At 37.0% G+C, this 72,089-nt stretch overlaps 2 protein-coding genes across 2 annotated transcripts in view; one reads left to right on the forward strand and one right to left on the reverse strand.

Moving 5' to 3' along the window:
• The first annotated feature begins 216 nt into the window (after window positions 1-216).
• On the forward strand, window positions 217-46,057 carry LOC100368649 (exportin-7-like). Its single transcript, XM_085504515.1, has 28 exons — window positions 217-285; window positions 2,275-2,421; window positions 7,021-7,114; window positions 9,245-9,315; window positions 9,468-9,563; window positions 9,944-10,009; window positions 12,308-12,412; window positions 12,574-12,612; window positions 12,924-13,050; window positions 13,470-13,543; window positions 14,041-14,160; window positions 14,874-15,026; window positions 17,100-17,333; window positions 20,296-20,431; window positions 20,720-20,825; window positions 24,375-24,510; window positions 28,904-28,977; window positions 29,829-29,973; window positions 30,873-31,097; window positions 31,904-31,992; window positions 32,458-32,648; window positions 33,288-33,342; window positions 35,694-35,853; window positions 36,336-36,474; window positions 37,179-37,336; window positions 41,166-41,264; window positions 43,424-43,551; window positions 44,005-46,057. The coding sequence occupies exons 1-28, from the start codon at window positions 271-273 to the stop codon at window positions 44,105-44,107; spliced, it is 3,285 nt and encodes a 1,094-aa protein (XP_085360641.1). The 5' UTR covers window positions 217-270; the 3' UTR covers window positions 44,108-46,057.
• Window positions 46,058-49,351: 3,294 nt separating this feature from the next.
• Window positions 49,352-72,089, reverse strand: part of LOC100368805 (serine/threonine-protein phosphatase 2A 55 kDa regulatory subunit B beta isoform) — a 43,902-nt gene continuing 21,164 nt past the window's right edge. The window contains exons 4-8 of the mRNA XM_085504516.1: window positions 70,910-71,075; window positions 55,236-55,526; window positions 54,490-54,654; window positions 52,878-53,139; window positions 49,352-52,340 (exon numbers count right to left, since the gene is read on the reverse strand). Coding sequence (XP_085360642.1) covers window positions 52,064-52,340; window positions 52,878-53,139; window positions 54,490-54,654; window positions 55,236-55,526; window positions 70,910-71,075 — 1,161 coding nt within the window. The 3' untranslated portion in view covers window positions 49,352-52,063. The remainder of the gene's footprint in view (window positions 52,341-52,877; window positions 53,140-54,489; window positions 54,655-55,235; window positions 55,527-70,909; window positions 71,076-72,089) is intronic.

The following is a 72,089-nucleotide window of genomic DNA, read 5'->3' on the forward strand; positions in this document are numbered from 1 at the left end:
TCTCAAATGGGATACGATAGCAATAAAGAATTACTTACTTACTTACTTACTTACTTATATTTTTTTATATAATGATGCATGATCGTCTAATGTTACATATTAAGAAAGAATAGTCGCCACGACTATGCCCATCCACGGTTTCCGTAGCCTATAATGCGAAATACTCGTATTTCAAGTTGCGCTCTTGTAGTTGTTGATTCGAAACAAAAGTATATAAGAGTGGTGGCGCTGTTCACATGAGCGCCATGTCTGTTTAGAGACGAAAACAAGATGGCGGAAGATCAGGTAAGTGGCATCATTTCCAGCGTCACGTTTTCGCAACGCACTTTATCAGCTAAAATTGCTTACGTGCGACTTGCATTCCACGACTCGCAAAAGAAACTGCCAGTTGTATTAGTTAGAATTTGTTGAAAACTTCGGTTTCACTGTCGGATCATCATTACAGCATGACGTGACTAAAGTCGTATCGAAACTGCGTTTGTCATAGCAGTAGCACCATGTGTGCGTTTCACGCATTTGGTCTCCGATACTGCAATACATCGCTCTAAAATTACAAAAACAGCACTATACAACTAAGTATTTGTTTTTCGCACCACAAATATGGACGGAAATGTTGCATCGATCGAAACGTCTCCTTGGACGGACGGGCCGACGGCGTCGTCATCGTCGTCTTTGGTCTTAAGGCACTGCCCTGGTTGATGGTATAGGTTCCGCCCGGACTCGTGTTAATTTAAGGATAGTCAGAACGATGTCCAACTCAGCCATCGTAAAACACAATTTGACACTCTTCTGGACAGATGTCTACATTTCAACCCATTTTCCATATATTCTCTAAATAACAACAATATGTCACAAACCTTCATATTTATATATATTCAATTTCGAAATTCAAATTAAAACGAGAAGATTTTATTGGCCGATTGAATACAGTTATAAAAATGTGTCTGCTGTGAACACTAATTTTCCAATACACACTTGATGTGACTAAGTATCAGTTGCAACACATTTGGTTAATCTGTTTCAAACCTAGACTCTCAAATAATACTTCAACAACGCAATGTTGCTCCTGCCAAAACTATAAGTTCAGTGACCACAACAACCAAACAAACACTCCATAGCTACTCTAAATGATGTCCCCTGAATGATCCAGTCTGTACAGTATATTTTATTTGTATGGCTTCTATGTTAGAGCAAATTCTGATCTGGCAGTTCTGTGATTTTACAACAACATGTGTTCAATGCTAATTTATAATTGTATAAATAAATAAATATTTACAATATATAGTAAAACCAGTTTTCATAAAGCTGTGAACATTTTTTATGGGAATTTATAAAACATTCACCCCAGAAAAACACTCACATTATATGTTCAAATATAAAAGCTTTATATAAGTCCTTTGTCTTCCCCTCAACTATGGTCAAATTACATGAATCATTGATTCATCAGATTTGCTCAAAATGTTTCAAATTAATCGGTACAGTCATCTATAGAATGTTAAATTGCAAGACGTATTTATTTTTGTCTAGTGTGGAAACTGTCAGGATCATTGCATTGTGATTGGTCAAATGGTGTTCATTCAGGCATTGTGATTGGTCAAATGGTGTTCATTCAGGCATTGTGATTGGTCAAATGGTGTTCATTCAGGCATTGTGATTGGTCAAATGGTGTTCTTTCGTCATTTCCAATTAATAACAAGTTCAAGTATATTTTATATGAAATAAATGATGTGCTGTAAATTAATCGTTCAGACGTAGTCTTGAAACGAGGACTTGTGGGTTGACCTCCATACCTGCACGCTTCCCCATCTGTATCTTAGACTTGCCTAAACCAAAAACATGCAAAGTTCACAGACATTATACATCTTGTGATACATATGCATGTTTATTTGTTCCATGATCGATTGAAGACAACATTTTCAATTTAAGAACAGGATCATATATGGATGGTTCTAGTTTTGCATATACATGTGACATGTATTATTTTTCTGATTAAGTTAAAAACTTGCAGTAAATTTTTTTTTTGAATGTGGTTCATTGACTACCAGTAATCATGTTTAACCTTGATGTAACACATTATAAAATTGTTTGACGATGTGTTTCAAGATGGCCAAATGGTGGCCATTTTAATGTTAATAATGCATCAAAATCAAGCATTTCTGCCATTGGCTAGATCTTGCTTATACATAAACAACTATTGTTTAAACTTGGTATATACACTCAACATAACTGGGACATTTATGTCTTGTTTTTCATTAATCTTATTTTACTTTGCAGGAACTTGTCCAGTTAGAGGTGTTATGTAAGCAGCTATATACTACTGCCAATCCGAGTGAGCGCAATGAAGCAGAGAAAGCGTTGGTAAACTTTACCAATTCACCGGATTGTCTCAGTAAATGCCAGCTCCTTTTAGATCGAGGAAATGTAAGTGGCACTGTTTTTATTCTTTTTGTTTTACCATTCTTTTCACTGTACAGAGTGTAATTTTACTAAATGACATGCTCGGTAATATTTCACATTGTAGCCTGTCGTCTAAGGATTGCATTGTCTCTTGTGAGTCTTGTATGCAATTAAGTGGTTGTAATTCATGACGGTCACTAGATTTTTTGGAGTGTTAGTAAATATGGTAAATGTGAACAGGAAACGATTAATAGCAACCATCTCTCATATTGTCATTTTTGAAATTTTCATTTTGAGGTTTTCACTACAGTATATCTTGAAAAGGAAACTCAATTAATCGCATTCATCTAATAAAAAAAAAAATGACATGGCAGAGTTGACTATGACAATCACTGTGTTGTACACTGCTCTGTACATTGTACTTGCAGTAATGGATCACCATAAATACATGCAACCATTCGTATTGCCATTGCCAGCTGAAGGTCTCAACAGATAGCTGAAATGAATGAAATAAAAACTCAATTTGCAGCTGATGTGAAGTGTCTGCATCCTAATATTAAATTTAAGTGATTAAAAAAAAACAGTGTTATAACCGGACAAATCAGTAACAAAAACTAAACATCATCAGTTAAAATATTGACAACAAAATAAGACGGAATTACAAGAACAGTGTGTGGCATCATAATGTAGGATTTCCAGATTATCTGAATGGGTTGTAAAAACTCACTTGACAACATGCATTACTGTGATTGATGTATGGATACTAATATTTTGTGAACACTGATAGTCAATGATATCAAACTTAGGATACATGAATTGTTTCATTCCTCAACTTTTTGAAATTGATGATAGCACGATTTGTCTTACTGTTTCTAGATTAAATTATATATTATGTTGTCTCGAAACACTGAGAAATCTAGCATGTTTTATATGCAAATTAGATGTGCAATTTAGGCTAAAATAATAATGTTGAAGTTCTGATGGTTACCTTGGTAACAGGCTTATCAGTATTAAATAATTGTCTCATCAAGTCTTCAATGATTATATTGTTCAGTTCCTGTTTCAGCTGTTTGTACATTTCATTGGTCTATTCAGTTCACCATTCAAAATGAATAACCAAGAGCTTTTGTATATCAAGTGCTTTCATTTTGTCTTTTGCACTATAATTCAATTACCAAGAGAAATAATGTCAATGGAAAGTGATTTGACCCTGCTTATCCCGTAAATGTCATCATTATTGCCATGGCTGTCATGAATACAGATTTTATTTAATCATACTCACTCAGAAGTAAATAGTCGTGTACCTAATTGTGAAAAACAAAAACATATTATCTACTGACATGCACAATGATAAGAAAACAGGAATTTTATTTTTGCTGCTCAAATGCTTGTTTCTAAAATACTGAATGAATTGAACCTAAATTTAATAATGTGTTGAAAATGTATGAATAATTACTGATATGGCTGTTAGGTATTACAAGAAAATGATGAAAAAATGATTCAGAAAGGAATGTATCAAGAAATTATTTTCATCTTCATCAATTTTATTTCTGTGTACTGTACATAAGAATACCTGACTTGACATCATAATATTACACGATTTTATGAATTTTAGATGATTTAATTTAAAAAAAATATATACAAAATTGAAAGGTGACAAAATTATAAGAGTTTGAAGATTGGTAATTGTGTTTTGTTTGAGAAAAGATTCATTGTACTTTATGACATCACTCTATTAATAACAATGAGTGTCTGCTCTATTTTTAGTAAAAATAAAATCAATAAAACAAACACTGAATAGAAAATAATTTGTCCCTGTATATGAATTCTTCTTTGTGGTCAGTGACCCCAATAAACAAGATCACATTTCATACAAAATAGTTTCACAGATTATTAGCTAGACAGTATGGTAAATTATTTGAATTACATCACTTGAATATCTGTATTAATATGTGTATTTAACTTTTTCAGTATATAAATATAGTCATATTGGATTAGGTGTCAGTTCTATCATAACAATAGGGTCGACCTTATTGGATTAGGTGTCAGTTCTGTCATAACAATAGGGTCGACCTTATTAGATTAGGTGTCAGTTCTACAATAACAATAGGATTGACCATATTGGATTAGGTGTAAGTTCTATCATAACAATAGGGTCGACCTTATTGGATTAGGTGTCAGTTCTATCATAACACTAGGGTCGACCTATTGGATTAGGTGTCAGTTCTATCATAACAATAGGGTCGACCTTATTGGATTAGGTGTCAGTTCTACAATAACAATAGGGTCGACCTTATTGGATTAGGTGTCAGTTCTACAATAACAATAGGGTCGACCTTATTGGATTAGGTGTCAGTTCAACAATAACAATAGGGTCGACCTTATTGGATTAGGTGTCAGTTCTACAATAACAATAGGGTCGACCATATTGGATTAGGTGTCAGTTCTACAATAACAATAGGGTCGACCATATTGGATTAGGTGTCAGTTCTACAATAACAATAGGGTCGACCATATTGGATTAGGTGTCAGTTCTACAATAACAATAGGGTCGACCATATTGGATTAGGTGTCAGTTCTACAATAACAATAGGGTTGACCATATTGGATTAGGTGTCAGTTCTACAATAACAATAGGGTCGACCATATTGGATTAGGTGTCAGTTCTACAATAACAATAGGGTCGACCATATTGGATTAGGTGTCAGTTCTATAAGAACAATAGGGTTGACCATAGTGGATTAGGTGTCAGTTCTACAATAACAATAGGGTCTGCCATAGTGGATTAGGTGTCAGTTCTACAATAACAATAGGGTCGACCATATTGGATTAGGTGTCAGTTCTACAATAACAATAAGGTCGACCTTATTGCATTAGGTGTCAGTTCTACAAGAACAATAGGGTTGACCATATTGGATTAGGTGTCAGTTATATCATAACAATAGGGCTGACCATATTGGATTAGGTGTCAGTTCTTTCATAACAATAGGGCTGGTCATATTTGATTAGGTGTCAGTCCTGTCGTAACAATAGGGCTTGCCATATTGGATTAGGTGTCAGTTCTATCATAACAATAGGGCTGGCCATATTGGATTAGGTGTCAGTTCTATCATAACAATAGGGCTGACCATATTGGATTAGATGTCAGTTCTATCATAACAGTAGGGCTGGCCATATTGGATTAGATGTCAGTTCTATCATAACAATAGGGCTGACCATATTGGATTAGATGTCAGTTCTATCATAACAATAGGGCTGGTCATATTTGATTAGGTGTCAGTCCTGTCATAACAATAGGGCTTGCCATATTGGATTAGGTGTCAGTTCTATCATAACAATAGGGCTGGCCATATTGGATTAGATGTCAGTTCTATCATAACAATAGGGCTGACCATATTGGATTAGATGTCAGTTCTATCATAACAATAGGGCTGGTCATATTTGATTAGGTGTCAGTCCTGTCATAACAATAGGGCTTGCCATATTGGATTAGGTGTCAGTTCTATCATAACAATAGGGCTGGCCATATTGGATTAGGTGTCAGTCCTGTCATAACAATAGGGCTTGCCATATTGGATTAGGTGTCAGTTCTATCATAACAATAGGGCTGGCCATATTGGATTAGGTGTCAGTTCTATCATAACAATAGGGCTGGCCATATTGGAATAGAATAGGTATCAGTCTTATTCGATGTAAGCCAATTTCACATCACATCACAATTTGCAAATCTAATTATTAGAACCTTATATACTCATATGTATAAATAATTGTTTTTAGTCCGAAAATGGGGACTTATGATTCAGTCTCCGTCCGTCCGTCCATCCATCTGTCTGGAGTCATATCTCAGAATCCCTTGGACCGATTCCGTTCATTCTTTGCATGTGTCTAGTACTTTATGTGGGACATATGCACATGCAGTGGTTTAGCGATTTGATTCAAAATGGCTGACTGGCAGCCATCTTGTTTTTTGAAAATGTTGTATTTTGGACATGCTTTGTCAGTTTTCATTCAAACATGGTACATAGATTATACATGTTAGGATACATGTCCATGATGATTTATTTCACAATTGGATCAAAGATGGTCGACTGGCAGCCATCTTGTTTTTTGTTTTTTATGTGGTATCTTGAACATGCTCTGTCAGTTTTCATTCAAATTTATACATGTTAGGATTCATGTCCATGACAATTTGTTTCAAAATCTGGTCAAGGATGGCTGATTGACAGCCATCTGACTTTTTGGCCTTACTACTATATTTTCACAATTTATGTACCATTTTCATTCGTATTTGGCACATACATCATACATATCAGTGTGTTTCATACTCAGATCAAAGATGGCTGAATAACGGCTGTTTTTATTTTTGGCCATATTACTATGACACGAAACACATGTTTTGATGTAAATAAACAATCTGTTGTATATGCCACTTGGAACTCAAGTTTCAAGAACACGCTTGTGACAACCCCTCCGCTTTGATATGACGAGCACAAAGAGAACTTTCAACAATTTAACGGGGACTGTGTCATTTTCAATGACTTGTCATTATTGATGTTCTTATTCTATTATTGTTGTATGTGCATATCTTTGATTCACTGTATGTTTTTTCTACATGATACGCAGTCACCGTACTCTCAGCTACTAGCAGCGTCATCATTAACCAAACTCATTTCTAGAAATACTGGGTCATTACCACTAGAACAGAGGATAGATATACGTGAGTTCATTTATTATTCTGTTTTGCATGCTTTCCTGCATTTTTGTCTTTTTGACTCCCATGTGCGAAGCACATAATGGGAGTCTTTGCAGTTAGTGTGTATGTGTGTCCGACTGTTCCACTGCTATCTCAAGAACCATACATCGGTTTTTGATGTAACTTGGTGCATAGATGCTCTGGGCCAATGCGCAGATTTGATTAGGTTTTGGTAAAAATCCATACTTGTTAATTACCTAATTTGCATGATAATTAGCTAATTTTTAGCTGTTCCATGGTTGTTCCACTGATATCTAAACAACCACTCATTGGATTTTGATGAAACTTTGTACATACATGCTCTGAACTAATGCTAGGTTTTAATTAGTTTTTGGTAATAATCCGTGGATACTAATTACCTAATTTGCATAATGATTGATCAATTTTCGTTTTTTCCACTGATATCTCAAGTACTAATCATCACATTTCAATGAAACTTGGTACATAGATGTCATATGACAGTGCACAGACCTGATAGTTTTTATGGTAATATCAGTACATATTAATTACCTAATTTGCATAATTAATTATTTTTCAGCATTTGATATACATTTTTTGTAAGTAGTGAGCATTACATTTCAATGAAACTTGGTACTTACATACTCAAGGACTATGCAGAGATTGATTGTTTCCGATAAATATGTGTGCATATTAATCATCTAATTTGCATAATTAGTTAATTTTCAGCTTTTCCACGGGTATCTCAAGTACTAATCATCGCATTTCAATGAAACTTGGTACATAGATCCTTTAGGACTATGCAGAGACCTGATTAGTTTTAGGGTAAATAATTGTGCATATTAATTACCTAATTTGCATAATTAATTTTCAGCTTTTCTACTAATATCTAAAGTACTAATCATCACATTTCAATGAATCTAGAATTATGCAGACCCAATTAGTTTCCGGTAAATATTTGTGCATATTAACCACCTAATCACCTCAGGTACTAAACATAACATATCAATGAATGTACACGGATGCTGTAGGACAATAGACAGACCTGGATAATTGTGGGTTAAAATCTGTACATATCAATTACCTAATTTGCATAATTAACCAATTTTAAGCTTTCACACTGATATCTAAAGTACTAATTATTCCATTTCAATGAAACTTAGTACATAGATGCTCTAGGACAATGTAAAAACCTAATTAGTTTGGGTAAAAATCTGTTCATATTAATTCCCTAATAAGCATAATAATTCATAATTTTTTGGTTCTAACCACATTTCAATTAAACTTGGAAACATAGATTTTCTGTTACATTGCGCAGACCTCATTAGTTTTACACTCAAATCTGTTCATATTAATTTTCTGATTTGCATAATTAGTTTTCAGCTAATTATTTTCGAATTATATTTAATGTGTCTCCAATACTCTCAGCACATGGGAGTTTCTTTCTAAGCTTTCTTTGATTTATTTCATGTATTACTGAGCTAATATCATGTTTGTGGTACCTAACAATTAAACACATGGTAATGTGTAACGTCAAATGGAATACATTTATAGCATGTAAATACCTCGGCAATGAATTTTTGTTTTTACAACTTCCAATTGTTATTCATCAAAATCAAGCATTTCAGCCATTCCGAACCCAGACTTCGATTATACATGTATATGGACAACTATTGTACATCTTGGTACATACAATGAACATCTATGTAAACAGGACCATGATGTTTTTCAAAATGGCCGAATACAAATGCTGCTCTAGAGCTACATGTATGACATACATTGAATGATCGTAAGCAAAATTTACAACTACAAGACATGAAAAGAAAGTAGAAATACTCTTATGTAATTTGTTTTTGTTTTCAAAATTACTGTCTCATTTCAGTTTTGTTCTTTTAGAAGTATATCTTTAATAGAACATGTACATAAACCAACAATTCTATCTGTTGTATGCAGCACCCTTAAAATATGTTTTCTTTTGACCATAGACCATCATCTGGCATTTGTATCAATTAATTAATTAATTGAGCTAATAATATGTTAAATTATGCAGTTTTAACTAAAATCATACAGCATTGATTGAGTTGCGCTAAGCTGGAAACATATTGAAATAGTGTTTGTGTATCTTTCTAATTTCAGGAAATTACATTTTAAGTTATCTTGCCAGCAGACCTAAATTACCGACATATGTTACGCAAGCATTAATACAGGTACGTCATCTATCACATTGCAAAGCTTTCATTAAAGATTATGTAAAATCTGTTAATTGTACTATAACTTAAAATTATCTTTTGCCTCTAAAGTCACCGTGGTTACCGTTACCATGTTTATCGTCATTAACGTTTCTTGTCACTCTTAACAGCTCTTTTCACGCACTACCAAATTAGGATGGTTCGACTCACAGAAGGATAACTGGGTCTTCCGAAATGTTGTAGATGATGTGACACAGTTTTTACAGGTAAGAAGTCAAAGTTCAAATGTCAAATTTCATCATTTTGCTAATAATCATTTTACTTTTAAAAAGTAAAATATATAAATGTACTAATTGAGAAGGTACAAACTCTCCTTTGTCACATTCAAGTACTGTGGAATACTTTATTTTCGCTGGAATTAATTTTCGCTGAAAAGGCTTTTTGGACGTTTTGTATGGAATATATTTTCACTGATTTTTGATGAGTTTATATATAAATATAGGAAAAAAATGTATATTCGCTGGATTTTATTTTCACGGAATCATCCTTTCAGCGAAAATAGCGAAAATAAATTCCAAGCGAAGATAAAGTATTCTACAGTATCCTCTCTTTGTGAAAGTTAATAACACATCTTTGTTGTTTGCAGGGCTCTGTGGAGCACTGTATGATTGGAGTACAGATACTTTCACAACTCACGGCAGAGATGAACCAAGTAAGTTTATACCATTTTCTTTTCTGTTGATATTCCATCCTTATTGTTGGCGATCCGCTCGGATTGCCCTTATAATCACTTTTGTCGTTTTGTGTGTGTGTCTGTGTGTGTGATTTTCAGTGTTTTCACGTATGATTTCTTCTGTTATTTTTTTTGGCTTGGCCGATTTCTTTCAAACTTGGCAGGCAGGTAGGTCACATCTTCACCCGAGTTATTAGGAAAAATCTGAAATTTTTTTTTGGCCCATTGTTGCCATAGCAACAGCCAAAAAACTGATTTTTGGATAGCTTCGCTCCAAATGTATCTCCTCCTACAAATTTAGGATAAAACACTTCAGACATAGCTCATTCTACTCAGCTTGAGTGTGGGCACAAAGTTACTATTTGAATTTTTGATATCTTTTTTCATTACCGAGAAATTTGATCCCAAATTTGGGGTAACGTTTCACCAGCTTTTAACTCCTTTGTAATTTTTTGGCTCGGCTGATCTTGTTCATACTTCACAGGTAGGTCGTACCGTCACTAATTGGAAAAAAATCCTGGCCCACCACTGCCATGGCTACATTCAAAAACTGAGTTTTGAATACTTTCGCCCCAAATGTATTACCTCCTACCAGTTTTGTAATAGCAGTGTTCAAATGATCATGCTTTTTATTTTGGCTACGTTGCACACTGGTAAGAGATCACCGGCGCCAACATTGTTACACTGTATCAACATAATCCCAACGCAACTTTGAACTTTGAACTGGACCAATCATGTTCCTACATGCAACCTGTAACATATCATACACGTATGAATTTTTAAGATTCAATATGGCTGACTGGTAGCCATTTTAATTGTAGTTATGCTTGGATGGATTTGATTCAATATGGCTAACTGGCAGCCATTTTAGTTGTTGGTATGCTTGGATGAATTTCTTGTTCAATATTGCTGACTAGCAGCCATTTTAGTTGTAGGTATGCATGGATGAATTTCTGATTCAATACGGCTGACTAGCAGCCTTTTTAGTTGTAGGTATGCTTGAATGAATTTTTGATTCAATATGGCTGACTAGCAGCCATTTTAGTTGTAGGTATGCTTGGATGAATTTCTGATTCAATACGGCTGACTAGCAGCCTTTTTAGTTGTAGGTATGCTTGGATGAATTTCTGATTCAGTATGGCTGACGAGCAGCCATTTTAGTTGTAGGTATGCTTGGATGAATTTCTGATTCAATACGGCTGACTAGCAGCCTTTTTAGTTGTAGGTATGCTTGGATGAATTTTTGATTCAATATGGCTGACTAGCAGCCATTTTAGTTGTAGGTATGCTTGGATGAATTTTTGATTCAATATGGCTGACTAGCAGCCATTTTAGTTGTAGGTATGCTTGGATGGAATTCTGATTCAATATGGCTGACTAGCAGCCATTTTAGTTGTAGGTATGCTTGAATGGAATTCTGATTCAATACGGCTGACTAGCAGCCTTTTTAGTTGTAGGTATGCTTGGATGAATTTCTGATTCAATATGGCTGACTAGCAGCCATTTTAGTTGTAGGTATGCTTGGATGGAATTCTGATTCAATATGGCTGACTAGCAGCCATTTTAGTTGTTCGTATGTTTGGATGAATTTCTGATTCAATATGGCTGACTAGCAGCCATTTTAGTTGTAAGTATGCTTGGATGAATTTCTGATTCAATATGGCTGACTAGCAGCCATTTTAGTTTTAGGCGTGCTTGGATGAATTTCTGATTCAATATGGCTGACCAGCAGCCATTTTAGTTTTAGGTGTGCTTGGATGAATTTCTGATTCAATATGGCTGACTAGCAGCCATTTTAGTTGTAGGTATGCTTGGATGGAATTCTGATTCAATACGGCTGACTAACAGCCATTTTAGTTGTTGGTATGCTTGGATGAATTTCTGATTCAATATGGCTGACTAGCAGCCATTTTAGTTGTAGGTATGCTTGGATGAATTTCTGATTCAATATGGCTGACCAGCAGCCATTTTAGTTTTAGGTGTGCTTGGATGAATTTCTGATTCAATATGGCTGACTAGCAGCCATTTTAGTTGAAGGTGTGCTTGGATGAATTTACATTAGAATATAACAAGACACTAATGCATGTAATTCTATTTTAAGATGTGATTTAACCAAACTAGCTTCCTTTTTCAAGAGCCATATTACTCAGGTGTCTTGACTGAATGCATATACCTTGAGTAAATACTTATCACAAAACTTGCACATCTTCACATATACTACTGTTGCAGTAATCTTACAGTACTGAGACTTGTGTTGTGACTTATTTTATTTTGTAGGCTGATTCAACAAGACCACTGACCAAACATAGGAAAGTAGCTTCTTCCTTCCGAGATTCTTCTTTATTTGAAATTTTCACTTTATCCTGTAGTTTACTGAGGCAGGTATGAGACACTAATTATATTGATATTTCAATATTTCAGTTATTGCAGTAAAAATTCATTTATATTCGTTTTTTTCTAATCATGTTCGGGCACTAGTCTTTTACGTTGATAAATTTGACATGGACATCATCAGCTCACTGAATGGTTAATTTTAATTACAGGCACAAAATAAGAATTTAGACTTTGGAGACGAAAGCCAGGTAAATATTATTCTCACTTCTATATTTTTATTGTTCAACTTTTGTTGTTTTGGCTAGGATTAAACCCCATGAAACTGTTTACACCAAATTTATTTCTATTTCACTGATTCAGTTTTCTGTGAGAAATGCAAAATATATGTAATGTCTACATACTGTGTCAAAGTAGAGTGAAATGACATAATTGAAATGTTACTATGCCCTATATGGATTGGTACTTACTCTAGCATCATATTATTGTCCTCTTATAATGCCATAATAGACAGCCCTCCAATCCTTGTCTTCCTTGATTAATCGTACATTGCGTCTTATAGCATGGATTGATGACGCAACTATTGAGACTGGCCTATAATTGTCTAACGTTTGATTTCATTGGTACGTCAACGGACGAGTCATCAGATGATATCATTACAGTACAAATACCCACTGCCTGGAGATCAGGTAAATCAAATCAAAGGTCATCTTGTGATTTGAAGAGGATTCTGTCTGCGTTGAGTTACCTCATGTCTAGTTTGAGAATATACTCGCATACAAACACAAGAACTCATTTCCTGAACATAAAAAATAAGATTACTGTTTTAATAACTAAAAATGAAGAGTTCGTGCAAAAATTAAATTTTTGTATTTTATTACCGAAGCCAGTATCCAGCATTTTTATCAAAAAATTAATTTGGATCATAAACTGGTGTGTGTTATATTCATCAAGTTAATGGTCTCCTTGTCCCTTTCGGAATGGTCATGTGATCATATTGATGATTTGACTTCAAGAATATTTGTTGTTAACACATAGATAATTATAAACTGAGTACAGGAAGATTTGAAAATAAATCACAGTTAAATTATTTTTGTTTTTTTGACAGCTTTTTTAGACTTCACCAATGTGCAGTTGTTCTTTGATTTATATCACACTCTTCCACACACGCTTTCACCTTTGGTAAGTGTAATCTATTTTGTAAAACTCTAACTGGTGTCAGTCGTTTCAAAATTATGCTACTAAGCTCTGTTATGTGTATTCTAATCTGTATCATAAAATTGGTTGTGTTTAACTATGCTTTAACGCCAAAATCAACTTTAGGCACCGTCCACAAAATAGTTTCATTTATGAAATGTTGTGAAAAATTCAAATTTTTTTTATCACAATCTACCGATAGAAGCAATGTCACATTTTGTCTGTTTGGTCCAAAATTAAGATTGTACTCAGTGAAAATTATAGAAAATGTGAACAAATTTACCCCAATTTAAGCGGGAAACAAATTTGGTGCTCTAAGGATTAAAATAGAAATTCTGAAGATTTATTAAGTAGTAATTGTGAATATTGTTTTTGAAGCCTTCAAGGACACCATACTTTTTTAGCCATTTTCATTTTTTCAATATTTACTAATAATTCAAAGTTTCATAAGAAATGTTGTCATAATTGTTTTTTTTTTACAGGCCATATCGTGTATAGTGCAAATAGCTTCTGTGAGGCGGTCTTTGTTTAATAATGCAGAAAGGGGTACATTTCTTACGCATCTTGTAAATGGAGTCAAAAGAATATTAGCAAACCCACAGGTAGGTCTTATTCTTTGTATGCAAGACGTGATGTTATTTACCATAGAAACAATCTGAATAGGCAGCCATCTTGGCAGACTGGATACAATAGTATGGCGGGATATTAGCACTAGATTTGCTGTTCAGTGCCAAAATTATTCTTACATACATGTAGCTTGTATGCATATCAGAGAAAACAAATTACAATTGATACCCAGTTTAGTGCCCTCAAACAGTGTTTATTAAAAAACAAATAAATTGAGGTCTTCTGGCATCTGTGTCTGTATAATATGATATAAAAGAACAAAACAATTAATGACTTTAATTATTAAAACATAAAATTCATGTTATTTGCATATCTCTGTTTGCCAAGTAAGCCCAGATCCAACTGGGCATGTGCCAACTTTTGTGTGGTATTGAAAGCTAAACCCGATGGCCATTGAAATTACTGGTGTGCCAGAATTTTTTCAATTTTATGTACATATCCAGCACTAGCTGTTATAGAAAACCATGTGATATCTTAACTGATGTTACTGATTCATGAAATTTTATCACCTGAGCTAAATTCTACTGCCAAAGTTATGATTCACAGTAATAATTTCTAGTATTACTGATTTCTAGTATTTTCTTGTGTCAATTTATATATATATATATATATATAATATTTTACTGATTCACTATAGAGTAAATACGGTATCAAAACTTGTTTCTTCAATTATAATTTTTTTTTTCAGGGTTTGACAGATGCCAATAATTATCATGAATTTTGTCGTCTTCTTGCGAGGTTGAAATCCAACTATCAACTTGGAGAACTCGTAAAGGTTGACAACTATCCAGAGGTCATCTCGCTCATTGCAAAATTCACTGTCAGTAGTTTGCAGGTTCACGTAAGTCGATCTAATGATTGTTAAATCAATTTTCAATTGTGATTGCTAGCATTTGATCAGAACTATTTGTGATAGAAGATGAAATTACAGTGGTAAACTGGCTTCCTTGTGCATTCACACATATTAGCTAGATTTTGTAAATTATTTACTCTAAATTGTGCAGAAAGTGGAAGCCAACAATTCAATTTCTCATTGATAAAATATTTTGGTTGTCTAAATCAGATACTGAATATGAATATGAATCTACAAATTTAAATTTGATAGGGTACTCCACTGAATCAGATCCTGAATTTGAATATGAATCTACAAATTTAAATTTGATAGGGTACTCCGCTGAATCAGATACTGAGTATGAATAGGAATCTACAAATTTAAATTTGATAGGGTACTCCACTGAATCAGATACTGAGTATGAATATGAATCTACAAATTTAAATGTGATAGGGTACTCCACTGAATCAGATCCTGAATGTGAATATGAATCCACAAATTTAAATTTGATAGGGTACTGTAAAATGACTAGTTTTCACTGGGTTTAAATTTCACTGATTTACCATTTCAGGCATATTCAGTGGGTTTTAAATTCACGGTTTCGTCATTTAGATAATGTGTTCTATGCTAAATTTTACATATTCACTGGGTTTTAATTTAGCGCATTTTCCAGTCAGCGAAATAAGCTAAATTAAAACCCAGTGAATAATTACCCCTTTTACAGTACTCCACTGAATCAGATACTGAGTATGAATAGGAATCTACAAATTTAAATTTGAGAGAGATTTGGTACTCCACTGAATCAGATCCTGAATGTGAATATGAATCTACAAATTTAAATTTGATAGGGTACTCCACTGAATCAGATACTGAGTATGAATAGGAATCTACAAATTTAAATTTGATAGGGTACTTCACTGAATCAGATACTGAATGTGAATATGAATCTACTAATTTAAATTTGATAGGGTACTTCACTGAATCAGATACTGAATGTGATTATGAATCTACTAATTTAAATTTGATAGGGTACACCACTGAATCAGATCCTGAATTTGAATATGAATCTACAAATTTAAATTTGATAAGGTACTCCACTGAATCAGATACTGAGTATGAATAGGAATCTACAAATTTAAATTTGATAGGGTACACCACTGAATCAGATCCTGAATTTGAATATGAATCTACAAAATTAAATTTGATAAGGTACTCCACTGAATCAGATACTGAGTATGAATATGAATCTACAAATTTAAATTTGATAAGGTACTCTCCACTGAATCAGATACTGAGTATGAATAGGAATCTACAAATTTAAATTTGATAGGGTACTTCACTGAATCAGATACTGAATGTGAATATGAATCTACTAATTTAAATTTGATTGAGTACACCACTGAATCAGATCCTGAATTTGAATATGAATCTACAAATTTAAATTTGATAAGGTACTCCACTGAATCAGATACTGAGTTTGAATATGAATCTACAAATTTAAATGTGATAGGGTACTCCACTGAATCAGATACTGAATGTGAATATGAATCTACAAATTTAAATATGATTGGGTACTCCACTGAATATGAATCTACAAATTTAAATATGATAGGGTACTCCACTGAATCAGATACTGAGTATGAATATGAATCTACAAATTTAAATTTGATAGGGTACTCCACTGAATCAAATACTGTTTATGAATATGAATCTACAAATTTAAATTTGATAGGGTACTCCACTGAATCAGATACTGAATGTGAATATGAATCTACAAATTTAAATATGATAGGGTACTCCACTGAATCAGATCCTGAATTTAAATATGAATCTACAAATTGAAATATGATAGGGTACTCCACTGAATCAGATACTGAGTATGAATATGAATCTACAAATTCAAATCTGAGGAGTGTAGTCAAATGAATAAAGTCTAAACTGGAGAATATTTTAGCGGTTTAAAAAAAATGTGGCTGCTTTGTGTAGGCAGTAGTGATTTGAAGTGCTTTGTCTGACATTATGTGTACCACTTCCAAATATTTGTATCACATGACCTTAACAGATGCATCTTTATTTTTACAGCAAATGTGGCGTTTTGCACCCAACAGTGTACATTATCTTCTTACACTGTGGCAGCGTATGGTAGCGTCAGTTCCGTATGTCAAAGCATCAGAACCACATTTACTTGAAACATATACACCAGAAGTCACAAAAGCATATATTACATCAAGATTGGAGTCAGTGACTGTGGTGTTGCGCGACGGCGTTGATGATCCACTTGATGACCAAGCCATGATACAGCAACAGTTGGATCAGGTGAGACTTTAAATCAGATACTAATTAAATAGTCATTAGTTTGGCAAAACATTTCTGTAGGTATAAACAATGAGCACTTCTTGCTGTCACTTGCAAAATTGTAATTCCTAGAAATGTTATTGTTATTGATGTTAATGGTAAAAATAACATCAATTTGAATATATAAATGAACTAGCTTGAAATGAAAGTGATGTTAAACTTTACACTACAGTCAAAACTCGTCAGTACGAACTCGGTTACAACGAAATACTGGTTACAACGAACGAACACCGAAGTCCCTTTTGAAAATCCATTATCCCTATGGTAATTGACAACGCTTAGAACGAACTCGTTTATTACGAAAACCCGCTTAGTACGAAAGGATTTTCTCTGAAAGACAATGGTCTGTAACACCTATAGCGAACATTTCATTCACTCAAACAGCTGCGGAATCCTAAAACGAACCGCCAAATACACGGTGTTACGCTTCGCTGTTAGCAGTGGGCTTGAGCTGTGCAGCGTAAAATAAAAACAATGTAGCCATTCACTGGGCGTGAAAATCTTTTGTGTACGTGACTTCCAGTGTCTAGTCACTTTCGACGCCCTTGCTGCTCGAGTTTTTAATTTTAAGATTCACAATAAAAAAGTGTGAAGCATGGACGCTGTAAATTTTAGATAAATTACGGCGACTACGAGTGAGATGCCAGTTTCCGTCCTGACTTCAAAATGTCAACTCGTGTCAAACGGCGTGCCTTGTCGTTGGACTGTAAAGTCAGAATGATCAAAGCGATTGAGTCGGGCATTCGTCACGGCGATGTCTGTCGAAAATTTGATGTTAAACCCAGTACACTGTCAACGATTTTAAAGAAAAAAACTGATGTTTTGAAGATGTTCGAACACAACAAAATTGAGCCGTGCCGGAAGCGAATGCGGTTTTCAGCAGTCGACGACGTTGAGCAGGCATTGCTGAAATGGTTTACCAGTGCCCGTTCTATGAATGTTCCAATCAGCGGTCCTATCCTCCAGGCAAAGGCCGAAGATTTAGGACAGAGAATGAATCATTCCGAATTCAAAGCCTGTAATGGCTGGCTGGAGAGATTCAAATCCCGACACGGTATCACGTTCAAATCCGTGTGCGGCGAAGCTGCTTCTGTCAGCGATGACATGGTTGATGACTGGGTAACGTTAACATTACCCGGACTCATCGATGGCTACGCTCCCAGAGATATTTTTAATGCCGACGAAACTGGGTTATTTTTCCGCCTGATGCCCGATAAGACATTATCATTCAAGAATGACGTATGCTCTGGGGGAAAGAAAAGTAAAGAAAGATTGACTGTGATGCTTTGCGCAAATATGGATGGATCTGAAAAACTCAAGCCACTGGTCATCGGAAAATCAAAAAACCCTAGGTGTTTCAAAAACGTAAAATCCCTACCTGTCGATTACAAGGCAAACAAAAAAGCGTTGATGGTCAGCGATTTGTTCATCAAATGGCTACACAAACTGGACAAGAAGTATAAACGCCAGAAAAGAAAAATTCTCATGTTCGTCGACAACTGTCCCGCCTATCCAGCTGTCAAAAACCTCAAAGCCATCAAACTCGTCTTTCTCCCGCCTAATACAACTTCGAAGCTGCAACCGATGGACCAGGGCGTGATTAGAAATTTCAAGTGTTTTTACCGCCAACGAGTAGTTCAAAGAATGTTGGTGAATCTTGATTCAGGTGAAACCCTACCCACGATCAATGTCAAAGATGCGATCGACATGCTTCATTCGTCCTGGCAAAAAGTTACCGATACCACCATTGCCAACTGCTTCAGAAAGGCGTCGTTTGTACATTCACCAAATCCCGACGTGGAACAGGAAGTCAGCATTGCCGATCGTGGAGACATTACGGCCGATAACACCAGTGATGTTGAATGTTTATGGGACAATTTAGCCCATCATATCGAATTGCCAGAAATTTCATTTTCGGATTTTGTCTGCGCAGACGACGAAACTGGTGTTTGTGAATCGCCATCAGACGATGCAATCATAGCGTCCATTTTGGAACAAAACGCTGAGGCCGATGAAGACGACATCGAAAATGTCAGCCCAGACATTCCTGTTGACATCGAACTGCCTTTATCGTCGGAAGCTATGGATTGCATAGTAAAATTACGCACTTATCTTCAGTCCCGTGAAAATGTTGAAACTATGATTTTTTCACAACTTTCAACTATCGAGGACATGCTGTTCACATCGATTTGTTCTGATCGTCGTCAAACCAAAATTACCGACTTTTTAAAATAGCCATCCGTGTTAATAGCGAACAATTTACATTACAGATTTGTTTACCGTATTACAAATGTAATGAATGCAATGTGAATTTTATTTTTTATGACTGAGAAATCATGAAACGAATACAATGAGTACATGTGTGTTTGTGTATGCATACGTGACAAATTCAGTCGATCCAGCATGGACGTACTAAGAATTTCTTTATTCATTTATTTATACATGTACTTTGAATAATGAACAGTACATTTGTATTTTCCATTTTAATATTATTTCAATACTATTTGTGTGTTTTTAATGTTTGGTCTAGTGTTTAAAATGGCGCCATAGTTTTGTTTACCCTGACTTATGGTAATTAGTTTGTTTCTGTAAAGCGCCCTCTAGTGGTGATCGGTTATAACGAATATATTCACCTGGGGCCTTGATATTCGCACTAACGAGGTTTGACTGTATATGGTAACATAACGTGGTTACACAGTTATGATGGATAATTAAAATACCATTAAATTGTACATTGTATTTTCCTTAATAAATTTTTCCATTAGCTTTGGCTTTTCTACTTTTCAAAAAAAATAAGTAAAACACCACCCTCATTGTTACAATGTTGCAAAAGGGTTTTCATGAGTATCTCATTACTGCAACTATTGTAAGTTTTACTTCATTTCATGTGTTCCTATTGTTTTAATCTTTCTTTGCTTTATAGCTATCCACCATTGGAAGATGTGAATATGAGAAAACATGTGCACTATTAATACAGCTATTCGACCAATCAGCACAAGCCTATCAGAAACTTGTGCAAACAACACCAAATAATGCTGCAGAACTAGCAGTGCAAGAAGGTATTTGATTGGTGTATTGTTATGGAAAATAAAATTGACCAGATTCTTGTTTCTTCTGTGCCTAAAAATGTGCACAGATGATGACAGATACAGACTTCAACTTATATATTAAATAAAGTAAATTAATAATTGGATTAACTCCTGATATAGACTGTCTATGGTGTATGCATGCTTTAGAAAAATAACTAAAAAGATGTTGCATGTTTTACATTTCTCATAGTTTTCCCAAATTATTATTAAGTTTGGTAAAATCCTGCAATAGTTTTACTATGTTTATTTGTTTAACAGGTCGCTTAACCTGGTTAGTTTATATAATTGGTGCTGTAATTGGTGGTCGGGTTTCATTCACTAGTGCAGATGAACATGATGCCTTAGATGGGGAGTTGGTTTGCAGGTAGGATTTACTCTATTGCGGGTAGTAAACTACTTGAACATCAAAGAAAACTTTCGTCAATTTTCACAAAAAAAAAACGTACATCATTTTTGCATACAATATTTGTAGCTAATGGAGAATTAATAATATGTAATCTTGTTATAACAAACTCTTTGGAGGGCATAGTTTGTTACAGTGAAGTGTTCATTATAATACATTTGTTATGAACAGGGGAAGTGCAATGTGTTCATTATATCAAGAAATTCATTATAACAAGGTTACAGTGTATGTTCATTTGGTTCAAAATCATTGAAAGTGAATGCTACACTAATATTTTTTGAGAAAAAAATGTGATGTTCAAATAGTGTAGTTTGATTATTTTTTTCTTCCAAAAATTTGCTAGAAATAATTGTAATTAATTTTGTCTAACACAAGTTTGATTTCATAACAAAAAGACATAATTAGTCCCCATTCGAATGAAGTTCCAAAAGGAGACTTGTAATTTGGTCTCCGTCCGTCCGTCCGTCCGTCCGTCCGTCCGTCCGTCCGTCCGTCCGTCCGTCCGTCCGTCCGTCCGTCCGTCCGTCCGTCCGTCCGTCCGTCCGTCCGTCCGTCCGTCTTTCTTTCCAGAGTCATATTTCAGAACCCTGTGGACCAAATCTGTTCATTCTTTGCATGTGCCTAGTACTTTATCTGGACATATGCATGCATTGGTTTACTGATTTATCCAAGATGACTGACTGGCAGCCATTTTGTTTTTGAAAAAGTGGTATGTTATGCATGCTTTGTCAGTTTCTGTTCAAATTTTTACATACATTGTAAAATTTAGATTACATGTCCATGACAATTTGTTTTACAATCAGATCAAAGATGGCTGACTGCTGGCTATCTTGCTTTTTAACCATACTACTACAGTTGTATATCTCCAAGGCTTTTGGAACAATTTAATTCATATTTTTGACACATACATCACACATATAGGAATACATGTTCATGTCAGTTTTTGTTCTATAATCAGATCAAATTTGTTACAAACATTATACATGTTGAGATACATATAGATATGAGTAATCTCATCTTGCAACCAAGACCCAGTCCTAAATTTACATGCATTTTTTCAATAAATTAAAAGTAAAATCTTATATAAATGGTGAAAGCTGGGTTACTGTGAAACAAACAAGGGTCCTGTATCTCTAGTAGACACACTGGTAATGATTGTCACCAGTCTGGTGTTCAGTGCGTGATGCAATGATTGACAGGATCAATAATATTCCACCAACCAGCGTCAAAGTTGAAATTGGTGTCAAATCTTCATAAACAAATGTTAGTCTTGATAGTTTATTAGAAATAGTGTCTATACTTAAATTGTATGCACAAGCTTTTCATAATATTCTTTGAGATTTTGTTATGATGGCATTGCATAATAGTGTCAAAGGTGCACAAAAGATACTAGGCTATACATAAATTAATAAACGCTGCTTGGACTGATAAATATGATATATAGAAGATAATATTTGGTAATCGTAGTCCTAAATAACTATTAAAAATAGCTAGACGTTTCGAGCAATGGCTCTTTATCGATAGCATAGAAGAAAGTGTTATAACGTACAGGTAGAACATAGAAATGTAAGAACGTGCATGAACTATAAGTTAGAATCACAAAAAATTCCACAATAGAACAAATAACGCGCCTCAGGTAGTGAGCTCAACAAATGAGTTGAACTGTTTGTTAATTCCATGGGGTTCTTTAGTTCCAAGGCGGAATATAGTTTCCTCCTCGACATGCCTGAGCTGATTTTCGTTGCCATTGACAACACATACACCAGAAATAGACATATCTGTAATGTTATGTCCACTAGAATTAAAATGAAGTGAAACCGGATAAAAACGATTTTTCTGTCTAGTTTGACGTTGATGCTTGGCAAACCGATCACCCAATCAACGAACAGTAGAACCAATATAAAGTTTCCCTGCATTTAATACATGAAATGCAATATACAATATTCATGGTGATACAACTGAACGAATATTTGACCTCAACATCTCCCTTGGGACCAAATATACGATTAGAGTCTGTAATAAAAGGACAAGTATTATACCTAGGTCGATTACACGGGACAGAACCATATTTCTCTGTACCAATAACCTCCTTAAATTAGTGTCACGGTGCCAGGCAGTAGTAAGCATTAGTGGAAACATAGAACTAGTCTCCTCGCTGGTCTGTAAAATGTGAAAATGTTTTTTCATTATGTTTTTAATCCTGACATTTAAATGATGCCAAAATTACACGATCCTGATTGCCACAGGAAACCGTAGATCCAATACAATCCACTCTTGACATTGACATAACCTTGGCCAATGCTTTCCCAGTGACATTACGAGGATAACCCCGTTTTTTGAAGTAATCACATAAATTCCTTGCCTGGTTACGGAAATCGGTATCATCGCTGCAAATACGACGTACCCGGAGTAACTGTGAGTAAGGTATGGAGTCCTTCATTCTAGTAGGATGTGATGATTCATACTGTAAATAACAATGTGAATCAGTAGGTTTTGTGTAAATTAATGTACAAATGTAGAAATCCGATCACCATCTACCTTAGTAGAAATATCGAGAAATGGTAGTGTTTGATATTTCATGCGTGTATTGTATGGCTGGATTAAAGTTGTTAACAAAGTCAATGAACTGTAATAATTCATCCTGACTGCTTGACACGACACCACAGCCATCATCAATGTACCTGACATAAAATTCAGGTTTTAGTGTCTTAAAAAGACGAAAAAATTAACTCCTCTTGATATGACATGAATAAACATGCATAGCTCGGATCAAAACAACTGCCCATAGCCACACCTCATTTCTGTATATAATGTTTACCATTAAAAGTAAAACAATTCCCGTTCAAAACTAATTCCGCACCAACACAAACATAGGAGGATCCTTAACTGCTCTTAGGCTATACATAGCTTTGAGAATACCAACATGAGGTCATTGATGCGTACACTTCTGGCTGCGATGTTTGTGTAAGTGTTTTGTAAGTGTTGGTCTGTCAAATGACCTGCCAGCTCAATTTCTTGACACGCAAGCATCTTCTGGCCAGCTTTGTCTTCTATGCTTATCTGATTTTTCTTTATTTGACCCACATACAATAGAGTTACATTCCCGAGTCCTAAGCAATATGATAGTTGTAATGCTAGTGTTTTGGGGGGTTCTGGCCTAATAAACTGTTCTCTCATATATGGTTTTGCTACAATAAATGTTCTAAAATGTTCACTTGTTTTGTCATAATTTTATTTGTGCTTTTGGGACACCCCCTAACCTTAACTCTAACACGAACCCACTGGCACCCCAATCAATGGCACTTGAATTAGGGGACTGAAGGGTTAGGCTTAGGGAGGATGCCTTGTGAAATCAGTCGCCATTTCGAATGAAAGTTCAGTATACGTACATGTTTGGCTTACAAGCGTCTTAACGAGAGATAAATGTACATAATGTAATAAAGTCTATACATGTATATTGGTTTTGGTAAATTGATAACTTAGGTTTTCTTTACTTGTTTCGGTTTTCAGGGTGCTTCAGTTGATGAATCTGACCGATTCACGTCTTTCACAAGGAGGAAGTGAGAAATTAGACTTAGCAATGCTCAGCTTTTTTGAGCAGTTCAGAAAAATTTACGTTGGGGATCAAGTGCAGAAGACATCAAAGGTACTTTTTAAATTATTATCACAGAAAATAACATCAAATTTATCCACAACTCTGCTCTGCTCTGTAGCTGTTACATGTATATATTTTCTAACACGCTTTTAAATACACCATTTGGTTTGCAATTTTATTGAAAACCTTATTTTTAGTCCCTGTTTCTTATTTCCGGTTTCCATCTGTGACGTTTCCTTTACATCTCTAACATTTTCTCATAAATTCCGCAGCAGATATCAATGAAACTTGGCAGGTTGATGAACAAGTCTCTGCCGAATATGCACGTAATTTTTTTTCCAGATCTGAAAATCCTAAGTGGATCTTTTTCATGATTGATTTTCATCCAAAATTACCTCTCCCAACAACACTGACAGAACAACTGAGCCTGCTCAGAATAAATAATTAGCTTAGATTGTAATGCTAGAGTTTTCAGTGATGACCTTAATCTGAATCAGTGACAGAAATGGACCTCAGTCTGGTTGACTCCCATGTGCGAAGCACAAAATGGGAGTCTTTGCAGTTAGTGTGTCTGTATGTGTGTATGTGTGTATGTGTGTATGTATGTGTGTCCGACTGTTCCACTGCTATCTCAAGAACCATACATCGGTTTTTGATGAAACTTGGTGCATAGATGCTCTGGGCCAATGCGCAGATTTGATTAGGTTTTGGTAAAAATCCATGCTCGTTAATTACCTAATTTGCATGATAATTAGCTAATTTTTAGCTGTTCTATGACTGTTCCACTGATATCTAAAGAACCACTCATTGGATTTTGATGAAACTTGGTACATAGATGCTCTGAACATATGCGCAGATTTGATTAATTTTTGGTAAAAATCCGTGCATATTAATTACCTAATTTACATGATAATTAGCTATTTTTTAGTGGTTCCATGACTGTTCCACTGATATCTAAACAACCACTCATTGGATTTTGATGAAACTTGGTACATAGATGCTCTGAACTAATGCTAGGTTTTGATTAGTTTTTGGTAATAATCCGTGGATACTAATTACCTAATTTGCATAATGATTAGTCAATTTTCGGTTTTTCCACTGATATCTCAAGTACTAATCATCACATTTCAAATGAAACTTGGTACATAGATGTCATACGACACTGCACAGACCTGATAGTTTTTATGGTAATATCAGTACATATTAATTACCTAATTTGCATAATTAATTAATTTTCAGCATTTGATATAAGTAGTTAGCATTACATTTCAATGAAACTTGGTACTTACATACTCAAGGACTATGCAGAGATTGATTGTTTTCGATAAATATTTGTGCATATTAATCACCTAATTTGCATAATTAGTTAATTTTCAGCTTTTCCATGGGTATCTCAAGTACTAATCATCGCATTTCAATGAAACTTGGTACATAGATCCTTTAGGACTATGCAGAGACCTGATTAGTTTTAGGGTAAATAATTGTGCATATTAATTACCTAATTTGCATAATTAATTTTCAGCTTTTCTACTGATATCTAAAGTACTAATCATTTACATTTCAATGAATCTAGAATTATGCAGACCCAATTAGTTTCCGGTAAATATTTGTGCATATTAATCACCTAATTTGCATAATTAACCAACTTTCACACTGATATCTCAGGTACTATACATCACATATCAATGAAATGTACATGGATGCTGTAGGACAATAGACAGACCTGAATAATTGTGGGTTACAATCTGTACATATTAATTACCTAATTTGCATAATTAACCAATTTTAAGCTTTCACACTGATATCTAAAGTACCGTAAAAACTCCAAAATTTCGACCGGTTTTAAATAATTGGCGTTAGAAATGTGACATGTTTTTAGAGTCGTGGCCGAGTTGTAACTCAAAATCTAAACAAAGTCATCAATCAGTGAGTATTATGACAAGCAAAACAAAACATCAAGACGCGCAGAAGAGGTCAGCACAAAACTAATAGGTCAAAAGACAAAGCTGTCTCGCACTACCTAGGAAAACTTGCGAATGTTCAAAGTACAGGTACCCATTGGACAAAAGATACATGGAAGTTTAGCAAACTATCTCCCCGACCCAGTGCAATGTATCCGGTTAGAATCAAAGCTCACGTGTCCCTTATTTGAGGGACCAAATTCTGCCGTAAATTCGCCCTTGGATTAAAAAATAAAATGGGATTTAAGAAAATAAAATGGGACTTTTAAGGTGTATTTTGGCGTCATTTTTCGGACATTTCAATCAATCCTGCCGGCTAAAATAGAGTCTAAGTTTTACCGTAGTCATTGACGTCTGTCTATTCAAGAGTACACGTGTATGATTTTTATCGTGACTAGCGTGAGCGGGTAAGCTTCCTTTCGAGAATGAGCTGTTATCACTGTGAACAATGTTAAATTATTCTTCAGATGACCAGTTTATTTTTTAAAAACAACTAATTTTTTTATTTAAAAAAAAATCATGCCGTTTTCGCATCAAAATCCAAGCCAAAATATCGTACTACAACATCAATCTCTTCGCATTGCATTCAATAACATTAACATATTTAAATAAGCTATGGTAATTTGAACACGTTGGCATCATCCAGCTTTTTGATTGGTTAATTAGCGATTTGACCTATTTGACCTAAGAGAACATGGCGGATATCCTACAGCATCAAACGTTTATACGAGACCGGAATCATTCGCTTACGATGAAACTTAGTTGACTTTTATTTGTATTTCATAACCATTCAACAAATTTATTTTGTGTACATTATTATAATCACTACTGAGTACAGTAATAATCAACAATTCAGAAACGCAGCATGCCGAGATTTTTGTGTTCGTTTTTATTTGAAACTTCGTTTATTTAGAATATATTTTCGTTACCAATAAAATAAAAATCTCTCAGTCAATCAGAAACCCGGATTCATGCCTTCGAGGAAGGTCCCGTTTGAACGCTCACATCGGTTTTTTTTTTCGTTTGGGGGAAAACTAAAACTGGTCGCAATTTTCGAATAAGAATGAGTCGGCAATTTTTAGTGGAGTCGAAAATTTGGAGGTAAATAAAACACCGAAACCCGGCAAATAAATAGCCAATCGAATTTTTAGAGGGGTCGAAATTTTGGAGTTTTCACGGTACTAATTATTCCATTTCAATGAAACTTAGTACAAAGATGCTCTAGGACAATGTACAAACCTAATTAGTTTGGGGTAAAAATCTGTTCATATTAATTCCCTAATAAGCATAATAATTCATAATTTTTTGGTTCTAATCACATTTCAATTAAACTTGGAGACATAGATTTTCTGTTACATTGCGCAGACCTCATTAGTTTTACACTCAAATCTGGTCATATTAATTTTCTGATTTGCATAATTAGTTTTCAGCTAAGTAATTTCGAATTATATTTAATGTGTCTCCAATACTCTCAGCACATGGGAGTTCTTTCTAAGCTTTCTTTGATTTTTGTTTGGTTTTATGAAAAATTACCACTGAAATCTTGAAAAAAGTGGTCAGAAATGTTGTTGTATCTTTAAACTGTAAAAATTGCATTTCATTATAAAGAGCCATCACTGAAATACTGGGTCACACAACACTTTGCAGTTAGTGTTTATAAATCTTGGTCAAGCACATTGACACATGTGGTCTAAATATAGCTTCAGTTGTCAGGGCTAGTGGATACATGAGTCATACCATTACGAATCTCAGTTTGAAACTGTAAAGGCCACCCCTCAGGGCTACATTTTGATGGGAATTATAGTGGTGATACTGAAACAAACCCAGGTCCTGGTAATATACAAAGACCTGAATTAACAAAGAAGTCAAGTTGTTATTAAAGGTACATCAAGGTTTACTCAGATTTATTAAATGATAGTTGGTGTCTTTTCTTTTGGTTAGTGACTCCAGGTGGTACATTGTGCAATTTATGCCTTATTTTCACAATTACGATATATTTTGTTACCACTTGAAACCTTCTTTGGAGAAAGATTTTATTTCTATGAATCACACGTTTTGTTTGGCTAAATGACGCAAGAAAAATCATTAGTTCTGGTTGTGTCATTTAGAAACCTCTTGCATCTGTGATGTGTCATTTAGAAAACTCTTGCATCTGTGATGTGTCATTTAGAAAACTCTTGCATCTGTGATGTGTCATTTAGAAAACTCTTGCATCTGTGATGTGTCATTTAGAAAACTCTTGCATCTGTGATGTGTCATTTAGAAAACTCTTGCATCTGTGATGTGTCATTTAGAAAACTCTTGCATCTGTGATGTGTCATTTAGAAAACTCTTGCATCTGTGATGTGTCAAAATGGCTTACAGGATATTATTAATAATATACATCTCTGATTGGTTTACATATCTCTTTAAAAGAGCTTCCAGAATAAGAATATGACAAGAGATTAATAAATTTAGAATCACACTTTTTCTTTTCTCTTCAGGTTTACAGAAGACTGGCCCAAGTTCTTGGTCTGAATGATGAATCCATGATTTTAAATGTCTTTATTAGCAAAATGTAAGTGAATTTCACAGTCATTGTTTTCCTAGCACAGACTCTTTTCATTCCATCTGATCAATCTGATTTCAACACCCATGCACATCATTTTGATACACAGTCTGATCAAAGATGGCCAATTGGTGGTGGCCATTTTGTTTATAAAAATACCCTGTTGTATCAAAGGCCTATTGAAGATTGGTTCATAGACAAGACATTATAATGTTATTCAGTAACTGTAGAACTAGACATTTTTGTGCAAAATTATTTTCACGGATGAGTAAAAAATAACAACACCCCATCATTTGTTTGCACACATGATCTAATCAAGACTAATAATGGTTTGACAAAACATATTAGCGTTTTGTCGGTGAAAAACTCTTCCAAGAAAGCTGTAATTTAGTGTTAGCAATCCAGTATAGACAGTGTTCCTATAGCTCCATTCAGTTATTGTGATGAGCATGGTGTGCTACAGCACCTTTTTACGGGTGACATTTTATCAACATTTAGTTTGATTATTAGCACTGACTTTTTCTTCTTCATTTTTTTAAATTTGTGGTAATTTTAACCAGGAGATGTGTTAACAGAAATAATTCTTAGATATAAGTGAAATGCTTGAGTGATAATGGCATTTTAGTTTCAAAAGAATGGCTGACATAAATCACATGCAGTGTACTGATGAGAAATACAGTGACTCCAACATAATAACAAAATTATTTACCAGATAAACCAAAGTAGTTTCAATGATCATACAAGCTCCAACTTGTTTTCCTTTCAAAAAAACAGTTATCGGGAATAATTTAACAAAATATGAAGAAAGTCAAAAGTGTGACATCCACATCATTGTCAAATTATGCAATTCTTCCTTTCAGAATTACAAATTTGAAATACTGGGGACGGAGTGAAACTATGATTGCAAAAACATTACAGTTGCTCAGTGATTTATCAGTTGGTTACAGCAGTGTACGGAAATTAGTGAAACTGGAAGCAGTGCAGTTTATGTTAAATAACCACACGGTAAGTTACAAGAATTATGATATGTATAGACATTGAAATCAAACCAAACTATCTAGGAAGACATCATTGATCAATGGCTCAGAGAGACATTGGAATCTAAATCAACCTACTTAGGTAGACATCAGATTTAATCCAACTGAATTAGGGAGACATTGGAATCAAATCAATCTACTTAGGTAGACATCAGATTAATCCAACTGAATTAGGGAGACATTGGAATCAAAATCAACCTACTTAGGTAGACATCAGATTTAATCCAACTGAATTAGGGAGACATTGGAATCAAATCAATCTACTTAGGTAGACATCAGATTAATCCAACTGAATTAGGGAGACATTGGAATCAAAATCAACCTACTTAGGTAGACATCAGATTTAATCCAACTGAATTAGGGAGACATTGGAATCAAATCAATCTACTTACATGGACATCAGAATTAATCCAACTGACTTAGGGAGACATTGGAATCAAAATCAACCTACTTAGGTAGACATCAGATTTAATCCAACTGAATTAGGGAGACATTGGACTCAAATCAACCTACTTAGGGAGACATTGGACTCAAATCAACCTACTTAGGTAGACATCGGACTCAAATCAACCTACTTAGGTAGACATCGGACTCAAATCAACCTACTTAGGCAGACATCAGAATGAATTCAGCTGACTTAGGGAGGCAACAGAGTCAAATAAATATCCTTATGCAGCCGACTTAGAGAGACAATGGAATCCCATCAAGCAACTTAGGGAGCCAATCCAACCTACTTTGAGAGACAATGGAATCAAATGAACCTAGTTCAACATCAGAGTCTATTCAACCTACTTAAATATGATGATGTAAAGCTATCATCCTTTCACCTCATAATATTATTACCAATTTTGTTTTCATCGCAAACAGAGTGAACACTTTTCATTTCTTGGTATCAACGGTACAACGCTTAATGACATGCGATGCCGAACCACCTTTTACACAGCATTAGGACGATTATTAATGGTTGATCTTGGTGAAGATGAAGAACGGTTTGGAAACTTCATAGCCCCATTAACTAATGCATTTGAATTTGTTGGAACACAACTTGCCAATGCAGAAAGTCCTGGTATTTTCCAAGAAGAGCAAGCCAAGGTAAGTTCCTTGTAATATGACTTACCTGTACGCAAGCCAAAGTAAGTTCTCAATAATATGACTTACCTGTATGCAAGCCAAGGTAAGTTTCCAGTAATATGACTTATCTGTATGTAAGTCGAGGTAAGTTTCCAGTAATTACTTATCTGTATGCAAGCCAGGGTGAGTTTCCAGTAATATGACTTGCCTGTATGTAAGCCAAGGTAAGTTCATTGTAATATGACTTACCTGTATATAAGCCAAGGTAAGCTCCCAGTAATATGACTTGCCTGTATATAAGCCAAGGTAAGTTTCCAGTAATATGACTTATCTGTATGCAAGCCAAGGTAAGTTCATTGTAATATGACTTATCTGTATATAAGCCAAGGTAAGCTCCCAGTAATATGACTTATCTGTACGCAAGCCAAGGTAAGTTTCCAGTAATATGACTTGCCTGTATGTAAGCCAAGGTGAGTTCATTGTAATATGACTTACCTGTATATAAGCCAAGGTAAGCTCCCAGTAATATGACTTATCTGTACGCAAGCCAAGGTAAGTTTCCAGTAATATGACTTATCTGTACGCAAGCCAAGGTAAGTTTCCAGTAATATGACTTACCTGTATGCAAGCCAAGGTGAGTTTCCAGTAATATGACTTGCCTGTATGCAAGCCAAGGTGAGTTTCCAGTAATATGACTTATCTGTATGCAAGCCAAGGTAAGTTTATGGTTATATGACTTATATCTGTGCAAGCCAAGGTAAGTTTACGGTAATATGACTTACCTGTATATATGTTCATATGTTGATGTCGTTTTTCTTTTATTTTAGAGAACGTTAATAGGACTAGCCAGAGACCTTCGTGGGGTGGCTTTCGCAATCAATACAAAGACTAGTTACATGATGTTGTTTGATTGGATGTATCCTTTGATAGCGAAGTGAAATGATCATTTAAAACTGACTTTCTATTAAAGTGTCACAGTCATCACATTGTGTTGTGTCATGTTGACATGGGTTTCTTGCGTCATGTACACAATGCATGTAACAGACTGTGTTTATTAACATGAAATTCAACATTGTGTATGACGACTGTGGCGATTTTAGTTCATTGTGTGTTTGGGCTTTTGGTGCGGAAAATTTGCTGCTTGAATTTCTTATGTTTGTGTGTAACACTTATTTTCAAAAATATATTGGCAGAATTGCGTATTACTGACGATTGTCAAATAAGTAGACATAACATCTGCGTTGTAGTGAGTGATAAATGCTAAAGTTGCATATCTATACACCAGGGTGATCAGGTAACAGTATGTATTCTGACACATCAAACAAAGTAATCCCCAAAACATCAGACAGTTATATTCCTTGATTTATTGATTGATTGTTAGCTATCCTACGTACACACCAATACTATTACTTGCATTAGAGTTGTGGTACCATGACCCATGTGTGACAACACCAGTGCTAAAACTTATGGCAGAGCTTGTGCAGAATCGAACACAACGACTACAGTTTGACGTGTCATCACCGAATGGTATTCTCTTATTCAGGGAAACCAGCAAAATGATCGTTAGTTATGGTGAGTCTTGCCTGATTTCATTGTTTGTCTGTGAGTTTCCTATATTTAATAATAATACTTTCTGAAAACTTGTCGAGATTGAGTCAGTGGTAGTGGAGGGTATGTTGTGGATAGTTGTTTTGTGTGTAGAAACGTGAATCACTGATACACACTTGTAATATCTGTTGATGGCCTTCTTCATGACAGTCAACTAAACAGAAGCGTTGTTTGCTAATGACATCATCTACATCATTTTTTAAACTACTGAATTATTTGTGAAATTTGATTGGACTAGAAAATGAGTGAACAAAAAAGATTAATATCATTGATTTGTAACTACTCTGAAGTAATTTTGAAGCACTTTGATAAACATTGTTGGAAATTATAACAAATTAATGAATTTGGGATTGAAACCGTCACATTTATATCATCTATGTTTGATGTCCATGTTGATCTTTTTCTTGCACTGAGCACCATTTTATAATCCAATCAGTTATATGTTAAGTACACCATCCCAGTTTTGATGAACACTGTCATGATTACAGTGTGTGGTGGGAGTACTGCTTTAGCTTGTTAACTATTTGATGACACATGCAAATCGGTTTTATTATTTAGTCTTCAATTTTAATTTGAAATGTACATTTCTATTTTCCGTTTCAGGCACACGAATTTTAGCAATAGGTGATATACCGAAAGATAGAATTTATCCAATGAAATATCCTTTATTTGTACAATAAAATTTTATTTAGATTTTAAGAGATTATGATACAGTTTTTAACTCCGCTATTGACTTTGTCGAGCGGAGCTTATCATATGAGTGATTGTCCGTCTGTCGTCGACCGTGTCAATGTTTTACTTTCTTGACTTCTTCTTGAAAACTACAAGCCTGAATGCTTTGATACTTGGTGTATATGTTATTTGGGTAGACCTCTCTTAGGTTTGTTCATTTCATGTTGATATCTTCAATTCTCTAATTTTGGTGTATATTTTTGTCATTTTTGGTACTATGCATACTGTTCATTTTCTAATGATATCTTCTGTTCTTTAATTGAAATGTGCATTGCTAACAGTGGAGCTATCTCAGCCGATAGGCTGCTTGTTAAATTATGGGATGTTGCCTGTGCATGCATGATTATTGAGTTATTGGTAGATTATGATGAGATAATGGTAGATTATGATGAGAGATAATGGTAGATTATGACCAGATAATATAATATTATGATGAGATAATGGTAGATTATGATGAGATAATGGTAGATTATGATGCGATAATGGTAGATTATGATGAGATAATGGTAGATTAAGATGAGATAATGGTAGATTAAGATGAGATAATGGTAGATTATGATGAGATAATGGTAGATTATGATGAGATAATGATAGATTATGATGAGATAATGGTAGATTATGATGAGATAATGGTATATTATGATGAGATAATAATAGATTATGATGAGATAATGGTAGATTATGATAAGATAATGGTAGATTATGATAAGATAATGGTAGATTATGATAAGATAATGGTAGATTATGCTGAGATGATGGTAGATTATGATGAGATGATGGTAGATTATGATGAGATAATAATAGATTATGATGAGATAATGGTAGATTATGATGAGATAATGGTAGATTATGATGAGATAATGCATGATTATTGAGTTCTAAGCGACGATAACAACCTGCACTAAAAATGCCTCAAAAGACTCAGCGCTTATTTGTAAAAAATGTCTTGCTACAGTCACCTGCCGTATGCACAGGTGATAATAGTAGATTATGATGAGATAATGATAGATTATGATAAGATAATGGTATATTATGATGAGATAATGGTAGATTATGATGAGATAATGGTAGATTATGATGCGATAATGGTAGATTAAGATGAGATAATGGTAGATTATGATGTGATAATGGTAGATTATGATGAGATAATGATAGATTATGACGAGATAATGGTTGATTATGATGAGATAATGGTAGATTAAGATGAGATAATGGTAGATTAAGATGAGATAATGGTAGATTATGATGCGATAATGGTAGATTATGATGAGATAATGATAGATTATGATGAGATAATGGTAGATTATGATGAGATAATGGTAGATTATGATGAGATAATGGTAGATTATGAGATGATGGTAGATTATGCTGAGATGATGGTAGATTATGATGAGATAATAGATGATGAGATAATGGTAGATTAAGATGAGATAATGGTAGATTATGATGCGATAATGGTAGATTATGATGCGATAATGGTAGATTATGATGAGATAATGGTAGATTATGATGAGATAATGGTAGATTATGATGAGATAATGGTAGATTATGATGAGATAATGGTAGATTATGATGAGATAATAGTAGATTATGATGAGATAATGGTAGATTATGATGAGATAATGGTAGATTATGATGAGATATTGGTAGATTATGATGAGATAATAGTAGATTATGATGAGATAATGATAGATTATGATGAGATAATGATAGATTATGATGAGATAATGGTTGATTATGATGAGAAAATGGTAGATTATGATGAGATAATGGTAGATTATGAGATAATGGTAGATTATGCTGAGATGATGGTAGATTATGAGATAATAGATGATGAGATAATGGTAGATTATGATGAGATAATGGTAGATTATGATGCGATAATGGTAGATTATGATGAGATAATGGTAGATTATGATGAGATAATGGTAGATTATGATGAGATAATAGTAGATTATGATGAGATATTGGTAGATTATGATGAGATATTGGTAGATTATGATGAGATAATAGTAGATTATGATGAGATAATGATAGATTATGATGAGATAATGGTTGATTATGATGAGAAAATGGTAGATTATGATGAGATAATGGTAGATTATGATGCAATAATGGTAGATTATGGTTATGGTGAGATTTAAATAAAATGTATTTAATGTTGCTTAGATTGTGATAGATTATGATGAGATTAGTTAAAAACGTTGTAAGGCATTGATTTGGATTTTTTAACTTCAGTAATTCATTCCGGTATATTCTTCCCTAACTCAGTCCCACATTAAAAGGAATATCTGTATGTTTTAATATGTTGAAAGCGGCGCTCTGTGGCAATTATGTAAATTTTGGTGTCTTTCAACTGTATGGTGATAGTGCACTGGATAACGCATTACAGACGTTTGTTAAGCTTCTTCTTTCCATTCCACATAGTGACCTTTTGGTAAGTACAATTCTCTCTTTCCGTTGTCTGCGTTGTAAACTTGATTGAAAAGAAATTTACTTGATGAGAAGCTAAATAAATAAATTACGAAAGAAGATAAAATTAAAAGCTTGTCCTTGTTCTGATCTTTTAATTGTTGTAAATATTAATCATAAAATCTGTTTAATACAATGATCATACAATGTATACTTGTGTATGGTTCAGGTTCCTAGACAACTTGATATTTTGACAAATCATGAGCCAAGTTACTTGGAATTCACCTGCAGAGGGCAGTATTTGTATCATCACAGTGGACCCCAATGTATCCATGCTATACCAAAGTATACTGTAGGCATGGCAACTGAAATACATGTTTGTTTTTTTAATATCAATTCAACCTAGTTAGTTCAAAGACCAGGTGCCATATGTAGAAAACTGATTTTATTTTTGTTTGTTGTTGATTACATCCCTGTTCTAACCTGTATGCTCTTCTTGCTCCCAAGGACTATCCCAAGTTGAGTCAATCTTATTATGCCTTATTAGAGTGCCTGGCTCAGGATCATATGAATTTTATAGCCAATCTAGAACCAACAGTTTTCTTGTATATACTTTCATCAATTTCAGAAGGACTTGTAGCATTAGGTAAGTTACATTAGGTGCAGTACCGTACTGTTTTTTTTCACTCTCCAGATGATGGGTGTTGCATTACAGATATGTTTAGGGTGATTGACATCATATAATATCAAAATTTAAGACTAGATTAAGTCACATAATAGTTACTTTATGTGTTTAAATCTTGAAAATGTCTGTGGTGTAAATGTCTGCACTCTGATTTTACCATTTTGTCTGTCTGTCTGTCTGTCTGTCTGTCTGTCTGTCTGTCCGTCTGTCCATCTGTCCGTCTGTCCATCTGTCCGTCTGTCCGTCTGTCCGTCTGTCCGTCCGTCCGTCCGTCCGTCCGTCCGTCTGTCTCTGGCCATTTTTCACCCTTCTATGATCCATTACTTCTATCACTTATAATACATGCAACTTTAATACCATTTTTGCTGTTAAAAAATTATTGTAATTTGATGTTATAGCACTCGCAAGGTTTATATGAAATACACTCCTAACCCACAAACATTTTATGGAAGGGGACTTTGGTGTGCAAAAGGTCAAAGGTCGAACTGATAATGATTGCAATGGATTTTCAACTGCTTTCATGAATTGCTGGAATACCCTGTGAAGTCGAATGCTTCACAGTATTTTCTCATACTTCTGTTGGCAAAAAAAACATGTAACAATAACAAAAGGTTTACGCTGACACTGAATAACTGTTGTCTATACACACCATTATTTCTCTGCAGATACCATGGTTTGTACCGGTTGCTGTGCTATTCTGGACCATATAGTTACCTATCTATTCAAGAGACTATCTAAAAATAGTAAAAAGCGAGCAAATGCCATCCAAGAAAATGAAAGTTTCTTAAGAATATTAGAAGTTCATCCAGAGATATTACAACAGGTGAGTGGTATTTTTTTGCATGATAGTTACATGATTATCACATGTTGGCTGTTTTCTCCAGATGTCGTAATTTTGTTATCCAAACTAAGAAGTCTTTTTTTGCAATTTTTATTTACTTAACGTAGAGATGCAGGTTCGTGGGCACTTGGGAGTGAATTTTTTTTGGGGCTTTTTATTATCCAAACAGTCTTGGCTAAAGACTGTTAACATTTTGTAGAATTGTTAATAGTGGAACATATTCAAAAGACAATTTTAAAATATAGATAACAGGTGCACCGCGGTCATTACCGCGGTGTGCCGCAGAACGCCGGGGAGAGCCGCGGACTGCTTATAATTAGGGGTCTCTACCGCTGTACTGGTCTCTACCGCGGTCCTCGGTAATGTGTGAAATACATACTTAACAGTTTCTTTGTTATTCCACGAGTCATTGTTTTAAAATCCGATGCTGTAAATGAATACGCTATGTGCGCTTGTTTAGTATTTAGTACATGTATTTAGCGTCAATTTCCAAAGTGATGCGATACAATTTTCCATGGTACATGTAGGTATACCTTTATTACACTGGAATAAAGTCTACAATTGAAAAAAGGTTCTTGGTTCTTGATTGATTTGGCAGTATCATGTTCACCATTTGTGTCACACTCCAGAAAAAATGGTCAGCACATGAGAAACGGGCGAACTAAACAAAACAGGTCAGGCTGTCTGCATTGCACTAACAATGACATGATTATTTTCTGTTTCGTTTCATAAATCTTGCCTTGCGCATGTATTCTTGGTTGACAGAATCTTCTTTAAACAAAAGACAATATTTTTCTGTTACATGTTCGTGTTCCATGGTACTCATGAGCGTGTGAACCGCTGAGGTCATTGCCCGTTACTGTGCCAACTGCACGTAGTTCAAAAGCACCTGACGTTGTTGTTTTTTCACTCGAAATGTAAGCGATAGAGTACTCTGCGTTCAAAGTACGCTTAGCTGCCCCGAGTTTGAAATTACAGTAAATTGTAACGCATGGATTTTATTTACATGAAATTTAGTTTATTTCAAAATGATATAGATGTCAAACCATAATTATTATTATTTGAAATGTTGTTTCTTGACTTGACTTTTCTGGCTTTAATGTTTTGTGTGTGTGTGTGTGTGTGCGTGCGTGTTTGTTTGTTTACAATATCATTATCAACAACAGTTATTCAGTGGCTCCGTCTCTGAGGCAGTAAGTCGCGGTTTCGACTAAGTTGCGTAGTTATAAATTATACAAATTATACGAAAGCAACGCAATTTCAAGTTGACAATGTTGAAATATTCACAATCCGTACGTAAACAACGGAAAATAAGTTTGCGTAATTATTGCAAAGGCAAGGCATTATCAAGTCGGCAAAGTTTAAATATTCACAGCCAGTACGTAGACAACGAAAAATGAGTTTGCGTAATTATTGCAAAGGCAACGCATTATCAAGTCGGCAAAGTTGAAATATTCACAGCCAGTACGTAAACAATGAAAAACAAGTTTGCGCAATTATTATGAAGCGAGCGCATTATCGAGTCGGCAAAGTTGAAATATTCACAGCCAGTACGTAAACAACGGAAAATAAGTTTGCGTAATTATTACGAAGGCAACGCATTATCACGTCGGCAATGGTGAAATATTCACAACCAGAACGGTAACAATTTTTACGTAGGCAACGCAGAGCCACTAAAAATTTGCGTAATGGGATGTGTATATTAAATAACAAGGTCAACGCGTGGAGCGCGAATGGTCACCAAGGTAACAACCCACTTGTTCAGCGCGTGACTTGGGGTTAAACTTGGGCCAAGTTTCGCCAAGAAGTGCGCTATTTTTTTCGCTGATCACCCAGTTGTTGTAGTATATATTGTAGCACCAAGTGTGTGACACTCCCTCTTTGACTTCGGCTTGCTTTCAGTTTCGTACTTAGTGCATGGTCTCGAGGTAACATAAACTGCGGCCTCTCATCGAGTGTTTTACACAATTTATACTTCGCCCGATTATATTGGTATACGCGAAACATTAATCTTTTAAAATAAATCCTGAGACCATACATGATGTAAATTCAAAATAATGTGATATTATTTTACATTATGTGGGGTCTACATTATTCTGGGTTGCTTTGCGATGTTATACCAAGACTCGTGAAAATAAAATAGTGTTCTTCTGCGAACTAATAGAGACGATTTTTCCAATCTTCTGGTACCACCATTTTTATTATTTGAACTTGGCGGCAAGTAACCTTTAGTTTCCCAGTCTATTGTGTCCATTCATAGTCTTAACAATAGGGTGTAAATTGCCATGCGAGCCTACCGCACACGACCGCGGTAAACCGGGGTCATGGAATCTGTGCATAAATTTGCATAAAATGTGGTCGACCGGCGAGCACCCACCACCACCGCGGTAATGACCGCAGTTAACCGCGAGTTTGATTTCCTACTCTTCCCTTAGCAAGGCTGTACATAAATAATAAAAGAAACATGGTGAAAAACAGAAATGACGGGATCTCCATATGCACTGTATTTAACTTTTAACAAAACGATAATACATTTAAATTTGGAACTGTTACGGCCACTTTAATTATGAGCATTAGCAAACTTCTTACTGAGTGAATTGTTATGCAAATTAGCAATTATTTCAGCTTCTTTTTAGTGCACATCCCAGAACTTTAAAAACAAAAATAGCTCCTAGACGCTTTAACCTTTTGTTTTGAAATTTTCACAAATGATTGACAATGTGTTTATTTTCAAAACGCGGTCTGGGCATTGTTTTTGGTTGAACAGAGTTACAACAATCGTACAGACAACTAGCCTGGGTGTTAATTTATGCCCTGCAAAATTGACAACTGGTAGACAGTTTTCAAGACGACACTTTCTTCATAGTAAATAGATGTACCCATAAACCAATTTTGACAGGAAACAGAAGCATGGTTTAGAAGCTAATTTTTTTAAAATCACTTTTGACCAAAAAAGCACATTTTTGTGCATATTTCAAACTACAGTGTCCATAAAAAAAAATAACAAAATTTTAAAATTCATACAATAAGCTTTCTGAAAATATATAGTTTTGTGGACAAGGTCATCTTGGTTTCCTAATTAACTAATTAAAATACCTGTCAGATAAACTGCATCTCTACCTTAATTATCTTTATGAAACACTCTAATTTTTGGCTCCTATTTGTGCAAAAAAGAAGTATACTTGACAAACCAAAACATACATTGGTGCATATCTGAAATTATCTGTCATATGGCGAATACATTATTATTAACCACATATCTAACAGTTTTTATTGAAAAAAAATATGCAAAGTTGTCTGAAGACAACATCAAAACTTTGAATTGAGTGCATCAATCCATCAGATTTTGAAAAACCCATTATATTTTGCATGGGATATCCAAAATACCCAATGGGCTGTAGTACATGTATGTGGAAAAGGCATGATGACAATGTGTTCGCATATGTTACATACAGATGGTGAAAAGACAGTACACATGATGGTCAGAGTGTTCTGATCACGACATGCATGCATATGCTAATTTGCATATATTAATGAATTATTACAGTGATGTAAACTTATTTACTGTTCCTCTGATTTAAATTCAATACTAATCTTGAATGTTAGTATGCCTGATGGTCTTATAGTTCTTGCGGAATATAGTGATAGTAGTTATAAGCGTCCCTCTGTAATTCAAGTGCAGCATACAGTCACTGGGGTAGCAGTCAATTTGCTTTCATCATTCTGCAGAATTGCTATTTGCGTTACAAGCTCCACTTTCACATTGATGGAGCATTTCAGCCATTTATAATAACTATATGTTTATTTTTAGATGCTGCAAACAGTATTGAATATCATAATGTTTGAAGATTGTAGAAACCAATGGTCAATGTCAAGACCACTACTTGGCCTCATTCTACTTAATGAGGAAGTATGTTTATCTGTCTATTTTATTTATAGTAAATCAATGAATTTTATGTTTTTCATACTGTATCATGTTGTTTTCTCTGTTACATGTATCATGTTTGTTTTCTCTGTTACATGTATCATGTTGTTTTCTCTGTTACATCTATAATGTTTGTTTTCTTTGTTACATGTACCATGCTCGTTTCCTTTGTTACTTGTATCATGCTCGTTTTCTTTACTTGTATCATGTTGTTTTCTCTGTTACATGTATCATGTTTGTTTTCTCTCTTACATCTATAATGTTTGTTTTCTTTGTTACATGTATCATGTTTGTTTTCTCTTTTACATCTATAATGTTTGTTTTCTTTGTTACATGTACCATGCTCGTTTCCTTTGTTACTTGTATCATGCTTGTTTTCTTTACTTGTATCATGTTGTTTTCTTTGTTACTTGTATCATGCTCGTTTTCTTTGTTACTTGTATCATGCTCGTTTTCTTTGTTAGTCCCCGTTCCGACGTAGTTCGAAAACGGGGACTTATGTTTTGCCCTGTGTGCGTCCGTGCGTCCGTGATCACCTGTATTTCGAACTTCACTCATACATCACACATTATATGGGACATATGCACATGCATTTATTTCATGATCTGATTAATGATAGCTGAATAGCGGCCATTTTAAGGCCGAAAATGCATCAAAATCGCACATTTTCACCATTCCGGACATGGATCTCAGTTATGCATGGACGGATTTTGTTCAAATTTGGTACATACATTAAACATAATAGGACCTTGATGCACGTCAATTTTTTTTTGGATCGGGTTCGAAATGGCCGACTGGCGGCCATTTTGTTTTAAAGAATTCAGTTCTGGATTCGTATCTGAGACATGCCTGGATTGATCGAGTTCAAACTTCACACACAAAAGGTACGTCATGTCACAAATATGTATGTGCATTTGTTTCATGATCTCATTAACGATAGCTGAATAGCGGCCATTTTAAAGCCGAAAATGCATCAAAATTGCAGATTTTCACCATTCCGGACCCGGATCTCAGTTATGCATGCACGGATTTTGTTCAAATTTGGTACATACATTAAACATAATAGGACCTTGTTGCACGCCATTTTTTTCCGGATCCAGTTCGAAATGGCCGACTGGCGACCATTTTGTTTTAAAGAATTCAGTTCTGGATCCGTATCTGAGACATGTCTGGATTGATCAAGTTCAAACTTCACTCACACATGGTACATCATGTCACAAATAGATATGTGCATTTGTTTCATGATCCGCTTAACAATAGCTGAATGATGGCCATTTTAAGGCCGAAAATGCATCAAAATCACATATTTTCACTATTCCGGAACCGGATCTCAGTCATGCATGGATGGATTTTGTTCAGATTCAGTACAATGTGTTGTACATATGCAGGTGCATTTCGGATCAGACCACTGAAGAGATTTCGGTCATGATCTGCTTTGAATGTATATGTCACTCAAATATGAATGGAACGGGGACGTGTCATTGACAATGACTTGTTACTTGTATCATGCTCGTTTTCTTTGTTACTTGTATCATGCTCGTTTTCTTTGTTACTTGTACCATGCTCGTTTCCTTTGTTTCTTGTACCATGCTCGTTTCCTTTGTTACTTGTATCATGCTCGTTTTCTTTGTTACTTGTATCATGCTCGTTTCCTTTGTTACTTGTATCATGCTCGTTTTCTTTGTTACTTGTATCATGCTCGTTTCCTTTGTTACTTGTATCATGCTCGTTTCCTTTGTTACTTGTATCATGCTCGTTTTCTTTGTTACTTGTATCATGCTCGTTTTCTTTGTTACTTGTATCATGCTCGTTTTCTTTGTTACTTGTATCATGCTCGTTTTCTTTGTTACTTGTATCATGCTCGTTTTCTTTGTTACTTGTATCATGCTCGTTTTCTTTGTTACTTGTATCATGTTCGTTTTCTCTGTATCATGTTCGTTTTCTCTGTATCATGTTCGTTTTCTCTGTATCATGTTCGTTTTCTCTGTATCATGTTCGTTTTCTCTGTTACATGTTTGTTTTCTCTGTTACATGTTCGTTTTCTCTGTTACATGTATCATGCTCATTTTCTCTGTTACATGTAAAGGTTGTTGTATCATGTTCGTTTTCTATACATTCTAACGATGCACTTTGTTTTATCCAAGTATTTCACAGAGCTGAGGAAAAGTATTATAAATGCACAGTCACCAGAGAAGCAGCAATCCATGCATGTGTGTTTTGAGAATCTTATGGATGGAATAGAAAGAAATTTATTAACAAAGAATAGGGATAGGTAAGTTATGTTTGTGGTTAGTAACTGGCTTATGCCGGAAAAGTCAAGTGAACATTGTTTAGGTTTTGTTTATCTTGGACATGTCTTGCTCAAACTTTACAAATACATCATACTTCTTGGGAGACATGTTCACATTTGTTTGTTTCCCAGTCCAGTTCAAGATGGCTAACTGGCTAACAGATTTTGTTCAATACATACATAGAAAATTATGGTTACTTGTCATTTTTTCGACATATCTGATGCATATTCTGACATGCCTTCACTGATCATTTTCAAATGTCATATATCATCACACATATGTATTTGTTTCACAATTCTGTACGAAAGTGCATATGTGTGTGAATTTGTCCTACTGTATCCAGCATCTCACACATGCTTTACTAACTTTGACGTAGTTACCATTGTTTTTGAATTAGAGTTAGACTGACTTCAGATCATATTGTTTTATTGCAGATTCACACAAAATTTATCAGTATTTCGGCGCGACGTAAATGACTCCTTGAAAGCTCCAAGCAATTCTTTATCAATGACATCATCAAGCGACATGATGAGTTAATAGTTTACAGACAGTACTATATTAAACTACCCGATAACTACAGTGGAATAGCTCAAGCTGAATGTATGGGTTGAACCATTCTCAAAACAGAGGGTGTGAACTGTTTTCACCCTCGAACTACCTACAAAGAATGAGGAATGCCAGGTTCAACTTTTGTCTCAATTGCTTCCGACTTATCTGCAAGTTTCAAACTATCAAGGTTACCAAGAAAGCAAAACTCAGTACATGTGCTTGATGCAAGAAAAACATGTGACAAGCGTAACCATTTCATTCACTGTTGAATTTGTGTGACAATTTCTAGAAATGTGTCTTAGTTTCAGTGTAATCATTGGTAGTCACATTTTACAAATCCATTGTGGAGAATTGGGAAATTAATACAAAAAGTATCCAGTGTCATGGTAACGAGGACATAACTTTATTTAGTTTGAACACTTGGTGGCGCTATACTTGTTTTTGAGCTGAAACTAGTCTGCATTGTGGTAGGTTGTGGTTTTATTATTCAAATGAAAATGCTCAACATATATGCTGCAGAAAATGTGCTTTATCTATTTTGTTTCTCGCAAGTCTGTATATTATTATGAAGTAGAGAGAGAAGTGAGACAACTACGTCAGTCATATCAGCCCTCTTGTGATGGAGCTGTTACCTAAGTGTACCTAAGGTATTTGACTGAGTTGACATGCACACATTTCAGAGATGTCTGCCATGAGTGATTAGTTGAGTTTCTTAAAAGTTGGTTTCTGTTGAAGCTCTTCATGAACTGCCTATTTTCAAAATGTAGATCAATTTGTCTATTAACAATAGTTCAGTAGCTCTTTGGGTTTGAAAATACAGTCTGAGAAGTGTCTAATCTCCTCTGTCAGCCTTCCTGTTTTCAAAACTAGTATTGGAGTCATTTTCCCAAAATTCAAAAGTTTCGTTTCCTGATTCATTCAGGTGTTTTTGTTTTTTTTTGGATTTGGGTTTGCCAACTTGATCCAAAAATAGCCAACAAGATTAGAAAGGAGTTTCACATTGGAATGGATATGGCAATTCATTAATCCAGTAGATGTTGGTCTTACTATGAACCTGGTCTGTATCTTCAGCACCCAGTCTATCTATTGTGTATATGGTCTATGGGAAAATAATCATGTCATACTTACAAGTGCAGTACAGTGTCAGATAGAATAATTTGACATAAGGATTCCCTGTTCTTGAAATTGTTGGTCAATGTACTACAATAAGGTTGTTCATTTTCCGAACTGCCAAAATTGGGGGAATTCAGAAAATTATGCTCTTTATAAATAAATAATTTTCAGTCCAATTTTGTTGGCGTTTGCTCATTTTTTTTTGTACAAAAAAAACACATTTGTAATTTAATATTATTGGGTTCAATTTTATTTTCATGTTATAGATAAAAAATCAAAAACTTGACTAATAATGTTGTCGAAATATGCCAATTATCTATTTTCTTAAGAAATAAAAAAAAAAAATACTATGCCTGATATTTACTCTGAATATACGCAGTGAAGTATGCAAATAATGTCTGCTGCAGCACAGTCTTCCACTTCTACCTAACTGCCAGTCAACTTCTCACAAAATATAATTGCATCAAGTCAACTGGCAATCATGTTCATTTAGTCCAAATTCATGAAGAAATTATTGAAAAATACATAAAATGTTGCATCAAAGATTCATACTGAGTTTTATGGGTGGCGTGGCTTTATTTTACCTATATGCTGTTTCCTTTCACTGCCGTAAAGATGTTTGTAATGGTGAATCATATGCTTTGCATGCGACTGCTTTATGAAAAATTATTATTCAGATAATTGTCACAAAGCTTAAAGGATTCTTTGTGGTATGATGCTGCAAATGCTGTCTTGGGGTGTATATCGCCCTCTAGTGGCTAACTATTGTAATATAGTGTATACATTAGGTACAAGGTGAAAAATGTAATAAAATTTGTTTCTTTATGTTTGACTGTTCATGTGTATCTTTATTTATTTCATAAAGTTTCTGGTTGATATTCAAGACAGCATTATGCACGACTTATTTGAGAATGGTTGGAACATGATTTATCTTTGACTTATAGTTCATGAGTAGTCTGTTCCATGGACATCTCAAGAACCACTAATCTTGGTTAATTCAGACCTGGATGTAATTTGCACATGAATTTCAAGTCTTTTCACTTGTTTCTCAAGAACCACCTAACAGACTGCAATAAAAATTGGTATATAGACTCTCTGAGGTAATTTACAGGAACAATTAGTTTTTGGTTGCAACTTTTGCAGATTAATTATCTAATTTGCATAAATTTATCCATTTTTTTTTAAAAAGCAGCAACAATGCTTCATCTAGGTTTAAACTGCACATTTTCATCTCAATCATTTGAGTTTTAACTTGTATGCGTTAAGGCCAACAGCCTATTTGAGGGGGGGGGGGGTTCCAGTAAATATCCTTGACTCCCTAACATTTACAATGCACTAGAACATAAAGTTCAAACAAGTATTAGTAAATCTATGCAGATTGTAAACACTTGTATTCATATACAGAGTGCAATTGTAACGGATAACTGTTTAAACTTGCAAAGCTACAAACATTTTGATTACCAGATTTAAAATAGCTCTAAGTAATGTACACCCATATAAAACAAAAAGTACTTAGGTTGGCATGTTCTTGACAACCAGAGCTAAACTTCATCAAACAAACATTTACACCTTGGATATCGAAAAAATTAGATTGGTAGTTTTCAAAATATTGAAAATATTTTGTATCAAAACATGTTTGTGAAAATATAGGATTGATAGTCCCAATAATAAAATAAATCTGATAAGTCTATTCAAGGTATCAAAGCAATATTTACTTAATAGAGAATTGATATCGGCATGAAATTAACAAATCTGATCAAGGTACCTGCATAAAATACCATTTTTTTGGTCACAAATAATTACTAATCAAAGAAAGCTTAGAAAGAACTCTCGTGTGCTGAGAGTATTGGAGACACATTAAAATAATTTAAGATTTGCTTTTCAAAAAAGAAGCTTGGCAACTAACATGAAGAAAAATTTGATTCACATTATCAAAATTTACAATACATACAGAAAATGCATTTGATTTTTCATCCATGCTTCTTAGTCCAATTAGTTCCAGAGCACCTCTGCAATGAATTTAATTTAAATCTTATTTTTTTAGATATCAGAAATGGGCTAATAGATAATCAATATGCATTTTTATCAACATTAAACTAATCATATATGTGGATTACCTCAATGAACCATTATAGATTTAGGTCTGTATATTGTTTCAGGGTGCACATGTACAAAGTTTCATTATAATGTGATGATTAATCCTAAGTAAATTATTATGCAAATTAGGTAATTATTTTAGATGTATATAAACCTAAAACTAATTACATCATCACATTGTGTTAGAGTACACATGTACCAAGATTCTTTGAATTAAGAAAAGTACTGTCAGACCTTCTTCTGTATGTACGAAGTTACATTGAAATGTGATTATGATTTATTATGCAAATTAGGTAATTTATCTGATTTTAACCCAAAACTGAGCGGGTCTGTGCATTGTTCTGGAGCATCAATGTGCCAAGTTTCATTGAAATGGGATAATTAGTACTTGCGATATCAGTGTAAAAGCCAAAAATAATGCAAATTAGTATATTAATATTAACACAGTCGTTGGATTCTTCTAGAGCATCTATGTACCAAGTTTCATAAAAAAGTAATGAAGTAATAGTTGTTGAAATATCAAAAGCTGAAAATTGATTAATATTTCACATGTCTATGCATCGTCCTATGTTACATTAAAAACCAACATACGGGTATCAGTGGAACGGACAGACACTCTCACAAATGCATACAGACTGGGTAACGACAAAGACTACCATTGTGTGCTTTGCACACGGTTGTCAAAAATAGAGAAATAATGACAGTCCTCTGGAAATGTTATTCATACCAAAAAGCAGAGTGAATAATTGGCTGGTCAAGTGGAAAGAAATTAGATGTATTAAATGACTCTTCCAAAATTGTAATATATGGTCAGAAATTATACAGGATATGCTATTTATGTATCAAATTTGAAAACTGACAAATCCTGTCCAAGATAGATGCCAGTCGGCTATATTTGATCTGATTACGGAACAAACTGTCATGAATATCTATTCCAATATGTACAATGTTTCAAAGAATGGGGCGAGTTTGCTATCTTAATGTTTGAACACCTGCCACATCTTTTTAAAAATAGTTTAAAATCTGCTCTATTGCATGTAGTTGCCGAGATTTGTAAACAGATTGCATACATAAAATCATCCATCCAAGATCATCCACTCAACACTGAGGGCGCTGTACCTTGTTAATAATTGATACACAATTTGCTGTCTAAACGAGTCAACCAGTGTTTGGCTTTGAACTGGATGCACCCAAGTTAATTCCACAAATATGTGAATCAAGTTATTTACAATAAATTAGCTCTTCACTAGTGTAAATATTGGGACTATGAATAATGAGATTACGAGGATACTGCAAATTAACCTTAGTATACAACTTTTCCTCCCAGGAACACATGGGAATCCAAAACTTCAGAAAAGATTTAGCGAACTTTTTGTGTGGGGTAGCCATGCTTGTTTTTATTATGCATGTAATTGTTCCTAATATGGTAGGATGAAAATTCCCCGTAAAATACCACAAAATTACAGCAGTGACAGATGTATAATATTTGATCAGGACATCTTCTCATACTTTGGAACACTTCATCAGTAATTCAATCAGACTAAACACATGGCAAGCCTAAATGACAGGCTTCATTTCAAATTATGAAAATGGAACATTAAACTCAACTTACTGTCTGGACCTATAGATTATAAATAATCCTAGACAACAACTTTCTAATTGTCAACCTCTAAATTGTAGAAATTGCTGTACTCATCAGGATTGCAGTCTGGACGCTTCGAACAACCATTGTCCATTAGGCAATAAACGGTTTAGCATCATGCATGCTATTATTTCTTCAATAAAATTTAATATCACATGTTCAATGTTTATAAGTAATGCTTTCAATACATGCATAAAGGTGTATTTGGATTGGCAAAACATTCTCTGAAATAGAAAAACATTTCCAATTCTCCCTCGCGTTATTTTGAGAAAGGTACCTTTAAGTTAGTGTTTAAAGTGTTGAACACATCAAAAAATAACAGTTATGTCTACAATGCTACTTCCAACAAGTACATGTGAAACATCACTAAAGAAACCAGATTATAGGTGAGCAGTTACTCTTTATTTTTTGTGAATAAAATTTTGCCACTTAACATGGCCAATATAAACATTTTGGTGAATAGTCTGTTCTGACATCAGAATAAGTTACTCCTATTCTGGGTCACAAAAATGCTCCATATTCATGATTTTTTTTTCTAGCAAAATAACGTACACATTTGTATACAGAATGAAATAAACAATACATTAAAGAAAAGCTTTGGTCTCATAACCACTCAAAATACATGTAGAAATACTGAAATTTTAATATTTTGTAATGTGGTCTATACCGAGACTAGGGGGGAAAGTACAAATATAACTGAAATGATTTCTGTGGCAGAGAAAATTCAGCAAAACTTCTTTCCTATTCACCAATATTTTTAATTCATGAATTTTGGACCAAAAAGACATTTTGACATTTTAAGTAAACAGAGCAGGTTAACTTGGAAAAGGCACAACCGACAATAGCGATGCAAAGTACAAATGGCCACCATCTTGCACAGATTGAAACCTTAAGGAAACCTCAAGTATAGCCTGCAAAGACCACATGGTAGTTGTGCTTGAAGTCTTCACTTCTTAATGTACAACATAAAAGTGCATTGACATTTTACAGCTTCAGTGAATTGAAATTACTTTTCTACTCAAAAGATGACATTTACCAAGTGTATATCCAAACCTAGGACAAGTGATTGCATCATATGCAGTATGCATTAGAGATTGCCACTCAACTTATTACATTACTCGTGGTTCACAGTCTACAAAAGCTTTTGATTATCTTGTTTCGATACCAGGAATACAGAGATCTAACTTGTACCAAAACTGGTTGCCTTTGAAAGTTACGGAAAGTTTGTATAATATAAAAAATATACATTTTATTCTGACAAACAAAGCAGAAAATAATTGTGTGAAATATGGGTATGCGTATATTGGACAATGTATCCGAGGGACAGCCAAGGATAGCAATCGTGAAGATAAACAGGTTATAACACCACCACCCCCCACGACTCCCACTTTTTTTTACATGCTGCTAAATAGGCACAAGCGAGTTCAGTTAAGTAACGACCAGGGAACTCAACTTATTTTGTACTAATCCAAGCACTTATCCAGAATTTTAATCTTGATACAAGCTGTCATTTTCGCACAAATTCACAACCAAGTGGGGTTGAGAGGGAACTAATTGTACTTAAATGCATTAAAATGAAATATGTATCGCAACATGACAAAAAGATTAACGAAACAAAACAAAACCCATGGAAATGCAGGACACAACCAACAAGTACATATTGACAATTGTACAAATCGTGCAGGCATCAAAATATTAAAAACAGAAAGATGCAAAGTAATTTGATTCAGAATACGTGTGTGTAGATAACAACGATTTTTCCTTGGGGACACATTGCAGACAATTGCACATATGGTACACGAGGGACAGAAATCTTCATTTCCAGAAAAACATGGGAAGTCCACTTTAATAGCAAAGATCCTGAATTGAGTACTAGGAATAGTTTTGAGATTTGAACCCTCCCATCCCCACACCAATAATTCTTCGTTTTAAGATCAACCAGACATCCACATGGGTTCTGTGTATCATATGTTTAATACTTCTACAATTTAGAGTTGGCGACAACACAGCATACCTGGGGTTAGGTCAAATCAACAGTCAAATCAAATGGAATTGTCTCCAATATTTTGTTGGAAGTCTTTCAAATGATAATCAGCCATGAAGCAAATCTAATAAATTACAGCGCTCACCATTGTCAGACCAAGATTGAGGTAATTTTGGAAACATTTTGCTAAGTTGCACAAAACTTCTAATGTCTACCGATTGCAATAGGTATGACACAAATTCATTTGTAAAACACTTCTACAAAAATATAAGCAATACCAAAAAATTGCAGAATGTACACAGATATTAAGCAATCTATCGATAACTATGACATTGACAGTCAAGTAACACCACTGTACAGCAAGAAACTGTCCATTGCATCGATCTTTCCACATTTGATAACTTTCAGCAAATCAATAAATTTAGTACCGTATTAGCTCCAATAGAATGCACATAAACCAGTAATTGCATGCTTGATCATTTAAATATGGTTCATTTTGATCACAGCCACATCTCATTTACATAAGTTTATCATAAGTTTATGCTACTAATAGAGCTACATGTAATACGGTATAGTGTTTTGTTCGAAACTGGGCATTTAATATTGCGATAATTAGTCAAGCAAAACAAGCTTATTAAATTTGCTCTTGGTGCGAAAAGTCGCAGGTATTAGATCAGGCACAGCCTGTATCATAAAAAAAAAGAAGATGTATAAAGCATTTGATTGGACCCCCTTGAGAAACTAAATCGAGGTATTTTTTACATATATATATATCACATTCAAGAAGTACAACTTTATGGTAGAAAATTGAAGGGTAACACATACTTGTTTACAGGTTTACTTTAAGAGATAAGCTATTCTTTTTTCTACGGAATGAGAATTGGATGATGCAAAAAAATAAATGAAAATATTGACTTTGTATAACATGAATAACAAGCATCAGCTGACTTTGGATAAAGATATTCAAAAATATGAACAAGGGGTTAGGGGAGAGGGCAATGATTTCATCTGACATTGGCCACAAATTGGGGCATACGTGTGCTAGCTACATGTACAACAACATGACTATGTCCTGTGATAGTTTTTACACTACGCTAACATTACTCAACTATTGCTTATCTGTGAATATATACAAATTGTTTGTGGCGGCCACAGCTATAATATTTTCTGATGGATGCCATGCAGTATGGAGTATCTTCTTGTTGAAATCTAAACTATCTACACTTATTTCGTCTTTCTTCCTCTTGCCCCCAGCACACACTCTTCGTGGTTTGAGCACTTGTTTGGGTTTTGCGTTCTCCCGCGATGCTTCAAGCGTTATGTCTCTCTTTGTGTTGCGGTCAAACATCCGGAAGAAATTGTTATATGAACCAGTCATTATAGCACTACAGAGAGATTAGAGACATGTCAGTTCACACACAGAACAATATAATTATACTCACTCAAATTTTTACATAAAAATGATTTGGACCACTGTAGCTAAATTGTAAATTTATAACAAATCCCTTTTATTAGTGCACTTGGGTTTTTCTAATACTTGGAATAAAATAACAAAATTAAAGATAAACCTACATAGAAAATTGGCTAGGTATCTTGCAGTGAGACCAAATAGCAGACCCAACCCATGGTGCACTGAACACAAATGTAGGTTAATCTATGCCCAGGTAGTAACACCATATAGAGTTTGTATAACAAAAGGAAGATACAAAGTATTAATATTAAATGCTCCATACAGTACATAACAATAGTCTTTGTCACTGGGCATATGAATCTAAAATCTTTTATTTTAACTCATTGGATACCAAAGTCAAATTTTGACCTTTTTTTTCAGAAAATAAACTTGAATTAATTTTTTTGAATCAAAAAAATAAAAACCTTTAAAATTATGCAGTCATCATAAAATAAAAAGTTTCGCTACTTACTTGTCGGTGCCATTCCATACGCATTCAAACTTATCAAATATACAGTCATTTTCATAAAGTGAACATAATTTACTACGAAGGTACTCGTGCACTTGGAAAGTTTCTACAGGTTTGGTATCCATGTGAAGGTCCCATACTTTAACTGACAAATAATCCCGCGATATCATGTAACGACCGCTATGACTAAACCTAACATCGGATATTGAGGAAATTATCTCGGAGAAAAAAGAACGATTACTAGGGTCTTCTGGTTCTTCAAATACTGTAGAGAAGAAAGAATAGTAGCGTTTACCGGAATGTATCAAGTATCACTCAAAAATATCACTTTTTACCAAAAATATTCACCAAAATTAGACAATTGAAGATATCATCACGAAATGAACAAATCTGAGAGAGGTCCACATGTAGTACCTACCTATATATGTAATATCAAAGCAACCGGACTTGCGGTCTTAACAAGAAGTCAAAAATATCACTTTTTACAAAATAAATGAATGCTTAATGTGAAGCATTATGCATGATTTATTGACATGATTAATTTGCATTTCTCGTTCCTTCATGAATTTGCATATTCTCGCGATAGTTCAGTTTCCCGCTATATTTGGTTGAGCTAGTTGAACTTCACAACTTGTATTTTCCAACTTTACGATCCCACCGCCATCCCCTTTTCACCACCAGGGGACTTCGCAATTACTTGTGCTCATTTATTCCCCAAGATAATCACTATAAGGTGCGTTTACAAAGTGTATTTACAATTTTGTTCAAGTGTTTTTATTACTAACATTTCAGTAACCATTCATGTGTAGTTGTGGTCCTCACCACCTCTACCACCTGCCCAGGTACAGCCACGCTGTCGTTATTTCTGTAGTTGCAGTTCCCACTGCCTCTACCTACCTAACCTTGTCATCACGTAGTTGTGGTTCTCATCGCTCTACCAATAACCATTTATGTAGTTGCAGTTCTCACTGCCTCTACCCCTAACTCACCTCTGGTAGGTTCGGTTCCCACTGTCCTACTACCACCTCATCTACTAACCACTAACCACTAACAGTTCTCACTGCAGTAACCTTTACAATATTTTGTAACTGTGTTTTAAGACTTGTAGTTTTTAATCTTGTTATTTGCTGTAAGTTTTCTACTTCTGCTTAGGGGGTCCACTGTGGTGCTTTCCATGTATACCAGTTTGCTTGCTACTGTTTCTGGCTTGTATCCCAAAGTTGCTAACAGTGGACCCCCCGATTTGCCAAAATAAATTTGTTCTATTTTAATGTACAACTTCAAGTGTTGTGTCATAAATCAAAAAAATAATCCTCAAAATTAGAGAATTTGAGATTTTGACATGAAATGAACAAATCTGAAAAAGAACCATCCAAGGTACTTGCATATCAAATTTGAAAACATTCTGACAAGCGGTTTCAAAGAAGTTGAAATTGTAAAGTTGAAATTGTAAAGTTAAAATTGTAAAGTTGACAACGACGGACGACAATCAGTAATATTGATAGCGGAGCTAAAAACAGAAAAGTGTAATCGTGTGCAAAATACTGTACCAAATATAGGGTGATCAAATCTTTCTAGTCCGTAAATGTAATTTGTAAAGACTCAATATACTTACTTTTGGCGTGTTGATCACATAATGCTTGTGCTCGCATATCGCATAGCCTAATTGTGCCTTTACTACTGCTATAAACAAATGTATTACATTCTTTAGGGTGAAACTCTGCTGCTGTGATAACTTCTGTTAATTCTTCCATATTGGCTGGCTTAATATCAACAATATCTGAGTGAAATTAAGGCAACAATAACGTATAGCATCAATTGCACAACACTATTTATGAAAGGAAAAAAAAATTTGGCATCAAAATTAAATAATTAGTAACATAATTAACATTCATGCAAATGAGGTAATTAATATGGATTTGTTTGAAATGAAAAGTTACTCATAAAATTAGAATGTTTTGAATGAAGATCTGATTAGGTAGTTATTTCATAAAGAGTGATCAAAGGCATGACAGCACAGATGCCCAAGTCGTGGATTTTTTTACTGTCAATGTTCACTCAATGTGCAATTTTTGATTCAGAATTGACATATTTAAGCACTTCATCAAGACGATCACATTTTGGGGCAAACACCAATATACTAGACTTGCTCACAATTCTTATTTTGTTTTTTTTCCACTATCTTATGTTTGCCATTCTCATTTTTTTTATTGTCAAAAAAAATAAGACTTGTAAGCAAGTCTACATGTATTATAGTAAACAATTTTTGTCAGCATTTGACTTGAGTGGATCCTGTCATGACACAGAATGGCGACTCCAAGACAGCACAAACTACATCATTTATGCATCGGAAAAGGATACTAAAGCTTTGGTCTGTAATTCCTAAAGACCATAAATTAATCCTAAGATCATCAGCAGATATATACGTTTCCCCATCACTATTTACAGATATTGAATTGATATGATAAGTATGAGCATTAGCAAATATTCTTCTAGGACTGGCCTCGACCATTAATTCCATGGGTTTAACTGCAGGAACCAACAAATTAGTCAGCCCCGAGTAGTCTCGATTACATCCATCCTCGTCTCGTAAATTGAAACCTTCCCACTGCTTGTCACGTTCCGACACTTTCCATAATTTAATCGTTTTATCTGCAAGGGAAAAAACACATGAAAATATAAACGTATAATCACCACTGAAGTGATTAAACAGTTTCATGTAATTTAAGAACCCAATAAATATGCAGCAAGGAAGTAATTTGAAATATCATTTTCATAAGTAGATTAACCATGGCATTAGGTGGCTGACAAGGTCCATATATTGACCATCAAGTAAGAAGTTTCAACTGATGACATTGACATTTTTTTTTCGTTATGTTTTTGTTAATGATTGAAATATATTTATCAGTCAGTCAGTTAAGTTATATTTTGGAATAGGGTTATAGCCAGCAAATGAAAGCCCATCTTAAAAACTTTAATTTGTAATTTACAGTGAATTTTCAATGAAAATCTGAAATTTTGCCTGTCAAAAAATTAAATTTTGTGCCTGTCCAAAATGACAAGACAGGTGGCTGGCTAAAAGGCTGTTTTGAATTGTCTGTTGGAGACAGAAAGACAAATCTTGAATGTTACTGCCACTTCTTTACAGAATCAAATATTCACTGCTACTATCTCTCCCCCTCTCCTGCCCTCCACTTCCACCCTGTCCCTAAATTTGCAAAAGTGAATCTGCCATGAAATATGTTTTACAGCATCAAACTTCAATTTAGCTGGTGAAAATATATCGCATAAATTGCAGTGTCAGGCACTGATTACACATTCAAATTACATGCCAATCAGGGCTTCTTTGAAGCCATATTTTTACTCAATTTTGAAAACATTAGATCGCGATCTTGAATTTTCAAGGTGAATGTTCAGGCAAAGCACTCCACTATCACCTTCAAGTATTTCATTAGAACTATGTGTATGTGACAATGCCCTCACAGTTTAGAATCAGTATATCAACAGCCAATCAGATTGCTTCTTTCATCAACACGCTTGGTCAAGCTATCAAAACAAATATGTCTGCGCACAGTGGTAGCTGTGTACTCACATATATTCAAACCAAAGCTATACTTCTGATGTGTTAGTCATACTTGAAGTGGTAAATCAGTAGATTATTATGCTTAACCGGCCTTGCAACCATCAAACTTGGTAATAGTGTTGTCAACACTCGAGTATTATGGAGGAGCAGGTGTTATACCTCAGAGCTCATGATGTCACTGCAACATATATCGGCAGAAATCAAAACTAAGACACCAGAAATGCAAAATTCCAAGTGCTTTTTGGCAGTCATTTGTAACAAAGCTTTCCATTGGGCAGTGACCTTTCTATCGCGCAACAACGCGACATACACGGTTATGAATTGAGTTACAGCACAGGGTTTAGGAGAGAGGAATGTCTGAATGGAACAACACCGTGCAGGCGGACGATGTAAATCGCTGAATCAGCTTTCCTTCAACATTGCTCTAGTAATAACAGAAATGATGATTAGCCATTTATAGCCATCTATAATAGTGTCACAATTTTTCCAAACTATGAGAGTAATTTATCAATGTCAACCAACCACAAAACCCAGAATGTGCATTGTATAAAATTTTGTATTAAACAAGTGTAAGAAATGCCAATTATGTGAACAGTCTGCTGATTATTAGTCTTCTATACAACATGGCATTCTATAATAGACTAGTTATTTGAAGAGGATTCCCAAGAACTATAATTTACAAGATCTGAACTCGTGCACATAAATTAATATTACTTGTCCTGCAGATTTCACAGTTTGATATTAATCCAATTCACATTTGTGAGTCAACCCTGCTGACACCTGTATGAATTTACATTAACATTTGAAATGGTACTTGCATGTACTACTACAAAAAGTGTCTTGCGCAAATGTTTAATACTATGACAGAGGAGTGTCAATATTAATTTAGAAAAGCTATCAAACAGAATAGTTGACATGTCAGCAGAACATTTATGATGACTAAGTAGTGAATATATTGATTTAAGGACCATGCTGATTTCACAATTACTAAATGCCAATATATCAATTTTTTCATAGAATTGGTGACTGACAGAGTTAAATTTAATAGTGTTTTTACATGTATTATCAGTAATAGTAGCAACGCAAGTGATTCACTGAGATGACAGAAACAGAACACACAAGTGTTGTGACCCTATGGTAGATTACTTTCAGAGTTTTATGTAATTATTCATATTTCTTTGATGTAAATGGGTTATCAATAAATGTGTAAATAAATAAATAAATAGTGTAGACAAGTCTTCATATTTGACACATCAATATTCAATGCACGAGAAACCATGACTAAATATTATTTGGATTAAATAACTGTATGTAGAGCCGGGCTGACATCAACTCTGGCCACTGTGTGTAGAGCCAGTCTGACATCAACTCTGGCCACTGTATGTAGAGCCAGTCTGACATCAACTCTGGCCACTGTGTGTAGAGCCAGTCTGACATCAACTCTGGCCACTGTATGTAGAGCCAGTCTGACATCAACTCTGGCCACTGTGTGTAGAGCCAGTCTGACATCAACTCTGGCCACTGTGTGTAGAGCCAGTCTGACATCAACTCTGGCCACTGTGTGTAGAGCCAGTCTGACATCAACTCTGGCCACTGTGTGTAGAGCCAGTCTGACATCAACTCTGGCCACTGTGTGTAGAGCCAGTCTGACATCAACTCTGGCCTCTGTGTGTAGAGCCAGTCAGACATCAACTCTGGCCTCTGTGTGTAGAGCCAGTCAGACATCAACTCTGGCCACTGTGTGTAGAGCCAGTCAGACATCAACTCTGGCCACTGTGTGTAGAGCCAGTCTGACATCAACTCTGGCCACTGTGTGTAGAGCCAGTCTGACATCAACTCTGGCCACTGTGTGTAGAGCCAGTCTGACATCAACTCTGGCCTCTGTGTGTAGAGCCAGTCAGACATCAACTCTGGCCTCTGTGTGTAGAGCCAGTCAGACATCAACTCTGGCCACTGTGTGTAGAGCCAGTCAGACATCAACTCTGGCCACTGTGTGTAGAGCCAGTCTGACATCAACTCTGGCCACTGTGTGTAGAGCCAGTCTGACATCAACTCTGGCCACTGTGTGTAGAGCCAGTCTGACATCAACTCTGGCCTCTGTGTGTAGAGCCAGTCAGACATCAACTCTGGCCACTGTGTGTAGAGCCAGTCAGACATCAACTCTGGCCACTGTGTGTAGAGCCAGTCTGACATCAACTCTGGCCACTGTGTGTAGAGCCAGTCTGACATCAACTCTGGAAACTGTGTGTAGAGCCAGTCTGACATCAACTCTGGAAACTGTGTGTAGAGCCAGTCAGACATCAACTCTGGCCACTGTGTGTGGAGCCAGTCTGACATCAACTCTGGCCACTGTGTGTAGAGCCAGTCTGACATCAACTCTGGCCACTGTGTGTAGAGCCAGTCTGACATCAACTCTGGCCACTGTGTGTAGAGCCGGTCTGACATCAACTCTGGCCACTGTGTGTAGAGCCAGTCAGACATCAACTCTGGCCACTGTGTGTAGAGCCAGTCTGACATCAACTCTGGCCACTGTGTGTAGAGCCAGTCTGACATCAACTCTGGCCACTGTGTGTAGAGCCAGTCTGACATCAACTCTGGCCTCTGTGTGTAGAGCCAGTCAGACATCAACTCTGGCCTCTGTGTGTAGAGCCAGTCAGACATCAACTCTGGCCACTGTGTGTAGAGCCAGTCAGACATCAACTCTGGCCACTGTGTGTAGAGCCAGTCTGACATCAACTCTGGCCACTGTGTGTAGAGCCAGTCTGACATCAACTCTGGCCACTGTGTGTAGAGCCAGTCTGACATCAACTCTGGCCTCTGTGTGTAGAGCCAGTCAGACATCAACTCTGGCCACTGTGTGTAGAGCCAGTCAGACATCAACTCTGGCCACTGTGTGTAGAGCCAGTCTGACATCAACTCTGGCCACTGTGTGTAGAGCCAGTCTGACATCAACTCTGGAAACTGTGTGTAGAGCCAGTCTGACATCAACTCTGGAAACTGTGTGTAGAGCCAGTCAGACATCAACTCTGGCCACTGTGTGTGGAGCCAGTCTGACATCAACTCTGGCCACTGTGTGTAGAGCCAGTCTGACATCAACTCTGAAAACTGTGTGTAGAGCCAGTCTGACATCAACTCTGAAAACTGTGTGTAGAGCCAGTCTGACATCAACTCTGGCCACTGTGTGTAGAGCCGGTCTGACATCAACTCTGGCCACTGTGTGTAGAGCCGGTCTGACATCAACTCTGGCCACTGTGTGTAGAGCCAGTCTGACATCAACTCTGGCCACTGTGTGTAGAGCCAGTCTGACATCAACTCTGGCCACTGTGTGTAGAGCCAGTCTGACATCAACTCTGGCCACTGTGTGTAGAGCCAGTCTGACATCAACTCTGGCCACTGTGTGTAGAGCCAGTCTGACATCAACTCTGGCCACTGTGTGTAGAGCCAGTCTGACATCAACTCTGGCCACTGTGTGTAGAGCCAGTCTGACATCAACTCTGGCCACTGTGTGTAGAGCCAGTCTGACATCAACTCTGGCCACTGTGTGTAGAGCCGGGCTGACATCAACTCTGGCCACTGTGTGTAGAGCCAGTCTGACATCAACTCTGGCCACTGTGTGTAGAGCCAGTCTGACATCAACTCTGGCCACTGTGTGTAGAGCCAGTCAGACATCAACTCTGGCCACTGTGTGTAGAGCCAGTCAGACATCAACTCTGGCCACTGTGTGTAGAGCCAGTCAGACATCAACTCTGGCCACTGTGTGTAGAGCCAGTCTGACATCAACTCTGGCCACTGTGTGTAGAGCCAGTCTGACATCAACTCTGGCCACTGTGTGTAGAGCCAGTCTGACATCAACTCTGGCCACTGTGTGTAGAGCCAGTCTGACATCAACTCTGGCCACTGTGTGTAGAGCCAGTCTGACATCAACTCTGGCCACTGTGTGTAGAGCCAGTCTGACATCAACTCTGGCCACTGTGTGTAGAGCCAGTCTGACATCAACTCTGGCCACTGTGTGTAGAGCCAGTCTGACATCAACTCTGGCCACTGTGTGTAGAGCCAGTCTGACATCAACTCTGGCCACTGTGTGTAGAGCCAGTCTGACATCAACTCTGGCCACTGTGTGTAGAGCCAGTCTGACATCAACTCTGGCCACTGTGTGTAGAGCCAGTCTGACATCAACTCTGGCCACTGTGTGTAGAGCCAGTCTGACATCAACTCTGGCCACTGTGTGTAGAGCCAGTCTGACATCAACTCTGGCCTCTGTGTGTAGAGCCAGTCAGACATCAACTCTGGCCTCTGTGTGTAGAGCCAGTCAGACATCAACTCTGGCCACTGTGTGTGGAGCCAGTCTGACATCAACTCTGGCCACTGTGTGTAGAGCCAGTCTGACATCAACTCTGAAAACTGTGTGTAGAGCCAGTCTGACATCAACTCTGGCCACTGTGTGTAGAGCCGGTCTGACATCAACTCTGGCCACTGTGTGTAGAGCCGGTCTGACATCAACTCTGGCCACTGTGTGTAGAGCCAGTCTGACATCAACTCTGGCCACTGTGTGTAGAGCCAGTCTGACATCAACTCTGGCCACTGTGTGTAGAGCCAGTCTGACATCAACTCTGGCCACTGTGTGTAGAGCCAGTCTGACATCAACTCTGGCCACTGTGTGTAGAGCCAGTCTGACATCAACTCTGGCCACTGTGTGTAGAGCCAGTCTGACATCAACTCTGGCCACTGTGTGTAGAGCCGGTCTGACATCAACTCTGGCCACTGTGTGTAGAGCCAGTCTGACATCAACTCTGGCCACTGTGTGTAGAGCCAGTCTGACATCAACTCTGGCCACTGTGTGTAGAGCCAGTCTGACATCAACTCTGGCCACTGTGTGTAGAGCCAGTCTGACATCAACTCTGGCCACTGTGTGTAGAGCCAGTCTGACATCAACTCTGGCCACTGTGTGTAGAGCCAGTCTGACATCAACTCTGGCCACTGTGTGTAGAGCCAGTCTGACATCAACTCTGGCCACTGTGTGTAGAGCCGGTGTGACATCAACTCTGACCACTGTGTGTAGAGCCAGTCTGACATCAACTCTGACCACTGTGTGTAAGGCCAGTCTGACATCAACTCTGGCCACTGTGTGTAGAGCCAGTCTGACATCAACTCTGGCCACTGTGTGTAGAGCCAGTCTGACATCAACTCTGGCCACTGTGTGTAGAGCCGGGCTGACATCAACTCTGGCCACTGTGTGTAGAGCCAGTGTGACATCAACTCTGGCCACTGTGTGTAGAGCCAGTCTGACATCAACTCTGGCCACTGTATGTAGAGCCAGTCTGACATCAACTCTGGCCACTGTGTGTAGAGCCAGTCTGACATCAACTCTGGCCACTGTGTGTAGAGCCAGTCTGACATCAACTCTGGCCACTGTGTGTAGAGCCAGTCTGACATCAACTCTGGCCACTGTGTGTAGAGCCAGTCTGACATCAACTCTGGCCACTGTGTGTAGAGCCAGTCTGACATCAACTCTGGCCACTGTGTGTAGAGCCAGTCTGACATCAACTCTGGCCACTGTGTGTAGAGCCAGTCTGACATCAACTCTGGCCACTGTGTGTAGAGCCAGTCTGACATCAACTCTGGCCACTGTGTGTAGAGCCAGTCTGACATCAACTCTGGCCACTGTGTGTAGAGCCAGTCTGACATCAACTCTGGCCTCTGTGTGTAGAGCCAGTCAGACATCAACTCTGGCCACTGTGTGTAGAGCCAGTCAGACATCAACTCTGGCCACTGTGTGTAGAGCCAGTCTGACATCAACTCTGGCCACTGTGTGTAGAGCCAGTCTGACATCAACTCTGGCCACTGTGTGTAGAGCCAGTCTGACATCAACTCTGGCCTCTGTGTGTAGAGCCAGTCAGACATCAACTCTGGCCACTGTGTGTAGAGCCAGTCAGACATCAACTCTGGCCACTGTGTGTAGAGCCAGTCTGACATCAACTCTGGCCACTGTGTGTAGAGCCAGTCTGACATCAACTCTGGAAACTGTGTGTAGAGCCAGTCTGACATCAACTCTGGAAACTGTGTGTAGAGCCAGTCAGACATCAACTCTGGCCACTGTGTGTGGAGCCAGTCTGACATCAACTCTGGCCACTGTGTGTAGAGCCAGTCTGACATCAACTCTGAAAACTGTGTGTAGAGCCAGTCTGACATCAACTCTGGCCACTGTGTGTAGAGCCGGTCTGACATCAACTCTGGCCACTGTGTGTAGAGCCAGTCAGACATCAACTCTGGCCACTGTGTGTAGAGCCAGTCTGACATCAACTCTGGCCACTGTGTGTAGAGCCAGTCTGACATCAACTCTGGCCACTGTGTGTAGAGCCAGTCTGACCACTGTGTGTAGAGCCAGTCTGACATCAACTCTGGCCTCTGTGTGTAGAGCCAGTCAGACATCAACTCTGGCCTCTGTGTGTAGAGCCAGTCAGACATCAACTCTGGCCACTGTGTGTGGAGCCAGTCTGACATCAACTCTGGCCACTGTGTGTAGAGCCAGTCTGACATCAACTCTGAAAACTGTGTGTAGAGCCAGTCTGACATCAACTCTGGCCACTGTGTGTAGAGCCGGTCTGACATCAACTCTGGCCACTGTGTGTAGAGCCGGGCTGACATCAACTCTGGCCACTGTGTGTAGAGCCAGTCTGACATCAACTCTGGCCACTGTGTGTAGAGCCAGTCTGACATCAACTCTGGCCACTGTGTGTAGAGCCAGTCTGACATCAACTCTGGCCACTGTGTGTAGAGCCAGTCTGACATCAACTCTGGCCACTGTGTGTAGAGCCAGTCTGACATCAACTCTGGCCACTGTGTGTAGAGCCAGTCTGACATCAACTCTGGCCACTGTGTGTAGAGCCAGTCTGACATCAACTCTGGCCTCTGTGTGTAGAGCCAGTCAGACATCAACTCTGGCCACTGTGTGTAGAGCCAGTCAGACATCAACTCTGGCCACTGTGTGTAGAGCCAGTCTGACATCAACTCTGGCCACTGTGTGTAGAGCCAGTCTGACATCAACTCTGGCCACTGTGTGTAGAGCCAGTCTGACATCAACTCTGGCCTCTGTGTGTAGAGCCAGTCAGACATCAACTCTGGCCACTGTGTGTAGAGCCAGTCAGACATCAACTCTGGCCACTGTGTGTAGAGCCAGTCTGACATCAACTCTGGCCACTGTGTGTAGAGCCAGTCTGACATCAACTCTGGAAACTGTGTGTAGAGCCAGTCTGACATCAACTCTGGAAACTGTGTGTAGAGCCAGTCAGACATCAACTCTGGCCACTGTGTGTGGAGCCAGTCTGACATCAACTCTGGCCACTGTGTGTAGAGCCGGTCTGACATCAACTCTGGCCACTGTGTGTAGAGCCGGGCTGACATCAACTCTGGCCACTGTGTGTAGAGCCAGTCTGACATCAACTCTGGCCACTGTGTGTAGAGCCAGTCTGACATCAACTCTGGCCACTGTGTGTAGAGCCAGTCTGACATCAACTCTGGCCACTGTGTGTAGAGCCAGTCTGACATCAACTCTGGCCACTGTGTGTAGAGCCAGTCTGACATCAACTCTGGCCACTGTGTGTAGAGCCAGTCTGACATCAACTCTGGCCACTGTGTGTAGAGCCAGTCTGACATCAACTCTGGCCACTGTGTGTAGAGCCAGTCTGACATCAACTCTGGCCACTGTGTGTAGAGCCGGGCTGACATCAACTCTGGCCACTGTGTGTAGAGCCAGTCTGACATCAACTCTGGCCACTGTGTGTAGAGCCAGTCTGACATCAACTCTGGCCACTGTGTGTAGAGCCAGTCAGACATCAACTCTGGCCACTGTGTGTAGAGCCAGTCAGACATCAACTCTGGCCACTGTGTGTAGAGCCAGTCAGACATCAACTCTGGCCACTGTGTGTAGAGCCAGTCTGACATCAACTCTGGCCACTGTGTGTAGAGCCAGTCTGACATCAACTCTGGCCACTGTGTGTAGAGCCAGTCTGACATCAACTCTGGCCACTGTGTGTAGAGCCAGTCTGACATCAACTCTGGCCACTGTGTGTAGAGCCAGTCTGACATCAACTCTGGCCACTGTGTGTAGAGCCAGTCTGACATCAACTCTGGCCACTGTGTGTAGAGCCAGTCTGACATCAACTCTGGCCACTGTATGTAGAGCCAGTCTGACATCAACTCTGGCCACTGTGTGTAGAGCCAGTCTGACATCAACTCTGGCCACTGTGTGTAGAGCCAGTCTGACATCAACTCTGGCCACTGTGTGTAGAGCCAGTCTGACATCAACTCTGGCCACTGTGTGTAGAGCCAGTCTGACATCAACTCTGGCCACTGTGTGTAGAGCCAGTCTGACATCAACTCTGGCCTCTGTGTGTAGAGCCAGTCAGACATCAACTCTGGCCTCTGTGTGTAGAGCCAGTCAGACATCAACTCTGGCCACTGTGTGTGGAGCCAGTCTGACATCAACTCTGGCCACTGTGTGTAGAGCCAGTCTGACATCAACTCTGAAAACTGTGTGTAGAGCCAGTCTGACATCAACTCTGGCCACTGTGTGTAGAGCCGGTCTGACATCAACTCTGGCCACTGTGTGTAGAGCCGGGCTGACATCAACTCTGGCCACTGTGTGTAGAGCCAGTCTGACATCAACTCTGGCCACTGTGTGTAGAGCCAGTCTGACATCAACTCTGGCCACTGTGTGTAGAGCCAGTCTGACATCAACTCTGGCCACTGTGTGTAGAGCCAGTCTGACATCAACTCTGGCCACTGTGTGTAGAGCCAGTCTGACATCAACTCTGGCCACTGTGTGTAGAGCCAGTCTGACATCAACTCTGGCCACTGTGTGTAGAGCCGGTCTGACATCAACTCTGGCCACTGTGTGTAGAGCCAGTCTGACATCAACTCTGGCCACTGTGTGTAGAGCCAGTCTGACATCAACTCTGGCCACTGTGTGTAGAGCCAGTCTGACATCAACTCTGGCCACTGTGTGTAGAGCCAGTCTGACATCAACTCTGGCCACTGTGTGTAGAGCCAGTCTGACATCAACTCTGGCCACTGTGTGTAGAGCCAGTCTGACATCAACTCTGGCCACTGTGTGTAGAGCCAGTCTGACATCAACTCTGGCCACTGTGTGTAGAGCCAGTCTGACATCAACTCTGGCCACTGTGTGTAGAGCCGGTGTGACATCAACTCTGACCACTGTGTGTAGAGCCAGTCTGACATCAACTCTGACCACTGTGTGTAAGGCCAGTCTGACATCAACTCTGGCCACTGTGTGTAGAGCCAGTCTGACATCAACTCTGGCCACTGTGTGTAGAGCCAGTCTGACATCAACTCTGGCCACTGTGTGTAGAGCCGGGCTGACATCAACTCTGGCCACTGTGTGTAGAGCCAGTGTGACATCAACTCTGGCCACTGTGTGTAGAGCCAGTCTGACATCAACTCTGGCCACTGTATGTAGAGCCAGTCTGACATCAACTCTGGCCACTGTGTGTAGAGCCAGTCTGACATCAACTCTGGCCACTGTATGTAGAGCCAGTCTGACATCAACTCTGGCCACTGTGTGTAGAGCCAGTCTGACATCAACTCTGGCCACTGTGTGTAGAGCCAGTCTGACATCAACTCTGGCCACTGTGTGTAGAGCCAGTCTGACATCAACTCTGGCCACTGTGTGTAGAGCCAGTCTGACATCAACTCTGGCCACTGTGTGTAGAGCCAGTCTGACATCAACTCTGGCCACTGTGTGTAGAGCCAGTCTGACATCAACTCTGGCCACTGTGTGTAGAGCCAGTCTGACATCAACTCTGGCCACTGTGTGTAGAGCCAGTCTGACATCAACTCTGGCCACTGTGTGTAGAGCCAGTCTGACATCAACTCTGGCCACTGTGTGTAGAGCCAGTCTGACATCAACTCTGGCCACTGTGTGTAGAGCCAGTCTGACATCAACTCTGGCCACTGTGTGTAGAGCCAGTCTGACATCAACTCTGGCCACTGTGTGTAGAGCCGGGCTGACATCAACTCTGGCCACTGTGTGTAGAGCCAGTCTGACATCAACTCTGGCCACTGTGTGTAGAGCCAGTCTGACATCAACTCTGGCCACTGTGTGTAGAGCCAGTCTGACATCAACTCTGGCCACTGTGTGTAGAGCCAGTCTGACATCAACTCTGGCCACTGTGTGTAGAGCCAGTCTGACATCAACTCTGGCCACTGTGTGTAGAGCCAGTCTGACATCAACTCTGGCCACTGTGTGTAGAGCCAGTCTGACATCAACTCTGGCCACTGTGTGTAGAGCCAGTCTGACATCAACTCTGGCCACTGTGTGTAGAGCCAGTCTGACATCAACTCTGGCCACTGTGTGTAGAGCCGGGCTGACATCAACTCTGGCCACTGTGTGTAGAGCCAGTCTGACATCAACTCTGGCCACTGTGTGTAGAGCCAGTCTGACATCAACTCTGGCCACTGTGTGTAGAGCCAGTCTGACATCAACTCTGGCCACTGTGTGTAGAGCCAGTCTGACATCAACTCTGGCCACTGTGTGTAGAGCCAGTCTGACATCAACTTTGGCCACTGTGTGTAGAGCCAGTCTGACATCAACTTTGGCCACTGTGTGTAGAGCCAGTCTGACATCAACTCTGGCCACTGTGTGTAGAGCCGGTGTGACATCAACTCTGACCACTGTGTGTAGAGCCAGTCTGACATCAACTCTGACCACTGTGTGTAAGGCCAGTCTGACATCAACTCTGGCCACTGTGTGTAGAGCCAGTCTTACATCAACTCTGGCCACTGTGTGTAGAGCCAGTCTGACATCAACTCTGGCCACTGTGTGTAGAGCCAGTCTGACATCAACTCTGGCCACTGTGTGTAGAGCCAGTCTGACATCGACTCTGGCCACTGTGTGTAGAGCCAGTCTGACATCGACTCTGGCCACTGTGTGCCAACATAAAGATGATTGTGATCATCAAACTGAGATTGCTTCAATTACCGCTACAATTGCACCAGTTAGACGTGAAAAATGTACTTTGAATGGCAACTAATCAATTACTATGCAAAAAAAGATATGGCCATGGGATGAACAAATCCAGTAGATGTCAACACAAGGTACATACACACCAAGTATCAAAGCATTCAGTCTACCGGTTTTGAAAAAGAATGACCATTTTAAAAGAGTCTGAACTGAAATCAGGTCGGATCGTAACAGCAGTTTTATTTTCATTATTCCGCCTTAAGTTTCTACCTTCATACTGTCTATGGGTCTCGAAACTATTTCAGCACGAAAACCGCGTGAAATGGGAAAACTATGACGCCTCGTAGCGTCACGATAACTTACCGTAAAATTCCTTTTTGAGGCCGCATCTTTAATAGAAGCCGCACCCCTAACTTGAGACATTGTTTCATGTTGAAATTGACATGTTTTGATCCCAGGGAAAAGTCTGCAATATAAGCCGCACCCCAAACTTTCACAAACCAAACAGCCACCACATTTCAGAAAAAAATATACCATTTAATTTTAAATTAAGGCATAATTTTTCGAACATTTCAATGATTCCTGTCGCTTAAATTAGAGTCTAATTAAGGTTTTCCGTAGTCATTTACGCTTATTCCAGAGTACAGGTTTATTGTGGGTAACGCGACTGGGTAAACTGCGTTTCCACAATGAGCTGTTATTATCTTCAAAAGTGTTAAATTCTTCTTCAATGCTCAGCTTATCTTTTGAAAACAACTAATTTCTTGATTTAAAAAAAAAAAATCATGCCGTTTTCCCATCAAAATCAAAGCCAAACGATCGCAGTACAACAACGGTAAATCTCTTCCGTGTTTCGTTTACCATGAGGTCGCTGAACTACATTAACATATTTAAATGCGCTATGGTAATTTAATCACGTTGGCACCATCCAGCGTTTCGATTGGTTAATTAGCGACTTGGCCTACCAGGTCAACATAACAGTTTCAAGTCACTAAAGATGTTTGAACTAACATGGCGGATATCGTATCGGTCGAGCATTTATATGTGACCAAAATCATTCGCTTGCGGTGAAACTAAGTTGAATTTTCACAACAATTCAACGAATTTATTTTTGTACATTATTGTAATCACTACTGATTAATAATCAGCAATTGTAACACTTCGAAAACAAGTAAGTTATTCACTTGTGTGAAACGCAGCATACAGTGTGAAATTTTGTTTGTTTGTGAAAGTAGGTCGAGTGTCGTGCATCTCATTAGCATATCATTATCCCTTCTGGCCTTTGTTTTCTGAAAAAAATTCCAACTGTTACCGAAGTGAATGCTCTAATTAAAGCCGCACCAAGACTTCACGCATCTGAATTCGTCCATTGAAAAAATGAATTTTAATTAAAGCCGCGGCCTCAAAAAGGAATTTTACGGTATTCAAGATGGCAGCAAACACGGAGATTTGTCTTGAAATCGACCAATTTCGAACCATCGCCCTCAAAATAATTGATGAAATAGTTTCGGGACAATCAACAGTAGAAAGGTAGAAACTTAAGGCGAAATAATGAAAATAAAACTCGCAAAGGATGAAACTGTAGCTCCATGGTTTTGCGTTAATACCACGACGAACGAAATAACCGACAGAACTGCAGCTAGGTTCAACCACGATTTCGTTCAACACAATAGCAACAGCAGACTGCAACCTCTGCGGTCGATCCACACAACCACACAACTTACGGAAAGGACTTCTGCCAGTCACTAAATTCCACGCAAACACGATTTCGTCGGTCCCAAGAGTTCCACAACATCCATAACCACTTTAGTTCAGTCTTTGGAAGGAATTCAGTCGATTTAACAGGAGAATCGACCTACCCACACAGACGGAAACGATTTGACTGTCCGACATAGGAATGCATAGACTTATTCATAAACAAAGTTATTCCAACACCATACTATAGATGGTGCTCTCAATATAGACCGCCACAGTAGAGTTTTGGGGGGCTAATTTGCATAATTTTTGGCAGATTGACTTCTCATGAACAAATTACCATCAAGGCACCCACACACCAAAAATCGCGTTTTTTGAGAAGAAGTCGTGCACAGACAGACGGACAGACAGATAGACAGATAGATAGACAAACGACAGACGCATTACAGAAACCCCATCCCATAGGCTCAGCGGACCCATGGTCTATTGAGCCAAAAATCAATTTAGCTGAGTACTCCGAATAGAAGCACAACTGTAGAGTTCTATCTGCATATTGACAAATCTTAACACCGTCTTTCTTTTTTTACTGCAGTTAAAATTGGACAAAACCTAGGTCAAATTAAATTAAAAATATTTTTATTTTTGATGTAGTATTTTATCAATAATATGTTTGAAAATCAGTGATATCTACCTTCATGTGATCATGTTACATGCATGCTACTAGTCATCTTAGATTTGTTTTATTCATTATTTAGCATACAAGAATTTATGGTTTGATGATGAATTACAAGAATTTCACTGAAGTAGCACTTCTGTGATAGTATGGTACAAAGATGGCAAGAATATTAACATGCTACACATTTAACAAATGCGCATGTCCAACCAAGATTGCTTAATGTCCGTTTTTAAGGGTAGAACACTGGACAAAAGTAAAAATATTGTCTTTTCTTTGTTTCCACATATTTAATACATTATGTTACATCAAAGAAAATAATTTAAAAATAGCATATTTTGTCCGTTTTAGGGCATATTACCATTGCTTCCTGTAGCAAGGATATACAGCATCTCAAAATTTTCCTCAGTAACATGGTGAAAAAATAGAATGTCAGGTAGTGTCTTACAAGGTACTTTTTATTAGGTCTAAAAGAATTGCAAAATAGACTATTTTTAGTGAGTTTTTAAGAGGAAATGTGTTTTTATTGTGGTCTATGGAAACAGCTGCTGAAATTACAGTTATCATTTCTCAATGAAGAGATTGACTGTTGACTAAAACTAAAATAATTAAATGTAGAAAGGTTTTGAGAGGAAATATTGTTACAGCTATAAGTGTACATGGAGAATACTCCAAAGTAGCACCCACCTCGTACCGTATTTCATTACAAGTAGCTTGAAATAACATTCCTCCAGTTGCTATAGTAACCTGGTTACCATGGCAAATGAAATGATGGATGAATTTCTAGGCAAGTTGAATTAACGAGAAGCAGTGAAGTGGTTGCTAGTAACAGCATCATTTGCAGAGCTGAACAAGATGTTTTTTTCTGGGTGGGGGTTGGGGGATCTTTCTACTGACATCAGAAATATAGACTTCCAAAAAACAATTATATAATGGGAAATTGTAATTTTTCTTGTGGTGAATGTGATTTTGTAACTCAGTAATTATTCAAATAAAGCTCTGCTTGGCAACATATGGAGAATAACGCCCGCTTTATTTATGGAAAGTAGGTCACTTGGCAAAAGAAAATCTATACACGTTTCAAGATTGATATATAGACTACTTACCGTTTGTTGATAACAAAAAATGTGCATTATTCTGTCTTTGTAGCCATTTAATCTTATTAATTTTTTCTTCTATTTCTAAACTTTTTAAGTAGTCAAATTCAGGTTCATGGCTCTGGAAGGTGCTGTATACATTATATTCCCCACGACGAGGACCAGAATTTTTTGTCTGCGAATTAAAAAAAGCAAAAATAATTTTGTAAGTATTTGTCAGAGCATAAAATGTTAAATTTGAATTTCAAGCAGTTTAGTAATTTCAAATACATAGAAGAATGCATATCAAAATGAATCATTTCTCTCCCTACATCATTTCATACAGCCTCAATTCCATCAAAAGCAATATTTCACAATTTATTTTTCACATTTTACTTCCCATGAACAAAGTCCGTAAGAGTTCCCACTTGTTTACATTTAGCGCTTACACTATGACTGGTTGCTAAGAACCAGTTAGTTGCGTTCTTAGATAAAATATTGGTGTTTTTCTCTGCTGTTATTAAATATGCATGTATGAAAAGAACGTTTTATTAACGCCATAAAGATAACGTTTCTTTTTCAGTTTAAAGCGCTAGTCGTCACACCACATTGTGTCAATATGGGACCCATAGTGACAAATACAACGCATGTAAAATACATTGTTTACATTAAATCATGCCACTCATAACAACTGTAAATTGTTAAATAAAACTTGTTATATTTATCAGTCAATAAAATTCACAAGACAACAAACCCATGTCTATAGATATTTATAAACCCAACTTTTTATTTAAATTCAAACTAGCCACTATTTATTACACTGTCAGTGTTGACTCCAGTGAAAATGAGGTTGGTCTTAATTTCAGATTATTTATTAATTTTATTTTAATAAAATCCATGTTAATAAAAACTACCCAAGAGAAACTCCGCTACAACTGATAGCCAGCTAGTGCTGATCAGCGAGACAACAAATATTGGTTGGCAATAATGTAAACAAATGAGAGAAACTCCGTTTAGCATAGCTAAATTATGAATCTAGGTCATCTCAGAACAAGTCTAATAAAAATCAATAAAATTGTATTGTTTTTTTTTATTGCACTACACACCTAAAGAAATGATGAAACATCACAAAAGTTAAACAGAAAACATTAATGCCATTCCTACACCAGTATTTACAAATAACAAGTCATTGTCAATGACACGTCCCCAT

This window comes from Saccoglossus kowalevskii, chromosome 10 (genome assembly GCF_978046115.1).
Source record: "Saccoglossus kowalevskii chromosome 10, keSacKowa6.1, whole genome shotgun sequence".
Lineage (NCBI taxonomy): Eukaryota > Metazoa > Hemichordata > Enteropneusta > Harrimaniidae > Saccoglossus > Saccoglossus kowalevskii.

What these genes read in the sequence shown, in the direction of transcription:
- LOC100368649 (XM_085504515.1), top strand. An exon ending in ACTTTGGAGACGAAAGCCAG is followed by an intron (nt 12,613 to 12,923) that starts GTAAATATTATT and finishes TGCGTCTTATAG; the next exon opens with CATGGATTGATGACGCAACT. An exon ending in CACACACGCTTTCACCTTTG is followed by an intron (nt 13,544 to 14,040) that starts GTAAGTGTAATC and finishes TTTTTTTTACAG; the next exon opens with GCCATATCGTGTATAGTGCA.